This window comes from Pleurodeles waltl, chromosome 9 (genome assembly GCF_031143425.1).
Source record: "Pleurodeles waltl isolate 20211129_DDA chromosome 9, aPleWal1.hap1.20221129, whole genome shotgun sequence".
NCBI classification, from domain to species: Eukaryota; Metazoa; Chordata; class Amphibia; order Caudata; family Salamandridae; genus Pleurodeles; species Pleurodeles waltl.
Window position 1 is genome coordinate 1,121,186,547 of NC_090448.1, and position 72,089 is coordinate 1,121,258,635.

Consider the following 72,089-nt stretch of genomic DNA (forward strand, 5'->3'; position numbering starts at 1 on the left):
TCCCTTCAGAGCGCCAAAGGCACCGCCGCCACACCCCTTGGCACCACCGCCACACCCCTTGCCCCCCCTAAAGCTTGGTGAAGTGGCACCATTGAGGCCCCAAAGCCTGCACTAAAAAAAAAATCTTAGCGCTTTAAAAATGCTTAGTCATGTCATGTTTTTAGGAGCATCAATGTACATTCAGAATATGGATTTGCAGAGCACTGGCACTGTTAAGTGGTATATTCAAAGGCAACTTAACTTATGTATTTCAACACCTTTGAAATTATTTGAGCTAGGCATAGGATCAAAAAAATCCGAGACTACCCAGGCAAATACAAACTCCACACGAATTTAGACGCTGACTCCAACACAGCCCACTACAGAGCTTATCTAAAGGGGAAACTCTTCACTCACCTGACACTACACACAACCAAGGTGGCCAACAGTGCTCTTCGTACTTTCCCCAAAGGATCACCCCCGGCTCTCTAAATTTGGGCAAACCAACTATAGCAGACTGTGCACCAAAGTTCCTAAAGGCAAGTAATTGACAAACGTGCTATATAATAACAAATAGCATAACACATATGTTCAAGAAGCCTGTATGCTCAGAAGGTGAGGCAAGACAACCGTGGGGTCACCAGCAGTGGGCGAGAATGAGCACCATATTGCTGCTGAGAGCTCCCCTTCTTTTGGGGAGGTGGTATAGAGAGCAGGGCACAAGTGCACATGCCTGTGGCATCAATAATGTGCACACTGTTCCTCTCTGCACCAACCGCACCCTTGCGTTTCATTGGAAATGCTTTATTACGTGAATACAAATGACTAAGTAAGGTAACTTAGTGCACATTTTCCATTGACAACTTGTGATCATCTGATAAACAATGACGGTGTAGGGATATGTAGTGCACAGTATGGAGTCGTGTACTCTGAATAGGGTTACTTAACTTTTCATACCAGATTAACAGAAGGAATGTACTTGAAGTACTGTGTTTTTTTCCCAGAATGAATATAGCTCTTTTAAGGTATTTTCACTTCTTACATATTTAATCAACTCCTATGCATGTGGGATGTTTGGTAGATAGGGTACACATGTATATCTGAGGCTGTAAATGCACGCTCCCTGCTCTAACTGTACATGCTGAGATGCTGCTTGCATTCTAGGTTCAAATGTACTTCGCTGGTTCAATAGTACAGAGGTAGAATTAATCAATGTTTGTTTGTCTGAATGTACAGTTGGGATCAAATGTCCACTCTTTTAGATTCAGTTCAATGTGTTCTTGATAGTTATGCAATGTCTGCTCCATATTAACGAGACACTAACAGAACTTAAGTAACTGTTATCGATAATGGTTTGGAATAGTGCAGCAGTTATTTGGGGGCACAGGATAAGGCTCTGAAAATCCTGGAAAATGGTAGAGATTGGAAGAAAGTTGATGGAGAGACATGGACATGCAATTAGGTCTTCTATGTGTACGTCTTTGTAAATTACATTATTCTGGCCTCCAGCAGAAGCCAGTGGAGAAGGCATACGATTGTTGTAATGTGCTCGAGTTTCTTTGTTTCTGTGATTAATCTTGCATTAGGGTGGAGTGCAGCTTTGATGGCAGCACAATGGCTTGTCGGTGGTCCTATCAAGATATCCCAGTCACAATCCATCTGTGAAATTATCCATTGTGGCTCTCATTCATCCATTCTAATGAACTGTTAAGGCTTCCCCTCATCTTATATCAGAAAGCCACTGAGAGCTACTGATTTCCTTGCACAGACCTTATACGTTCAATTACAGATTGCGTCACACCAAAGCATGTAGATTCCACTGACTTCATCCCACAGATCATTCTGCATTAATTACATTCACCAAGTGAATTTATTTGTCACTAGCTCTATGCCAGCAATTCATTATTAGTTGATCCAGACCCACTACTCCATTGTAGTTTTGACTGTTTCCATAACACTCAGTTTTTGTAGATTTTATTGACCGGATCTGGCCTCTGTCGTTATAGTTTGAGCTCAATGACTGTGATGTTCCCCGAGTCAATTTGAAGTGTATTGATCTCATCTGATCAGGTCATTATCGGTTCATCCCAGAACACCGTAGCACTGAGATCAAATGTGTTAATCAGCGGTTCCCTCCATGCAACACACATCTACAACATGTTGTGATATGAATCCATCCTGTTAAAGCACATCATTTTTACACCCATTGAGCACCTTTTTCACAAATTCACTATTGCATTGGTTCCCAACCTGTGGTCCGGGACCCCTTGGGTTCCGCAAAGCCTCCTCAGGGAGTCGGCGACTCCTTAGAAAATTCAATATTAACAGATTAATCAAGTGTATTTAAATAGAGTGGCTGAATGTAAAAATTAACATTCTTAAACATACTCTAAATGTCAAAGTACTTGAAATGGGAGGCTAAACATTAAGTTAGTATCCTCTAGTTGATTCTTGGGAGCATTGAAGGTGCATCAAACAGAATATAGTATGGATGAAGTGTAGCTTCTGTAGAATTTAGAAACGCTCCAACCTTCCTATTACAATTATATGTTTAATTTTGATTTATATTTGTTTGCAAATTAAGTAAAATGAGTTATCATTTGTACATTTATTTAATGGATGCTTGTTTCTTGATTTTTGTGTCTATTGTTTTGCAGTTCAAATCTTTGACAACGTTTAAACCGGGGTCCCTGTCTTCAAGTAATGACTCAGTGGGAGTCCCGCAGAAAACAAAAATGATTCTTTGGGGGTCCCTCGGTTCTAGTAATGATAAAGTGGGGGTCTACAGAACTCAAAAAGTTGGGAACCACTGCACTAGTGGATCCAGTGATTCATTCTCTCTCAGACAGCATTCCTTCTTAGGATCTATCCAGTTTATTGAGAACCACATAACCTACTGCAAAGTGACTGTGATGCTCCAGCCTCTATGACATGTTTTATTGCTCCAGAGAGGTGTCTTGCCAGGATAAAAATCAGTCACTGGCTGCTTTATTAAAGATAATTCATGTTTTCGCTTTTCAAAAGATGCTGTATTTAAAAAACTAGAGGCCTCATTTTATAAAGGTCTTCTCTGGCATAAGACAGCACTAAAACTGTTTTAGGTCAGGAAAGATTATTGTTCCTAACAAAGAGTTCTCTCTTGACTTACGACAGTCTTATCGCTGTTCTTGCAGGTTTATATCAGTTTTAGAACATTCTGGTTTATGACTGTCAAAAGACTGTTATACATCAGGTAAAAATGTAGTAAACAAGCACAGCTTTCCATAAAGAAGTGACTGAATATCTGTAGCAACTAAGTGAATAAGAACATTAGAATTCTCCCACCCAAGAAACCTTTGCCAGATCATGAAACAATAAATTGAAATAGATACACTCTCTCATTATGGCTTTTTTTAGATTTTAATATTTGTAAGAAATAATCATATACATCTTTAAACGTTTATAGTAAGAACTTAGGTTAAAAAATGAACAGTTACTTCGTAGCTTCAATGTGTGGTTTAATCATAGAAAGTTGTAATGTACTGTCCATAAATTTTATCCAAATTTGTTAACCATTCTGCCTCTAATAATAAAAAAAAAGAAAACAGTTCCGACTGTGGGAAAACCCCAAAATCGTCGTTCAGTTACCACTAACAAAGATGTAAACTGGTTAAAAACTTTGAACAGTTTAAAGAACAGGATGCATTTAACTGAAACACCTCATCTTTCTCAGAAGGTTAAGACAATGTGTTTTTTCTTTCTTGTTTCTCAAGTGCTTTCAATTGATTCTTCACTCCGGGATCTAAGGAAGACAAACCAAAATAAGTACACAAATATTCAAAAAGCAAAAATATCAAGGAGTATTTATTACTAATGTCACTGTTCTGGATGCTTTAAAGGGAACGTTTTTAAAAGTCATCAAAGTGAATAAAAGAAACAAAAAGCCTTTCTGCTTAAATTTCTTTGCAGTGTTAATAACATGCTCACAAACAGAAAACAGTTTTTACGGTCTGGATTGACAGTGCAGCCGTCACCAGAAAATTATGTGAGAATCACCAGAAAAGGTGCTTTGGCTCCACCCACATGTTAAGAGTCAGGAGTACATGTTTTGATTGGACAAAGGTGCGTATTGCCACAAAAATGTGCTTGTTCTACAAACATTGTGACCAATTTGCTTATTTATCCAGCTGTCTGAGCTTGAACTTTCCGGGACACACACTTGACATTATAATGCTATTAGTCTCCTTAAAATACTAGATAATGAATGGTGTTTTTATCTGGCAGCAGCACAGATGGAAGAAGAGCAGTCATTTACTTACGTGAATTTCTTGATCTGGCTTGACTGTGCAACTGTCACCTGGCCTTTTAACCTATACCCATATTATTCTTTGGTTCCTCGCTTCTGCACATATACATTCTCATGCTATCTACTTGCAGTGCTTCACATTACCAAACAACAGCCCTTTAAATCCAGACCAAATGGAATTGCCAATGCTTGTTCTGAAAGTGCACCAGGAATCTAGGGCATGTAATTCTAGCATTCATCTGCAAGCATGGAAGAGTTTTTTTTGTTTCTAATAGACAGAAAATGGGCTTCCTCAGTAGCTTGCTCCGGCTTATTTTTTAACTAGAAAGTGGGGTTGGTTCAAAATGGTGTTGAGTGTTTTGTTCATTTTGTGTTGAGATCTCTAGGTTCCAAGGTACCTCTCAGTTTAAAAGGATAAAAAGCCCTAAAAAAAAAGATTTACTTGCAATTACCTTGCTAATAAATGAGCTTAGTGAATTTTGCACCCTGTTGTGGCTAATCACGTCCCTTATAAAATAGTTTGCAAGGCCAGGTGTAAGGATGCCCTTTCCAAGTCTCCTGTAAAGGCAGGAGACCTGTTGCTGTGCACACAAAGTATCCAGTGGTTGTGTTTTAGGGCCCATTATAAAGTTTGGCACAAGAATGTAATTCCAGTTATATTCAACCCCCTGACTGAATGAGCAGAAGCATGCAATGGTACTGGCACCCAGTGAAGAGCTGTTCTAGACTGAGTTACATGAGCCTTCATTCCAGTAGCTCCGGTATAACCCACTCAAGGCCAAATCAGCCACGTGCTGCACAAGTACCACAATGATCCAGAGAGTGTTCAGTGCAGAAACCCTTCTAGATACAATCTTGCAAAATGTACGAGGGGACAAAATGTTAGCTTTCTGATCTCTGAGCTCTGAAAGTTGTGCAGTTCTAATTCCATTCCCAGCCACACGCTTGGAGTTGGAAGGTGATATGCAATGGATAATAACCAAACTATGCTGTATAAGTACTTCCCCACAAAGAATAACCTTCCAAAATTACAGTTCCATATACTGCGCATTGGCATAATCCACCGGGGAGTTACCTCCCCCAGCAAGGGTGACGCTCATATCATTTAACCCCTCCCCAAATAAATGACATTTTCTGACTTGTTAAAGACAAATAGTTATATTTTTAATAACCAAGTCGACCTGGCTGCAATAAAGGCTATCATCAAAACAGTTCTTTACCTTGTTATATCACTAAATTTGGCATCAAGATATGCATGTGCTGCGCTTTAATTCATATCAAAGTTTACGTTTGCACTATAAAGATGTATAACCAGACCAAGGGGTGCATAAATATCATCTGAACTGTCCACGGAGCAAAACCTTTTAAGTCTGTCAGTGCTTACCTCTGCATTATTTGAAGGAATGGCTCTCTGCCCCACCACGACCAAAACCTGGAGGTAAAAAGAACCACTGTTACTGGAGGTAAGAAAAGTAACACTCTCACTCCAAGAGCTCATTGCAAACAAATGGGGCGAGAAGCTTGACTGTATGTCAACAGACACCTCACTGTCGAATTTCAACATTAAACTTGGCAAACATTTATGTTCTGAAGATCAAGGAATGCACATGGTTTACTAACTAGAGAAAAGTTATGCCCTGTATTTGAACCCTTGTTTTCCCCATGCTGAGGCATTGCTTAAGGAATGCACACATTGCGTATGGCCTTCAAGCACAGGTTTTGGCCCAAACATCTTTCGGCTGACGTTAGCGGAGTCCATACATAGACCAGGGACTCCATGATGCTTCCCGAATGGTTACAAATGAGGCGTTGGGGCGAGGTGCAGAAAGTACGCTGGCTCGCTTGCTTAGAATCGTGCATTATTGAGTAGACCTTGTGCCAAAAGGTCTACAGATGTTTGTCAATGTGGCACATTCATGTGAAGTTCAAAAACCCCAGACTACAAGACAACAAAGTACATATATCTTGCCACAACATTACGTATGGCCCTTCATTAGCTGTGTCTTGACCCAACAGTTTAGTTAGTTATTATAACTTAAGATCTCACAAGACTAACTCTACATTTAAACCTTGCTGTTGGTGAATGTCTGACTACTTCAAGTAGATTTCAAAGGCCAGGCTGGGAACTAAAATCTAAAAATGATTCAATACACTCCACATCACGCTAAGAGACATTTGTAGTAAAGTAAACCTACCTGCCGGATATTTGGAACCCCCTCCCAAAAGAAACATATATTTCAGGACTTGGCACAGTATTTGTCATACCAGCAAAGCAAAAAGACCCAATAGAAAATAGAACATTGCATTCACAGGAGACAAATACTTGTGAGACGCAGTACTTATCAGATGCATTATGCCACATTAGAAAAAAATCAGTCATTCTAAAATTTCGAGTTGTCATTAGCCCATCAACAAACACACACAGACGTGTGCGCACACACACACATTGCACAAGTTACAGTAAGGTGATGGTGATGCATTGTGCATAAGATACTTTTCTGGTATAACTATAACTTTAGAATTTGTACTATTGGTGTAGTTTAAGTTGTATCGAAAGAATAAAACAAGTTTTTCCTAAATATAACTAAGCTGCAACCTGTTTTTTTTCATTGTGTGTATATATATATATATATACACACACACATTTATAGATGTGTGTGTATAAATATATATATATATATATATACATTTCAATTTATTTCCACAGTAGACAGAACTTGACATGAGAAATATATTGTTTATTGTCTCACTGACTGCAAGTTAGAATTACTTTACCTACAGAAACAACTCTCTTAATCAGTGACGTAACATTAGCCCCCAGGATGCAGGAGGCCCCAAGCTCAGCTCCACAGGACCACCTCTGCATGGGCGGCAGGCCTCTGGCTTGAGAGCTCCTGACTGGCTCTGGGCGAGGGGGGGGAGGCTCCATGTACTTTGCAAGGATGCCTCCTCAAGTTTGTTACGTCACTGCTCCTAATAGTCACAGTGCCAATTAAATAGATTTCATCTTGCTGCATAAATGTAACCACTTGCAGCCTGATTTTGGTTAGATACCTTTTTTTTTTTTTTAAACCTATATAAAGATATTCAATGCATAAATCATTTACGCAGATACACAGAGTGTACTATGCTACTTATTACCATTGATGAGGGTGCGCAGGGAATTTTATCCCACTTAAGGCCTAGCCTCTCATAAGTGATGCTAATATATATATATATGCATAGTTGAATCCACATGTACATAGTAAAATATTTGATTTGATTTATCTGATTCGTAACACAAATTTAAAAAGATAATGAAGAAACCCTTACCTTTGGGTCCAAACAATGCAGCATAGCAGGGCTGGTTGCAGTAGGGTTTGCCTTCATGCTGGGAAATGAAGAGAGACAACACTTACAGATGGGAAAACTAGAGCAACAACCATTACTGATGGAAGGTGCTGTCCTGTACCCCAAGTTTCATTATGGCCTTGTGCGAATGGAAATATGGCAGAGTCGCCAAAGAGCCAATGTCCACCTCGACCAGCGTTAGAGGACGACCCACATTCATCTTCCGCTCACAAATATAAGGTGTAGAACAAGGTCACATGGAAATGGCACAATCTTTACATTTAAGAAGGTTGTCCCTGTCAATGTAGAGATACTCAGACGTTTTAAGGGATGCCCAGCTCCCTCTCCTAAGGCCCCCTTGGGACAGTAAATTGAACAGTAAGAAGACTTGCTTTACCTCTGCTCTTTCTCCATCTCCATCTCAGCTTTTCTCCCTCTCTCTACTCCTGCCTCTGACCCTGTCTCTACCTATCCCTACTTCACCATTCTACTTATTACCTACTCCTTCTCTAGGCTACCTATCTGATGTATTTACATCCCTCTCTCACCTAGCTTACCTCTCTTTACCTCCCTCTACTTCTACCTACCTCTAATATACTCCTTCCTCCCTCTTTCTGTCTTGATTCTCTTTTAATCTATATTGGCTCTACCCATAGACTAATCCAACCCTTGCATTGTGTGACTTCAAGGAGATCATGGTGCCCTTTGGTTCAATGTGCTTGGATTAGGTGATACAGAAAGGGAATCGAATGGCACAGTAAGTAACATACAATGTAGTAAAGGGTGTTGTATAATATAGCTCTTAGGGAAAAGTGTTCTTTCGGAAAAATATATAACACATATCAGATTTAGCACTTTTAGCTACTTTTTCTGAGAGGTTATCGCATAAATCACTATTTCATAACTCGTGAGGGCTTCAATTAGCTGGAAGTGGGCGATAAATGTAAAGTTGGTCCGTAGAGGGGGCCCAAAGAAGGCTTAAGATATTCCTGGCAGCAATACATTTTTTCATTACATTTGTCATTTAAGCAAAGCAAAAAATCTGCTTGATTTGAAATAGTTAAATAGGCAATAGACCACTTTCCTTGTGAGTACCATACAGTTCCAACAGTATGTTGAGCACACACACTTGATTTACAGAGGAAACTATATGTGACTAGGCAAAAAGTTGTAACTTACAAGTGTAAGGGCGACTTGCATATGCCGTTTTTCAAATCGATAAATCCTAAGTGCCTTATTTGGAGTTTGGCAAATGGGGTACTCCGTCGGTACGAGTTGGCCATGTCACAAATGCCATAGTCTACACAAACCATACAGCCCATGAGACACTCGCCATCCCTGAGACAGAGTGTTCCATCCACCAAACTCTAAATAAGGCACTTAGCGAAACTGCCCCTTCGTGCGCAGTGTAGTAGATAACTCAGAGGAGAGTATCTCAAATTCTTCACCTCTCCTGCCCCCATCCTGTCCTACTTCTCAGGGAACACGATGGAGGGCATGGAGCACAAACTCAACATGTTTCCGAAATCATACCTCCGCATGGCTGCCAGGGGACAAGGTCTTCTTGCACTTCTCGCATTTCAAGCAGGGTCTGTGCCAGTCTTTCCCCAGGGAGGTGACCTTCTCGGCTGCAAAGACAAAAGACAGGAGGACATTCAGACAGGAGAGCAATGAGGAGGAACAATGGGAACAGTGAGAGGGGATCAGAGAGTAATAGGAACGGCAGAACGATAGAGCTGTCCTCTGTTTCTGTAGGCGCTGTGCATTCCCTAGGCCCAGATGCTACAGTATATGATGACTCGACATTGCTGATATGGGTAACCAACTGACCTTGAGCACATGCGCCCATCAGTAGCGGCTCACAGGAGGGAGAAGTGGCGGGGCAGCCTGAGGGGGGCGGGGGGAGCGCAACCAAAAACAATAAAAACATTTTTTTTAAACTTACCTGTTTTTCTGAACGGCACCACGCCACCTCTGAACTGGTCCTCATCTGCAGGGACAGGCTCGGGCCCTGTGTCCAATCCTACCACTGCTTTTATGCTGCCAGCAGCATGGAAGCAGCGGCAGGATTGGACGAGCGCCCTGGCTGGGCCCTCTCAGGCAGACTGGGAGCCTATGCCTGCTCTCTCCAATCCGGCACTACGTTGCTGGTTTGGATAAGCCCACTACGCAAGTATGTTTGGCCGGACCGATATAGCTGGCCAAACATACATGCGCTCAGTCCGTCATGCTGGTGGCCCCGCCTCTTTTGCAGTAAAAACATAACAAACATAGTTTATTATTTTTTTACTGTAGAAGTGTTGCAGCTGCTGCTGCAACCGGATGGGGGGGGTGACACTTCGCCACAGCAGAGGAGCTGCCCCTCGCGCCCAGCCCCTTTAATTAGCAGGGTAGGTTGTGTGTATGCACAGCCTCGAGGGACGGGCTGCTCCATGACGTGTCCAGCAAGACACTACGGGGCCCAAAGTCCCCCCTGTACCACAAGCACGCACAGCGCGTATGCATGTGCCTTATTTCACTGAGGTACATTGCGTAGTCAGGTAAAGGCATTTCACAAAATGGCGGTGAGTCCTCAGGAAATGAATGGCACAGAACAGCCATTTTCTGCAGACATTAGGAGTCGGTGGATCTGCGTAATTGATGGCCCAAAGATGTATTAGCAAAGTAAATCTGAGAGCTCGTTCGGTTTGCTTTTACAACGGCAATGAAACAACGGCGCATGAAAGGTTTTTTTTTTTTTTTAACATTTTTATGATATAGCCTCCAATTTACTGTTCGAGGGCGAATGTATCAGTGTATTGGGAACGACTGTCGAGCTGGTGAATAGGTTCTAGGTGCTGCAATGTAGTGCTAGTTTTTGGCCTTTAAACTGATTTCCATTGTGCCTTTGAAAGGCAAATGGGGTTGGAGCACAGTCAGTTACACGTTAGAATCAGTCACATGCCAGGCTGACCCTGAAACTTGGCTGACTGTTGACACTTCTCCGCCCACTACAATGTGTCAGATCTCTCCCAGTTTCCTTACAGGCCTCAACCATCCTCCTTGTTGTAAGGGCACCAGTTTACGCTAATGACGCGTTGTCAAAAATCTGAAAAACTTAATTTTAGCCCAGCTCTTTAAATTATTTCCTGCATTCTGCTTCAGTAACGTCCCATAAAGATAAAATATGGTTAAACACTTACAAAAAAAGCTTTCCCCTGTCGGAGGAGCTGTGCAGATGTTCAAAGAATGCGACCTCAGTTGCGGTGAGGAAATGCAAATGTCGCTTCGAATACTATGCACATCCGCAATTCCTTTGCAAAATGATAATTTAAGATGGTCAAGCTTTTCACTTTAATCACTCCTACATCACAAACTTTACCTTTTAACTCTTCCATTTTCCATTTCCGTACGCTCACTTTAAAGTCTTTCGAAGTTTTGGAAAGCTCTTTCAAAACTCTTTGGTGGCCCAAAAAAATCCTTGTTCTCCATTTAATCTAGCCCAGAACATCACGCTTTTTTTAGCATCACAGGGTCAGCAATTATGTTTTGGTCCCCTTCATCGTGAGGAGTTGTCCCTTGTCTATGTTCCTGAGGGAACACACCAGATTGGGTCACGGGCAGATAGAAACCACAATAATCCCTGCAAAAAAACACAATAATCCCTGGCAAAAATGTTCAAACCTGCCCCACGCTGCATAAGGCCTAGACTAGAACGGGCCCATGGAGGTAATCATGGTTGGGCCGTGGCAGTCCATCTTGCACTGAAAGCAGCCTCCAGATTAGCAGAGTGAAAGGGAAGGGGGGACTTAATAGAGAACAGTATTAAATGGGTACAATCTATTATTCTGTGAAATAATAGCAGTCAGAAAAGCAAAGTACTCCAAAAGAATTTTACAACATCATTGACAGGAGAATCTTATAATGATGGAATGTGCCCAGTGTTTTTGTCACAAGGGCCCTGCTATCCCATTAGGCTCTAATGATAAAGGAAAGACTGAAGCAGTGCCTAATTTGTGCTTGTTGTTTCCGGTACGGAGCACCGGCACTTATATTTGAGGGCTGGCACTTATTTTTCTGCCTCAAGCCTTTACTGTGAGCAAAAGACATATATAGGAAAGACGGAGGAAGAGAAAAACAAAAGAACGTCACAAAAGGTAGAAAGCAGAAAGCTGCAAGAGTGAGCTGAAGGGGCGGGAGTGGCTGTAAATGGATTAAAGAGGCCCGAGATGGCTTCAGGATTACGCTGCCTCAGTATTCTGTAGTCGCACATTTATTAGCAGCAGCCACATGATTAAGAAGAGGGGTTTGGGCAGCGGCACATTTTTGTTTACAAATTAAGCACTGCACTGAGGTAATTATTAAGTAGAAACAAAAACACTACCACTGATGGGAACTAGACAGTGTGAGGATGTGCTCCTTGTCAGAGAGAAAAACCCAGTCAGTTAAGTTAATTAACAGCTTAATTAGGTTTACACACTCCCCATGCTACATGCTGGAATGGGCTGGAGCAACTGATAGGATGCAGAGAGGTGGCTGAAAGCCCTATATGTAAATATATTAAACATATTTTAGTAAAATCAAAAGGTCTTGGCTAACCCCAGACCTAAAATGTTAACAGCTATAAAAGCCCAGTTAACTTCCTGTTATATTAGCTCTCTGACCTTCCGTTACTCATCAGAAGCAGCTAGGATGCTGTTGAGAGGTGAAGGGAGCGACAAGAGATCCACCCTGTGATCTAATGGGGGTGGTGTTAAAGGGTACGAGAAATCACTTTTGCTACAAATTATATTTTGAGGAATCGACATTCATGTCAGAGTCTTACAACTCTGCAACTGAATGAATGATGTCACTGCATCATTGGCATCAGCTTATGTGCTCCACAGTATCCTTCTCCAGTGGTCCAGTGAATTCCTTTCCGGTGGTCAGTATCCGTGCGGGACTGAAGTCCCACTGCCTAATCTAGGCAATACACCCTTTTGTGTACCTGCTCTACCGTTCTCTGCAAAGTGTTGGATGCACAATAGGTACCTTTTGTATGAAGATATTCTTCAATGTAGAAAGAGAAGCCACCTTTTGCTCAGGTGGATGGGTTCATACAAATTAAACTAGAAATGGGGAAAATGGTTGACATTTATCTATCTATCTATCTATCTATCTATCTATCTATCTATCTATCTATCTATCTATCTATCTATCAAGTGGTAGCCTCTTCCTCTTGTACAATAAGTATTTAGGTAGTGTATACAGTTGAATTGGGTTATGCCTGGCTATACGTTCCATATAGTACATGTTTACTAATTACGTGGCCAGATAGTGCTTCCTGGAGCAGTGTATGGGTCTACTATATATGATCTCCATGACGGTGGAGGATTCAACTAACCAGTCATGGCCCAATGGGTGTTTGCAGTGTAGTTTACTGGATGCTCTGAACAGTATGCTAACATGCACTCAGGAGCCATGGGAGGAGGGCAATGAGATGGAAAAGGGTACTGGACAAGCACAGGTAGAAGAAAGCTCCAGGTCCTGATCAGTCTCATGAAAGAAGCCCTGGCCAGCCTTCAGAGCATCTGTGATCTGAAAGCAAAAGGTTTGTGGATGCTAGTGGTTAGAATGATGTTCCAAGATTCGAGGGCCCAAAATATCTGCCACTGCCCAGTGGAACCCTTATTAAGAGATGTAACAGGTGTACTGGGAGCTGAGCAGGATGGGAGGTGGCGATTCACTGTGTCACAGATATACCCGTGCGTGCAAAAAAATACCTGTTGATTGATTTCCGCTTAAAATATTTAAGAGTGTGAACATTCAGATTCTTCTAACAAAGCCACATTGGGATCCTACCTATGTGGGTTACAAAAAGCACTATTCAGTGTGGGAATTCATAACTGTAATGTGCAGTAATTGGACAGGGTGATGTAACCGTAGACCTTTGTAATGCCACGAGACAGCCACATTAAAAACAATGAGGGCAGCCATGCAGTCAAGATTCCTGTGCTAGGGATCATATTCTGAACACTCTGCTCTAATGAAGTTCACTGAAGATGTATTATATTCCACAAACCCTGCTTTTCAAACGAGGCCAAATTGAAAGGCTACTCAGCTATACAAAATGGAGTCTGCTCTGCCATTTTGTGCAAGGCACTTAGGTCACGCCTGAAACCGGGGGCAAGTGGTGATCAGATATTATGGTGAAGAAAATGGAAGTAGGGGTAATGGAAGATACGTAGCAGTGGAGACATTAATCTATATGACCGGAGAAGGTAGACAATGTGCAGTAAAGGAGGGTAATGTAAACAGAAATCAAAAGATGCCATGGGCTCATCCAGAAGTGGTAGAGTAATGTAGAATATATGGTTTGTCGCACTCTTGGGTTATGTTACCCTGGGACAGACTGTGGTGAGAGCAGGATGGTGATGATAGTGACGATAACTCAAGGACTTAAAGGACTTTGAATCTTTCCAGATACACCCCTGAAGAGGTGTAACCAGGGCTTCAGGATGGTGACTGTAAGGAAATGCCTCCTTGGCATGGTTGCCCCCTGACTTTTTGCCTTTGCTGATGCTATGTTTACAATTGAAAGTGTGCTGAGGCCTGCTAACCAGGCCCCAGCACCAGTGTTCTTTCCCTAACCTGTACTTTTGTATCCACAATTGGCAGACCCTGGCATCCAGATAAGTCCCTTGTAACTGGTACTTCTAGTACCAAGGGCCCTGATGTCAAGGAAGGTCTCTAAGGGCTGCAGCATGTCTTATGCCACCCTGGAGACCTCTCACTCAGCACAGACACACTGCTTGCCAGCTTGTGTGTGCTAGTGAGGACAAAACGAGTAAGTCGACATGGCACTCCCCTCAGGGTGCCATGCCAGCCTCTCACTGCCTATGCAGTATAGGTAAGACACCCCTCTAGCAGGCCTTACAGCCCTAAGGCAGGGTGCACTATACCATAGGTGAGGGTACCAGTGCATGAGCATGGTACCCCTACAGTGTCTAAACAAAACCTTAGACATTGTAAGTGCAGGGTAGCCATAAGAGTATATGGTCTGGGAGTCTGTCAAACACAAACTCCACAGCACCATAATGGCTACACTGAAAACTGGGAAGTTTGGTATCAAACTTCTCAGCACAATAAATGCACACTGATGCCAGTGTACATTTTATTGTAAAATACACCACAGAGGGCACCTTAGAGGTGCCCCCTGAAACTTAACCGACTATCTGTGTAGGCTGACTAGTTTTAGCAGCCTGCCACAAACCGAGACATGTTGCTGGCCCCATGGGGAGAGTGCCTTTGTCACTCTGAGGCCAGTAACAAAGCCTGCACTGGGTGGAGATGCTAACACCTCCCCCAGGCAGGAATTGTCACACCTGGCGGTGAGCCTCAAAGGCTCACCTCCTTTGTGCCAACCCAGCAGGACACTCCAGCTAGTGGAGTTGCCCGCCCCCTCCGGCCAGGCCCCACTTTTGGCGGCAAGGCCGGAGAAAATAATGAGAAAAACAAGGAGGAGTCACTGGCCAGTCAGGACAGCCCCTAAGGTGTCCTGAGCTGAAGTGACTCTAACTTTTAGAAATCCTCCATCTTGCAGATGGAGGATTCCCCCAATAGGGTTAGGATTGTGACCCCCTCCCCTTGGGAGGAGGCACAAAGAGGGTGTACCCACCCTCAGGGCTAGTAGCCATTGGCTACTAACCCCCCAGACCTAAACACGCCCTTAAATTTAGTATTTAAGGGCTACCCTGAACCCTAGAAAATTAGATTCCTGCAACTACAAGAAGAAGGACTGCCTAGCTGAAAAACCCCTGCAGAGGAAGACCAGAAGACGACAACTGCCTTGGCTCCAGAAACTCACCGGCCTGTCTCCTGCCTTCCAAAGACCCTGCTCCAGCGACGCCTTCCAAAGGGACCAGCGACCTCGACATCCTCTGAGGACTGCTCCTGCTTCGAAAAGACAAGAAACTCCCGAGGACAGCGGACCTGCTCCAAGGAAAGCTGCAACTTTGTTTCCAGCAGCTTTAAAGAACCCTGCAAGCTCCCCGCAAGAAGCGTGAGACTTGCAACACTGCACCCGGCGACCCCGACTCGGCTGGTGGCGATCCAACACCTCAGGAGGGACCCCAGGACTACTCTAAGACTGTGAGTACAAAAACCTGTCCCCCCTGAGCCCCCACAGCGCCGCCTGCAGAGGGAATCCCGAGGCTTCCCCTGACCGCGACTCTTTGAACCTAAAGTCCCGACGCCTGGGAGAGACCCGCAGCCCCCAGGACCTGAAGGACCGGACTTTCACTGGAGAAGTGACCCCCAGGAGTCCCTCTCCCTTGCCCAAGTGGAGGTTTCCCCGAGGAACCCCCCCCTTGCCTGCCTGCAGCGCTGAAGAGATCCCGAGATCTCTCATAGACTAACATTGCGAACCCGACGCTTGTTCCTACACTGCACCCGGCCGCCCCCGCGCCGCTGAGGGTGAAATTTCTGTGTGGGCTTGTGTCCCCCCCGGTGCCCTACAAAACCCCCCTGGTCTGCCCTCCGAAGACGCGGGTACTTACCTGCAAGCAGACCGGAACCGGGGCACCCCCTTCTCTCCATTCTAGCCTATGTGTTTTGGGCACCACTTTGAACTCTGCACCTGACCGGCCCTGAGCTGCTGGTGTGGTGACTTTGGGGTTGCTCTGAACCCCCAACGGTGGGCTACCTTGGACCAAGAACTAAGCCCTGTAAGTGTCTTACTTACCTGGTTAACCTAACAAAAACTTACCTCCCCCAGGAACTGTGAAAATTGCACTGTGTCCACTTTTGAAATAGCTATTTGTCAATAACTTGAAAAGTATACATGCAATTTTGATGATTTGAAGTTCCTAAAGTACTTACCTGCAATACCTTTCGAATGAGATATTACATGTAGAATTTGAACCTGTGGTTCTTAAAATAAACTAAGAAAATATATTTTTCTATACAAAAACCTATTGGCTGGATTTGTCTCTGAGTGTGTGTACCTCATTTATTGTCTATGTGTATGTACAACAAATGCTTAACACTACTCCTTGGATAAGCCTACTGCTCGACCACACTACCACAAAATAGAGCATTAGTATTATCTATTTTTACCACTATTTTACCTCTAAGGGGAACCCTTGGACTCTGTGCATGCTATTCCTTACTTTGAAATAGCACATACAGAGCCAACTTCCTACATTGGTGGATCAGCGGTGGGGTACAAGACTTTGCATTTGCTGGACTACTCAGCCAATACCTGATCACACGACAAATTCCAAAATTGTCATTAGAAATTCATTTTTGCAATTTGAAAAGTTTTCTAAATTCTTAAAAGACCTGCTAGGGCCTTGTGTTAGATCCTGTTTAGCATTTCTTTTAGAGTTTAAAAGTTTGTAAAAGTTTGAATTAGATTCTAGAACCAGTTGTAGATTCTTAAAAAGTATTCCAACTTTTAGAAGCAAAATGTCTAGCACAGATGTGACTGTGGTGGAACTCGACACCACACCTTACCTCCATCTTAAGATGAGGGAGCTAAGGTCACTCTGTAAAATAAAGAAAATAACAATGGGCCCCAAACCTACCAAAATACAGCTCCAGGAGCTTTTGGCAGAGTTTGAAAAGGCCAACCCCTCTGAGGGTGGCAACTCAGAGGAAGAGGATAGTGACTTGGAGGAAAATTCCCCCCTACCAGTCCTATCTAGGGAGGACAGGGTCCCTCAAACCCTGACTCCTAAAATAATAGTCAGAGATGCTGGTTCCCTCACAGGAGAGACCAACACCTCTGAAATCACTGAGGATAGCCCCAGTGAAGAGGACATCCAGTTAGCCAGGATGGCCAAAAGATTGGCTTTGGAAAGACAGATCCTAGCCATAGAGAGGGAAAGACAAGAGATGGGCCTAGGACCCATCAATGGTGGCAGCAACATAAATAGGGTCAGAGATTCTCCTGACATGTTGAAAATCCCTAAAGGGATTGTAACTAAATATGAAGATGGTGATGACATCACCAAATGGTTCACAGCTTTTGAGAGGGCTTGTGTAACCAGAAAAGTGAACAGATCTCACTGGGGTGCTCTCCTTTGGGAAATGTTCACAGGAAAGTGTAGGGATAGACTCCTCACACTCTCTGGACAAGATGCAGAATCTTATGACCTCATGAAGGGTACCCTGATTGAGGGCTTTGGATTCTCCACTGAGGAGTATAGGATTAGATTCAGGGGGGCTCAAAAATCCTCGAGCCAGACCTGGGTTGACTTTGTAGACTACTCAGTGAAAACACTAGATGGTTGGATTCAAGGCAGTGGTGTAAGTAATTATGATGGGCTGTACAATTTATTTGTGAAAGAACACCTGTTAAGTAATTGTTTCAATGATAAACTGCATCAGCATCTGGTAGACCTAGGACCAATTTCTCCCCAAGAATTGGGAAAGAAGGCGGACCATTGGGTCAAGACAAGGGTGTCCAAGACTTCAACAGGGGGTGACCAAAAGAAAGGGGTCACAAAGACTCCCCAGGGGAAGGGTGATGAGACAACCAAAACTAAAAATAGTAAAGAGTCTTCTACAGGCCCCCAAAAACCTGCACAGGAGGGTGGGCCCAGAGCCTCTTCACAAAACAATGGGTACAAGGGTAAAAACTTTGATCCCAAAAAGGCCTGGTGTCATAGCTGTAAACAGCATGGACACCAAACTGGAGACAAGGCCTGTCCCAAGAAAGGTTCCACTCCAAACTCCCATCCAGGTAACACTGGTATGGCTAGTCTCCAAGTGGGATCAACAGTGTGCCCAGAGCAAATCAGGGTCCACACTGAAGCTACTCTAGTTTCTGAGGGTGGGGTGGATTTAGCCACACTAGCTGTCTGGCCGCCTAACATGCAAAAATACAGACAGCAACTCTTAATTAATGGGACTAGAATAGAGGGCCTGAGGGATACAGGTGCCAGTGTCACCATGGTGACAGAGAAACTGGTTTCCCCTGGCCAATACCTGACTGGAAAAACTTACACAGTCACCAACGCTGACAATCAGAGAAAAGTACATCCCATGGCAATGGTTACTTTAGAATGGGGAGGGGTCAATGGCCTAAAACAGGTGGTGGTCTCCTCAAATATCCCAGTGGACTGTCTGCTTGGAAATTACCTGGAGTCCTCAGCATGGGCTGAGGTAGAACTAAAAACCCATGCAGCAATGCTGGGTATCCCTGAACTGGTGTGTGTGAAAACAAGAGCACAGTGCAAGGCACAGGGTGAACAAGTAGAGCTGGAGTCTGGAAGAATGGCCCAGCCTACCAAGAGAACAGGAAAGTCAGTTGGGAAACCAACTGCAACACAGCAAAAGAAAGGGAACCTCTCTTCTCAGGAAGAAGTTCTGCCCTCTGAGGGAACTGAGCCTTTGGAGCTTGAACCTTATCAGGTTGAGCTCTTAGGCCCAGGGGGACCCTCAAGGGAGGAGCTGTGTAAGGGACAAGAAACCTGTCCCTCTCTTGAAGGCCTTAGGCAGCAAGCTGCTGAAGAGTCCAAAGGCAAGAAAAATGGAACACATAGGGTCTATTGGGAAGATGGACTCCTGTACACTGAGGCCAGAGACCCCAAACCTGGTGCCACTAGGAGAGTGGTAGTGCCTCAGCTGTTCAGGAAGTTCATCCTAACATTGGCCCATGACATTCCCCTTGCTGGACATTTGGGACAAACCAAGACGTGGGAGAGGTTAGTCAACCACTTCTACTGGCCCAATATGTCCAACATGGTTAAGGAGTTTTGCCTCTCCTGCCCCACCTGTCAAGCCAGTGGTAAGACAGGTGGGCACCCAAAGGCCCCCCTCATTCCACTTCCAGTGGTGGGGGTTCCCTTTGAAAGAGTGGGTGTGGACATAGTTGGTCCACTGGAACCTCCCACAGCCTCAGGAAATATGTATATCCTGGTAGTAGTGGATCATGCTACCAGGTATCCTGAAGCTATTCCCCTTAGGTCGACTACTGCCCCTGCAGTAGCCAAGGCCCTCATTGGTATCTTTACCAGAGTGGGTTTCCCTAAGGAGGTGGTGTCTGACAGAGGTACCAACTTCATGTCAGCATACCTAAAGCACATGTGGAATGAGTGTGGAGTGACTTATAAATTCACTACACCATACCATCCACAAACTAATGGCTTGGTTGAGAGATTCAACAAGACATTAAAAGGCATGATCATGGGGCTCCCAGAAAAGCTCAAAAGGAGATGGGATGTCCTCTTGCCATGTCTGCTTTTCGCTTACAGAGAGGTGCCACAGAAGGGAGTAGGATTCTCACCCTTTGAACTTCTGTTTGGTCATCCTGTAAGGGGACCACTTGCCCTTGTTAAAGAAGGCTGGGAGAGACCTCTCCAAGAGCCTAAACAGGACATAGTGGACTATGTACTTGGCCTTCGCTCTAGAATGGCAGAGTACATGGAAAAGGCAACCAAAAACCTTGAGGCCAGCCAACAGCTCCAGAAGTTTTGGTATGACCAAAAGGCTGCACTGGTTGAGTTCCAACCAGGGCAGAAAGTCTGGGTTCTGGAGCCTGTGGCTCCCAGGGCACTCCAGGACAAATGGAGTGGCCCTTACCCGGTACTAGAAAGGAAGAGTCAGGTCACCTACCTGGTGGACCTGGGCACAAGCAGGAGCCCCAAGAGGGTGATCCATGTGAACCGCCTTAAGCTCTTCCATGACAGGGCTGATGTCAATCTGTTGATGGTAACAGATGAGGATCAGGAGGCAGAGAGTGAACCTCTCCCTGATCTTCTGTCATCAGACCCAAAAGATGGCACAGTAGATGGAGTGATCTACTCAGACACCCTCTCTGGCCAACAGCAAGCTGATTGTAGGAGAGTCCTACAACAGTTTCCTGAACTCTTCTCCTTAACCCCTGGTCAGACACACCTGTGTACCCATGATGTGGACACAGGAGACAGCATGCCTGTCAAAAACAAAATCTTTAGACAGTCTGACCATGTTAAGGAAAGCATCAAGGTGGAAGTCCACAAGATGCTGGAATTGGGAGTAATTGAGCGCTCTGACAGCCCCTGGGCTAGCCCAGTGGTCTTAGTCCCCAAACCTCACACCAAAGATGGAAAGAAAGAGATGAGGTTTTGTGTGGACTACAGAGGGCTCAATTCTGTCACCAAGACAGATGCCCATCCAATTCCAAGAGCTGATGAGCTCATTGATAAATTAGGTGCTGCCAAATTTCTAAGTACCTTTGACTTGACAGCAGGGTACTGGCAAATAAAAATGGCACCTGGAGCAAAAGAAAAGACAGCATTCTCCACACCTGATGGGCATTATCAGTTTACTGTTATGCCCTTTGGTTTAAAGAATGCCCCTGCCACCTTCCAAAGGTTGGTGAATCAAGTCCTTGCTGGCTTGGAGTCCTTTAGCACAGCTTATCTTGATGATATTGCTGTCTTTAGCTCCACCTGGCAGGATCACCTGGTCCACCTGAGGAAGGTTTTGAAGGCTCTGCAATCTGCAGGCCTCTCTATCAAGGCATCCAAATGCCAGATAGGGCAGGGAACTGTGGTTTACTTGGGCCACCTTGTAGGTGGAGGCCAAGTTCAGCCACTCCAACCCAAGATCCAGACTATTCTGGACTGGGTAGCTCCAAAAACCCAGACTCAAGTCAGGGCATTCCTTGGCTTGACTAGGTATTACAGGAGGTTTGTGAAGGGATATGGATCCATTGTGACAGCCCTCACTGAACTCACCTCCAAGAAAATGCCCAAGAAAGTGAACTGGACTGTGGAATGCCAACAGGCCTTTGACACCCTGAAACAAGCAATGTGCTCAGCACCAGTTCTAAAAGCTCCAGATTATTCTAAGCAGTTCATTGTGCAGACTGATGCCTCTGAACATGGGATAGGGGCAGTTTTGTCCCAAACAAATGATGATGGCCTTGACCAGCCTGTTGCTTTCATTAGCAGGAGGTTACTCCCCAGGGAGCAGCGTTGGAGTGCCATTGAGAGGGAGGCTTTTGCTGTGGTTTGGTCCCTGAAGAAGCTGAGACCATACCTCTTTGGGACTCACTTCCTAGTTCAAACTGACCACAGACCTCTCAAATGGCTGATGCAAATGAAAGGTGAAAATCCTAAACTGTTGAGGTGGTCCATCTCCCTACAGGGAATGGACTTTATAGTGGAACACAGACCTGGGACTGCCCATGCCAATGCAGATGGCCTTTCCAGGTTCTTCCACTTAGAAAATGAAGACTCTCTTGGGAAAGGTTAGTCTCATCCTCTTTCGTTTGGGGGGGGGGTTGTGTAAGGAAATGCCTCCTTGGCATGGTTGCCCCCTGACTTTTTGCCTTTGCTGATGCTATGTTTACAATTGAAAGTGTGCTGAGGCCTGCTAACCAGGCCCCAGCACCAGTGTTCTTTCCCTAACCTGTACTTTTGTATCCACAATTGGCAGACCCTGGCATCCAGATAAGTCCCTTGTAACTGGTACTTCTAGTACCAAGGGCCCTGATGCCAAGGAAGGTCTCTAAGGGCTGCAGCATGTCTTATGCCACCCTGGAGACCTCTCACTCAGCACAGACACACTGCTTGCCAGCTTGTGTGTGCTAGTGAGGACAAAACGAGTAAGTCGACATGGCACTCCCCTCAGGGTGCCATGCCAGCCTCTCACTGCCTATGCAGTATAGGTAAGACACCCCTCTAGCAGGCCTTACAGCCCTAAGGCAGGGTGCACTATACCATAGGTGAGGGTACCAGTGCATGAGCATGGTACCCCTACAGTGTCTAAACAAAACCTTAGACATTGTAAGTGCAGGGTAGCCATAAGAGTATATGGTCTGGGAGTCTGTCAAACACGAACTCCACAGCACCATAATGGCTACACTGAAAACTGGGAAGTTTGGTATCAAACTTCTCAGCACAATAAATGCACACTGATGCCAGTTTACATTTTATTGTAAAATACACCACAGAGGGCACCTTAGAGGTGCCCCCTGAAACTTAACCGACTATCTGTGTAGGCTGACTAGTTTTAGCAGCCTGCCACAAACCGAGACATGTTGCTGGCCCCATGGGGAGAGTGCCTTTGTCACTCTGAGGCCAGTAACAAAGCCTGCACTGGGTGGAGATGCTAACACCTCCCCCAGGCAGGAATTGTCACACCTGGCGGTGAGCCTCAAAGGCTCACCGCCTTTGTGCCAACCCAGCAGGACACTCCAGCTAGTGGAGTTGCCCGCCCCCTCCGGCCAGGCCCCACTTTTGGCGGCAAGGCCGGAGAAAATAATGAGAAAAACAAGGAGGAGTCACTGGCCAGTCAGGACAGCCCCTAAGGTGTCCTGAGCTGAAGTGACTCTAACTTTTAGAAATCCTCCATCTTGCAGATGGAGGATTCCCCCAATAGGGTTAGGATTGTGACCCCCTCCCCTTGGGAGGAGGCACAAAGAGGGTGTACCCACCCTCAGGGCTAGTAGCCATTGGCTACTAACCCCCCAGACCTAAACACGCCCTTAAATTTAGTATTTAAGGGCTACCCTGAACCCTAGAAAATTAGATTCCTGCAACTACAAGAAGAAGGACTGCCTAGCTGAAAAACCCCTGCAGAGGAAGACCAGAAGACGACAACTGCCTTGGCTCCAGAAACTCACCGGCCTGTCTCCTGCCTTCCAAAGACCCTGCTCCAGCGACGCCTTCCAAAGGGACCAGCGACCTCGACATCCTCTGAGGACTGCTCCTGCTTCGAAAAGACAAGAAACTCCCGAGGACAGCGGACCTGCTCCAAGGAAAGCTGCAACTTTGTTTCCAGCAGCTTTAAAGAACCCTGCAAGCTCCCCGCAAGAAGCGTGAGACTTGCAACACTGCACCCGGCGACCCCGACTCGGCTGGTGGCGATCCAACACCTCAGGAGGGACCCCAGGACTACTCTAAGACTGTGAGTACAAAAACCTGTCCCCCCTGAGCCCCCACAGCGCCGCCTGCAGAGGGAATCCCGAGGCTTCCCCTGACCGCGACTCTTTGAACCTAAAGTCCCGACGCCTGGGAGAGACCCGCAGCCCCCAGGACCTGAAGGACCGGACTTTCACTGGAGAAGTGACCCCCAGGAGTCCCTCTCCCTTGCCCAAGTGGAGGTTTCCCCGAGGAACCCCCCCCTTGCCTGCCTGCAGCGCTGAAGAGATCCCGAGATCTCTCATAGACTAACATTGCGAACCCGACGCTTGTTCCTACACTGCACCCGGCCGCCCCCGCGCCGCTGAGGGTGAAATTTCTGTGTGGGCTTGTGTCCCCCCCGGTGCCCTACAAAACCCCCCTGGTCTGCCCTCCGAAGACGCGGGTACTTACCTGCAAGCAGACCGGAACCGGGGCACCCCCTTCTCTCCATTCTAGCCTATGTGTTTTGGGCACCACTTTGAACTCTGCACCTGACCGGCCCTGAGCTGCTGGTGTGGTGACTTTGGGGTTGCTCTGAACCCCCAACGGTGGGCTACCTTGGACCAAGAACTAAGCCCTGTAAGTGTCTTACTTACCTGGTTAACCTAACAAAAACTTACCTCCCCCAGGAACTGTGAAAATTGCACTGTGTCCACTTTTGAAATAGCTATTTGTCAATAACTTGAAAAGTATACATGCAATTTTGATGATTTGAAGTTCCTAAAGTACTTACCTGCAATACCTTTCGAATGAGATATTACATGTAGAATTTGAACCTGTGGTTCTTAAAATAAACTAAGAAAATATATTTTTCTATACAAAAACCTATTGGCTGGATTTGTCTCTGAGTGTGTGTACCTCATTTATTGTCTATGTGTATGTACAACAAATGCTTAACACTACTCCTTGGATAAGCCTACTGCTCGACCACACTACCACAAAATAGAGCATTAGTATTATCTATTTTTACCACTATTTTACCTCTAAGGGGAACCCTTGGACTCTGTGCATGCTATTCCTTACTTTGAAATAGCACATACAGAGCCAACTTCCTACATTGGTGGATCAGCGGTGGGGTACAAGACTTTGCATTTGCTGGACTACTCAGCCAATACCTGATCACACGACAAATTCCAAAATTGTCATTAGAAATTCATTTTTGCAATTTGAAAAGTTTTCTAAATTCTTAAAAGACCTGCTAGGGCCTTGTGTTAGATCCTGTTTAGCATTTCTTTTAGAGTTTAAAAGTTTGTAAAAGTTTGAATTAGATTCTAGAACCAGTTGTAGATTCTTAAAAAGTATTCCAACTTTTAGAAGCAAAATGTCTAGCACAGATGTGACTGTGGTGGAACTCGACACCACACCTTACCTCCATCTTAAGATGAGGGAGCTAAGGTCACTCTGTAAAATAAAGAAAATAACAATGGGCCCCAAACCTACCAAAATACAGCTCCAGGAGCTTTTGGCAGAGTTTGAAAAGGCCAACCCCTCTGAGGGTGGCAACTCAGAGGAAGAGGATAGTGACTTGGAGGAAAATTCCCCCCTACCAGTCCTATCTAGGGAGGACAGGGTCCCTCAAACCCTGACTCCTAAAATAATAGTCAGAGATGCTGGTTCCCTCACAGGAGAGACCAACACCTCTGAAATCACTGAGGATAGCCCCAGTGAAGAGGACATCCAGTTAGCCAGGATGGCCAAAAGATTGGCTTTGGAAAGACAGATCCTAGCCATAGAGAGGGAAAGACAAGAGATGGGCCTAGGACCCATCAATGGTGGCAGCAACATAAATAGGGTCAGAGATTCTCCTGACATGTTGAAAATCCCTAAAGGGATTGTAACTAAATATGAAGATGGTGATGACATCACCAAATGGTTCACAGCTTTTGAGAGGGCTTGTGTAACCAGAAAAGTGAACAGATCTCACTGGGGTGCTCTCCTTTGGGAAATGTTCACAGGAAAGTGTAGGGATAGACTCCTCACACTCTCTGGACAAGATGCAGAATCTTATGACCTCATGAAGGGTACCCTGATTGAGGGCTTTGGATTCTCCACTGAGGAGTATAGGATTAGATTCAGGGGGGCTCAAAAATCCTCGAGCCAGACCTGGGTTGACTTTGTAGACTACTCAGTGAAAACACTAGATGGTTGGATTCAAGGCAGTGGTGTAAGTAATTATGATGGGCTGTACAATTTATTTGTGAAAGAACACCTGTTAAGTAATTGTTTCAATGATAAACTGCATCAGCATCTGGTAGACCTAGGACCAATTTCTCCCCAAGAATTGGGAAAGAAGGCGGACCATTGGGTCAAGACAAGGGTGTCCAAGACTTCAACAGGGGGTGACCAAAAGAAAGGGGTCACAAAGACTCCCCAGGGGAAGGGTGATGAGACAACCAAAACTAAAAATAGTAAAGAGTCTTCTACAGGCCCCCAAAAACCTGCACAGGAGGGTGGGCCCAGAGCCTCTTCACAAAACAATGGGTACAAGGGTAAAAACTTTGATCCCAAAAAGGCCTGGTGTCATAGCTGTAAACAGCATGGACACCAAACTGGAGACAAGGCCTGTCCCAAGAAAGGTTCCACTCCAAACTCCCATCCAGGTAACACTGGTATGGCTAGTCTCCAAGTGGGATCAACAGTGTGCCCAGAGCAAATCAGGGTCCACACTGAAGCTACTCTAGTTTCTGAGGGTGGGGTGGATTTAGCCACACTAGCTGTCTGGCCGCCTAACATGCAAAAATACAGACAGCAACTCTTAATTAATGGGACTAGAATAGAGGGCCTGAGGGATACAGGTGCCAGTGTCACCATGGTGACAGAGAAACTGGTTTCCCCTGGCCAATACCTGACTGGAAAAACTTACACAGTCACCAACGCTGACAATCAGAGAAAAGTACATCCCATGGCAATGGTTACTTTAGAATGGGGAGGGGTCAATGGCCTAAAACAGGTGGTGGTCTCCTCAAATATCCCAGTGGACTGTCTGCTTGGAAATGACCTGGAGTCCTCAGCATGGGCTGAGGTAGAACTAAAAACCCATGCAGCAATGCTGGGTATCCCTGAACTGGTGTGTGTGAAAACAAGAGCACAGTGCAAGGCACAGGGTGAACAAGTAGAGCTGGAGTCTGGAAGAATGGCCCAGCCTACCAAGAGAACAGGAAAGTCAGTTGGGAAACCAACTGCAACACAGCAAAAGAAAGGGAACCTCTCTTCTCAGGAAGAAGTTCTGCCCTCTGAGGGAACTGAGCCTTTGGAGCTTGAACCTTATCAGGTTGAGCTCTTAGGCCCAGGGGGACCCTCAAGGGAGGAGCTGTGTAAGGGACAAGAAACCTGTCCCTCTCTTGAAGGCCTTAGGCAGCAAGCTGCTGAAGAGTCCAAAGGCAAGAAAAATGGAACACATAGGGTCTATTGGGAAGATGGACTCCTGTACACTGAGGCCAGAGACCCCAAACCTGGTGCCACTAGGAGAGTGGTAGTGCCTCAGCTGTTCAGGAAGTTCATCCTAACATTGGCCCATGACATTCCCCTTGCTGGACATTTGGGACAAACCAAGACGTGGGAGAGGTTAGTCAACCACTTCTACTGGCCCAATATGTCCAACATGGTTAAGGAGTTTTGCCTCTCCTGCCCCACCTGTCAAGCCAGTGGTAAGACAGGTGGGCACCCAAAGGCCCCCCTCATTCCACTTCCAGTGGTGGGGGTTCCCTTTGAAAGAGTGGGTGTGGACATAGTTGGTCCACTGGAACCTCCCACAGCCTCAGGAAATATGTATATCCTGGTAGTAGTGGATCATGCTACCAGGTATCCTGAAGCTATTCCCCTTAGGTCGACTACTGCCCCTGCAGTAGCCAAGGCCCTCATTGGTATCTTTACCAGAGTGGGTTTCCCTAAGGAGGTGGTGTCTGACAGAGGTACCAACTTCATGTCAGCATACCTAAAGCACATGTGGAATGAGTGTGGAGTGACTTATAAATTCACTACACCATACCATCCACAAACTAATGGCTTGGTTGAGAGATTCAACAAGACATTAAAAGGCATGATCATGGGGCTCCCAGAAAAGCTCAAAAGGAGATGGGATGTCCTCTTGCCATGTCTGCTTTTCGCTTACAGAGAGGTGCCACAGAAGGGAGTAGGATTCTCACCCTTTGAACTTCTGTTTGGTCATCCTGTAAGGGGACCACTTGCCCTTGTTAAAGAAGGCTGGGAGAGACCTCTCCAAGAGCCTAAACAGGACATAGTGGACTATGTACTTGGCCTTCGCTCTAGAATGGCAGAGTACATGGAAAAGGCAACCAAAAACCTTGAGGCCAGCCAACAGCTCCAGAAGTTTTGGTATGACCAAAAGGCTGCACTGGTTGAGTTCCAACCAGGGCAGAAAGTCTGGGTTCTGGAGCCTGTGGCTCCCAGGGCACTCCAGGACAAATGGAGTGGCCCTTACCCGGTACTAGAAAGGAAGAGTCAGGTCACCTACCTGGTGGACCTGGGCACAAGCAGGAGCCCCAAGAGGGTGATCCATGTGAACCGCCTTAAGCTCTTCCATGACAGGGCTGATGTCAATCTGTTGATGGTAACAGATGAGGATCAGGAGGCAGAGAGCGAACCTCTCCCTGATCTTCTGTCATCAGACCCAAAAGATGGCACAGTAGATGGAGTGATCTACTCAGACACCCTCTCTGGCCAACAGCAAGCTGATTGTAGGAGAGTCCTACAACAGTTTCCTGAACTCTTCTCCTTAACCCCTGGTCAGACACACCTGTGTACCCATGATGTGGACACAGGAGACAGCATGCCTGTCAAAAACAAAATCTTTAGACAGTCTGACCATGTTAAGGAAAGCATCAAGGTGGAAGTCCACAAGATGCTGGAATTGGGAGTAATTGAGCGCTCTGACAGCCCCTGGGCTAGCCCAGTGGTCTTAGTCCCCAAACCTCACACCAAAGATGGAAAGAAAGAGATGAGGTTTTGTGTGGACTACAGAGGGCTCAATTCTGTCACCAAGACAGATGCCCATCCAATTCCAAGAGCTGATGAGCTCATTGATAAATTAGGTGCTGCCAAATTTCTAAGTACCTTTGACTTGACAGCAGGGTACTGGCAAATAAAAATGGCACCTGGAGCAAAAGAAAAGACAGCATTCTCCACACCTGATGGGCATTATCAGTTTACTGTTATGCCCTTTGGTTTAAAGAATGCCCCTGCCACCTTCCAAAGGTTGGTGAATCAAGTCCTTGCTGGCTTGGAGTCCTTTAGCACAGCTTATCTTGATGATATTGCTGTCTTTAGCTCCACCTGGCAGGATCACCTGGTCCACCTGAGGAAGGTTTTGAAGGCTCTGCAATCTGCAGGCCTCTCTATCAAGGCATCCAAATGCCAGATAGGGCAGGGAACTGTGGTTTACTTGGGCCACCTTGTAGGTGGAGGCCAAGTTCAGCCACTCCAACCCAAGATCCAGACTATTCTGGACTGGGTAGCTCCAAAAACCCAGACTCAAGTCAGGGCATTCCTTGGCTTGACTAGGTATTACAGGAGGTTTGTGAAGGGATATGGATCCATTGTGACAGCCCTCACTGAACTCACCTCCAAGAAAATGCCCAAGAAAGTGAACTGGACTGTGGAATGCCAACAGGCCTTTGACACCCTGAAACAAGCAATGTGCTCAGCACCAGTTCTAAAAGCTCCAGATTATTCTAAGCAGTTCATTGTGCAGACTGATGCCTCTGAACATGGGATAGGGGCAGTTTTGTCCCAAACAAATGATGATGGCCTTGACCAGCCTGTTGCTTTCATTAGCAGGAGGTTACTCCCCAGGGAGCAGCGTTGGAGTGCCATTGAGAGGGAGGCTTTTGCTGTGGTTTGGTCCCTGAAGAAGCTGAGACCATACCTCTTTGGGACTCACTTCCTAGTTCAAACTGACCACAGACCTCTCAAATGGCTGATGCAAATGAAAGGTGAAAATCCTAAACTGTTGAGGTGGTCCATCTCCCTACAGGGAATGGACTTTATAGTGGAACACAGACCTGGGACTGCCCATGCCAATGCAGATGGCCTTTCCAGGTTCTTCCACTTAGAAAATGAAGACTCTCTTGGGAAAGGTTAGTCTCATCCTCTTTCGTTTGGGGGGGGGGTTGTGTAAGGAAATGCCTCCTTGGCATGGTTGCCCCCTGACTTTTTGCCTTTGCTGATGCTATGTTTACAATTGAAAGTGTGCTGAGGCCTGCTAACCAGGCCCCAGCACCAGTGTTCTTTCCCTAACCTGTACTTTTGTATCCACAATTGGCAGACCCTGGCATCCAGATAAGTCCCTTGTAACTGGTACTTCTAGTACCAAGGGCCCTGATGCCAAGGAAGGTCTCTAAGGGCTGCAGCATGTCTTATGCCACCCTGGAGACCTCTCACTCAGCACAGACACACTGCTTGCCAGCTTGTGTGTGCTAGTGAGGACAAAACGAGTAAGTCGACATGGCACTCCCCTCAGGGTGCCATGCCAGCCTCTCACTGCCTATGCAGTATAGGTAAGACACCCCTCTAGCAGGCCTTACAGCCCTAAGGCAGGGTGCACTATACCATAGGTGAGGGTACCAGTGCATGAGCATGGTACCCCTACAGTGTCTAAACAAAACCTTAGACATTGTAAGTGCAGGGTAGCCATAAGAGTATATGGTCTGGGAGTCTGTCAAACACGAACTCCACAGCACCATAATGGCTACACTGAAAACTGGGAAGTTTGGTATCAAACTTCTCAGCACAATAAATGCACACTGATGCCAGTTTACATTTTATTGTAAAATACACCACAGAGGGCACCTTAGAGGTGCCCCCTGAAACTTAACCGACTATCTGTGTAGGCTGACTAGTTTTAGCAGCCTGCCACAAACCGAGACATGTTGCTGGCCCCATGGGGAGAGTGCCTTTGTCACTCTGAGGCCAGTAACAAAGCCTGCACTGGGTGGAGATGCTAACACCTCCCCCAGGCAGGAATTGTCACACCTGGCGGTGAGCCTCAAAGGCTCACCGCCTTTGTGCCAACCCAGCAGGACACTCCAGCTAGTGGAGTTGCCCGCCCCCTCCGGCCAGGCCCCACTTTTGGCGGCAAGGCCGGAGAAAATAATGAGAAAAACAAGGAGGAGTCACTGGCCAGTCAGGACAGCCCCTAAGGTGTCCTGAGCTGAAGTGACTCTAACTTTTAGAAATCCTCCATCTTGCAGATGGAGGATTCCCCCAATAGGGTTAGGATTGTGACCCCCTCCCCTTGGGAGGAGGCACAAAGAGGGTGTACCCACCCTCAGGGCTAGTAGCCATTGGCTACTAACCCCCCAGACCTAAACACGCCCTTAAATTTAGTATTTAAGGGCTACCCTGAACCCTAGAAAATTAGATTCCTGCAACTACAAGAAGAAGGACTGCCTAGCTGAAAAACCCCTGCAGAGGAAGACCAGAAGACGACAACTGCCTTGGCTCCAGAAACTCACCTGCCTGTCTCCTGCCTTCCAAAGACCCTGCTCCAGCGACGCCTTCCAAAGGGAACAGCGACCTCGACATCCTCTGAGGACTGCTCCTGCTTCGAAAAGACAAGAAACTCCCGAGGACAGCGGACCTGCTCCAAGGAAAGCTGCAACTTTGTTTCCAGCAGCTTTAAAGAACCCTGCAAGCTCCCCGCAAGAAGCGTGAGACTTGCAACACTGCACCCGGCGACCCCGACTCGGCTGGTGGCGATCCAACACCTCAGGAGGGACCCCAGGACTACTCTAAGACTGTGAGTACAAAAACCTGTCCCCCCTGAGCCCCCACAGCGCCGCCTGCAGAGGGAATCCCGAGGCTTCCCCTGACCGCGACTCTTTGAACCTAAAGTCCCGACGCCTGGGAGAGACCCTGCACCCGCAGCCCCCAGGACCTGAAGGACCGGACTTTCACTGGAGAAGTGACCCCCAGGAGTCCCTCTCCCTTGCCCAAGTGGAGGTTTCCCCGAGGAACCCCCCCCTTGCCTGCCTGCAGCGCTGAAGAGATCCCGAGATCTCTCATAGACTAACATTGCGAACCCGACGCTTGTTCCTACACTGCACCCGGCCGCCCCCGCGCCGCTGAGGGTGAAATTTCTGTGTGGGCTTGTGTCCCCCCCGGTGCCCTACAAAACCCCCCTGGTCTGCCCTCCGAAGACGCGGGTACTTACCTGCAAGCAGACCGGAACCGGGGCACCCCCTTCTCTCCATTCTAGCCTATGTGTTTTGGGCACCACTTTGAACTCTGCACCTGACCGGCCCTGAGCTGCTGGTGTGGTGACTTTGGGGTTGCTCTGAACCCCCAACGGTGGGCTACCTTGGACCAAGAACTAAGCCCTGTAAGTGTCTTACTTACCTGGTTAACCTAACAAAAACTTACCTCCCCCAGGAACTGTGAAAATTGCACTAAGTGTCCACTTTTGAAATAGCTATTTGTCAATAACTTGAAAAGTATACATGCAATTTTGATGATTTGAAGTTCCTAAAGTACTTACCTGCAATACCTTTCGAATGAGATATTACATGTAGAATTTGAACCTGTGGTTCTTAAAATAAACTAAGAAAAGATATTTTTCTATACAAAAACCTATTGGCTGGATTTGTCTCTGAGTGTGTGTACCTCATTTATTGTCTATGTGTATGTACAACAAATGCTTAACACTACTCCTTGGATAAGCCTACTGCTCGACCACACTACCACAAAATAGAGCATTAGTATTATCTATTTTTACCACTATTTTACCTCTAAGGGGAACCCTTGGACTCTGTGCATGCTATTCCTTACTTTGAAATAGCACATACAGAGCCAACTTCCTACAGTGACGATAACTCAAGGACTTAAAGGACTTTGAATCTCTCCAGATACACCTCAGGAGTGGTGCATCCAGGGCTGCAGGATGGTGACGATAACTCAAGGACTTAGAGAACTTTGAATCTTTCCAGATATACCTCAGAAGAGGTGTATCCACAGCGGTTTGCTGCACTTCACTAAGGCTTATCCGGTCCACGGTCTCTCCATAATGTATTGAATCTGGTGACTGTAACCTATTAAAAGGGTGTACATGCTATAATTTACATGCATTTTGATCTTTCTTCTATCGATTATGATGCTACATTTTGTTTTGACACGCAATGGTCATTTTTATCATTGCTTTCTCTTTATTTGTTTGTTTTTTCCTTTTTTCAGTTCTTGGTTTCTTTGTTGGGTCTGGCCTACAGCCAGCTTTGACTGGCCGGAGTAGCCTCATGTTCTTCTCAAAATGTATAATAAACATACATACAGGGGCCAGATCATGAGTCTAGCAGTCTCAAGACCACCAGCCTGGGGGTGGCGGTCACACCGCCATGGCTGTGGTGGTCCGAAGACCACATTACAACCCTGGCAGAAGGCCCACTGTCTTCGCCAGGATCTCTGATCTCGACGGGCTGACGACGGTCTTAGTTGTGATCAGCCAGGGCGGCCCGGAAGTCAGCACCACCCTGCGGATTACAACCATATTCTTCGCCAGCCTTTTCATGGTGGTTCAAGCATGTGGAGCCAAGTCTAATGCTGCTGCACGTTTGCCACTGGTCTTACCAATGGAAACTTTGGTTTCTGCCAGTCAGCCCAGTGGAGAACTACTAATAGGGCAGGTGGGGAGAATGCCAGCTCTGCGGTGGTCTCGTCACCACGGGTCTGGCAGTCGGGTTTTCCGACCGCCAAACTCCTAATAAATTCCGTGAGCACCTGGAACAGTACTGATTTTATCTGAATGACCCTATTGATGATCATGCATCAGATTATCTTGAAGAGGACGCGGGTAGGGCATGTTGTATGCCAGCACACCGTTTACACTGCCAATATGCAGATTACTTACCAAGAAAGAGGGACTGCCTGGTACAATGCTGTATTACTGTGGAAGATAAGAGAAGGTCAAAGGCTGCCTGGGAGCTCAACCAGTGGGGTATCCAGCCGCCTAGATTAATCATCACTGCTGTGGTTCCTGGAGCCCCCGCACTCCCAAAGGCGGCCATGACTTACTGCAGGTACCGGAAGCCAAGTAATGGAACCAAGAAGCCAAGAAAACCACTACCGAAGTACCTCATGGGAATATAAATCCCTGAAAAAGCGCTTCACTGAAATACCACGACCCCTTCTGTTCAAATCTCATGCCTACACCTTGAAATGTTCACAAACTCTGAACTTACAACCACAGCTCTTAGGCTGAAGACTATACATGGCTTTGTTGTTTATTTACTACCTACACTTGTAGTAAATGTGTCTTTTCTTTGTAGTGACAGGAGCTTTATTATGGCTGTAGGTTCGCTGTATTTCAGCTACCCAAACATTCTCCGCTGCCATGTCCTGATTAAATAAGAAAAGTCTGCCCTCTTTGCATGTTATATCTTAACTACAGCTCAAGAATTTGGTGTTAATTCTTCCTGGTTATATGTCCTCCCAAATTGGTCAACCTCTAACCCAGAACGTAGGCATATACATATTACTGACCCTGGAAACACTTAGTAGAACTAGTTTGTGCCCCTTACCAGCACATACTACGGAATGGTAAGCTTGGCTCAGATTGCGAGCTTTAACTACCCTGCATAGCCTGCAGTCTGTCTCTGTGCTCAGTTAGAGCTCGAATTGTGGGCATTAACTACCCTGCATGGCCAGCAGTCTGTCACTGTGCTCAGTTAGAGCTCGAATTGTGGGCAATTGCCTATCCTGCAAGGCCTGCAGTCTGTCACTGTGCTCAGTTAGAACTCAGATTGTGAGCATCAGCTATTTTATGTGACCTGCCGTCTGTCACTGTGCTCAGTCAGAGTTCAGAGTGTGGCCATTAACTACCCTGCATGCCCTGCAGTCCCTCAGTGTATTCAGTTAGAACTCAGATTGTGGGCATTAACTCATGGCCTGCAGTCCATCACTGTGCTCAGTTAGAACTCAGATTGTGGGCCTTGCCTACCCTGCAAGGACAGCATTCTGTTATTGTCCTCAGGGAGAGCTCAGCTTGTGGGCAATAACTACCATGCATGGCCTGCAGTCTGTCAGTCTGTCTACCTGTCTTCAGTTAGAGCTCAGCTTGTGGGCATTAACTACTCTGTGCGGCCTGCAGTCTGTCACTGTGCTCAGTTAGAACTCAAGATTGTGGGCATTGACTACCCTTCCTGGCCTCAGTTACTGTAAAGCAGAGGACCTGAACTGAGTGAGGACCACCTGGCCCCTTACCACCCACGACTGACCGGGATAACTGAGCGAGCCACAACAGAGTTGAATATCTATCTCAAACCAGATGACCAGAAAGCATGAGACAGACAAAGAGAAGTGCTGCTGGGGAAGCAAAGTTACCTATCAATCAATACAAGGAAAGTTAAACACTCAGATGGGATTCTTTCAAAACAGAAGGGGTTGATGATCCTTAATGAACCCACAAATTCCATATTACTATTCTTTTTTGAAAGTTACATTTAGAAGAAATCTATTGCTGTCTACTCAACACATTTGTTAAGATTTTATTAATAATAGGAAGAACGAAAAGAAGAAGGAGGAGGAAAAGGGGGAGGATGACAAGGAGAAAAATAGCAATACATGTATAGCTCTTGGAAGCAGCAGCTTCTGAAGCACCAGTGGGCTGTGTCCAGGGTGAACAACTCTACCTGGCTTCTTTAAACGAGTCACACCTTAAGGAACAAACATATCCGCCTGAACTCAAAGGTGTGAAAGAAGGCAAACATATCCATTGTTTAGAGAGAGGCCAAACATTAGCCTAAGGAGGGAAGGGCATGTAGGACTACAGATTTGCAAACCACTGTTTGAATGGGCGCTGGTGCTCTACTGAAAAGATCTCACTCAAATATTGATGCAAAGCAGGGGTTTGTCCATAGCCGTCCTTCTATGCATGACCAACAATTAGCATGTGCAAGCTGGACCCAAGCCCAGGGCGCAGACCTCCAGAGAGGCTCTGGAGCTCTCTGCAGCAAAAAAACGATTAGGAGGGGGCTGCCGAATATGGTTTCACCGAGGGCACTCTCTGAGCAAAGGCCACAACTGTTAAACTTTGAACTAATTTGCAACCTAAAGTCACAACTGAAAGTGCTTTCTGCGCCATGTTGCACACTGTTGCCAGCCCTATCTTGCTTCTACCTGGTGGTTGTTTATACTAGTATTTGTCTCTATTTGTTAAACACTCCTCCACTGACCTATGTGACGCCGGTGGACAATGGCATAGATTAACTGCTGGTGGGTTGCCACTGCGGCCACGCCACAACAATAGTATCCATTAGACACCACCCCTAGCTTAAAGCCACACAGTTGGCCAAGCGTCTGCCACCTGAACTGCGCACCCATATAAAGGTATAATCATACTAAGCAGTACATTGTCAATACATGTTAGACACAACTCCTGGCACCAACATCCAGATAAAAATGACCCAAGCAGAAGACGAAGCATTTGCTGCTTCAAGAACACATCTAGATCAAGCGATACCTACACATCACCCTGCAGCTAAATTACACATAAGTCACAATTCTTGCCTCTTTTGTGCACTTAATATAGCTTCAAGTTATATACCTGACTAAATATTCACCAACATACATATCAACTTAGTGTCACATCTCCCCCTAAACGAATAAGACTCACTAGAAGCATCATGAAGAAGTTAACTTAAACCTACTACACCCACATACATACTGCATTCCGCTAAAGCCTCAGAATGGGCAAAGATGCCTTGAAACATAGCAGCCACATGACACTGAGGAAGGGACAGCTATACATCCTACAAGAATGAAGCAAACAGCAATATCCTTCAGCACAAGTATCTACACACAGAATGCTCCACACAACTCCATACCAGGATCCAGCCTACTAATGTCCAAGACAGTTCATTACTGACCGATACGTAGACTACCCCAGCCTTTCCGGCCAATATCTAGTATGACTCACTTCTAAACAATATGAAACACAACCAAATACAGTAGCAACAGCCACGCTGCCTCCAGCCACCGAGTATTCCCAGAGGTTTAAAGGGCGCCCAGATTCCAAAACTAAATTTGCTACAACCAGAACACACTTCCTTATATGCATGTTCTACAAATAGTAGAAGTGAGTACATGCCATCTAGTTCGGTTGGCATTGATCACGGGCACCCATAGAGTTCCACTACACCAATGATTGCACACTACACTTGATCTCCAAAAATGGATTTTGTCTCATGTTACTTCAGCATAATTGCAGAGTTCACCTCAGTAACAACGTTTTTCACCCTCATGGGCTTTCTCAAGGCTACTCAAATACACAGAATGCATTAGGTTGTCAAGTGAAAGTGAAGGACAGATTGAGGTGGCAACTGTGCATACCAGTCTCACCTGCTTACTTAATGGGCCACCATCCTTCTGAAATAGTCAGTGACTGCCAGGTCTCTTACTCTTGCACCTTGATGCCACAACTGTAAATTCATGTCTTCGACAAAGCCATCAAAAAGCGTGTTTCCTTTTTGTCTGCTTAGTAGCCCAATAACTATAGGGCCACTTTCCACAAATGTTCTACAAGAACAGAAAAGCCCTTTCTCTTCCTTCTTAACTAGGGGATCATAGACTTTGAACTCGACTAAACGCAGAGCTCTGAAGTATCCTAGGTCCATGGGTGAGTAGCTCATTCAGCCCAGGATTTTGATGTGGATTCTGGGACTTGTAGTTTTGCTCCTCTTATTATAAATCTGGACTACAAGTTCCAGTTTGCAAAGTAAAAATCTGAACTAGATGAGCTACTCACAGATGGTCCTGGGAAGCTTAGTAGGTGTGTAATTGTTTAATATAAAACGTTGTATTTCTTCATTGGAAAAAGAGTAAAGCCCTGTTGAGAAAACCTAAAAATGTAATCCAATGACTGAAATTGTCAAAAATGGTTCTCTGTACAATAGAAAAAAAACAACCAAAGAAACAGCATCAAATGGCGCTAGCTGTGTTGATTGTCAATCTTTCTGAATGTTAAAAATAAACTAATGTTAAGGCCTCCGCCTCTCGTACACATCTCTCTCCCTAGCCCCCCCCCCTTTGGTTTCGATATGAATGACTCTTTCACTCACACACATCTCTCATCACCCTCCCTCCCGGTGTCATGATACCAGGGCCTCTCCTCTCTCGGGCTGATGCTAAAACAAGGATATTTTCAGCAGCTGCCTTACAGCACCACCACGAAGGGGGCGCCAGTTTAGTACAAATGGCCTAAAATGACCGTAGCCAAGTGAAATGGAACATTCATCCAGCAAACATAATTTTGCCTGGGGCCTTGTCAGCAGAAGAGAACTTCCACATGTGACTGCATGACTCAGACTGGGCCAGTGCAGTCAGAGACTTTGGAGGGGCTCCTGGGAAACCATTTTGATGGGAAACCTTAATTTAGATTAAAGTTGCCTTCTGAGTCCCAACCAAAGCATAAAAAAATCCCTACTGCAGTAAAAAACAGGATTACTTTCAATTCACCTAGGCATGTATGAGATAAATAATTTAGTGTCTGACGAATCACTGATGAGCCAGTAACTTTTCAGGTGCAAAACAGTCCCTCGTGCATTACAATACAAGCCGTCCACTGGAGTTGGAATGATACACAAAACAGCCAAACAGCATGAGCTTTCTTTTGTGGGTGGCGCCAACATTGACTCTATCTGTGCTTTAAAGTAACGACAAGCCGTCCAGCTCCTTTCAACCCAGACGTACAAGGTGCTGAAAAACAATCTGTTTAGAGACCCTCGACTCATTAGCAGGTGTTGATGGGACCAGCAACAAAAAAGGATGATGGACGAGTGCTGAAACTGTTCAAACACTCACTCCCAGTCACAGACCTGGATTTAATCCATCGTTCTTCTGCTCACCATGACAGCCCAGTTTGGACCCAGTCATACGCAAACCAGTCTTGACCCTGTTCCCCATGGGAACAGTCCAGCCCGCACTGCCAGGCCAGGTCCTCCCTGGACCGGAAACAATCATCCTGGGACCGGGCCAGGCTAGCTTGAATCCAGTGGCACAGTGAGCAAGGGACCCACGTCTGGGCATACCCTTCCCACTTAGGGCAACTTTAACAACACTTAAGGCCACCTGTTCTAATTGTGCCATAGGTGCAGTCATGCCCTGGTGATGTGATGTAGGATGACTTCTATGCGCGTAGTACGGTTCCATAGCAATGTATTTCCAACTACTTTTGAGGTGGCTCTTTTGAGAGTCCAAGCTGCTTCCTTTCACCACATTCGTTCAGACTAGAGCGCAGTTCATATCAGCAAATGCACAGACAAGACAGGGAATCGCAAGTGGTTGAACACACTTCACAGAAGGACATTTTGTGGTCAGCCACTTCGCTGCCCGGAAATCCCACATCTGCAAGTTATTATATGTGGTAAGAAAGTTGCAGCAAAGTTCAATAGGTCTTTGAAAGCAAGGACATTTCTCTAGAGGCGTGGTTGAAAAAAGAATTCATGAAATCGCAAAATTTACACCAGGAGGATACTAATTTCATACACTTTGCAAAATGTTAAGATTGTGCTTAATTTATACTTCAGATCCCAGTAACTGCGAGAAAACCTTAGAGCACTCAAGTTTCCTGAGTCCATGCCTAACCCAGTTAGTCCACCTAACCTGGATTTTTTAATGAGATGTGGGAGCTCTGCCGACGTCCCTTAGCGCTGCTTTTCAGGCAAGAAGGAATCTCAGGTTCTTTCAGGTCATGTATGAGTAGCTCATGCTGTCTAATTTATTTCCCATTGCATTCTGGTACATGCAGTTTTCTTTCACTGTTCAGATCACCGGATCAGTCCCTGACAATGGGGCAAAACTTCCACAGTGCTGCACTTTTTACAAATCAGTACATTCTCGGAGGGGTAATCTTGGATTGCTTTAATATAGCCTAATTGAACTAGCACGCCTGAAAACAATGATTTGTAAGAGGACAGGGATCTGGAGCAAAGGAAGGCCGAGAACAGCGAGCTGTCTGGTACTTATTTCAGTGCGTTCCTACTCAAATAGAAGGCCTTCGTTTTATGGGCTCTGAAGGATGAAACAGGAAGAGGCCCCAGCTTTGGATCGGAGGGGTTTCCGCATGCTGCACGCATGTCAACATTAGGTGCATTAACCCGCAGAGCTATCATTCACGCTCATCTTTTAAACTGTCACCTATTTCTGAGGGAGGTGACCACCGTCCAAAATAAACTCATGCTTATACCCAACAGGAGAAGACGCGAGAGGAGGCGGGAACAGCTCACTTGGTCATTACTAAAGCGCCTCGAGGCAACAGACGGGGCGCGGTCCGCTGACTTCCTGACCTTTTGGACGTGCCTCTGCTGTGGGCTCGGCATGGACTGACGCAATGCCAGTGACGCAATCGGCACAGAAGAGCTCTCCGGGCCATGCCAGGCAAGGACACCGAGGCAGTTACAACTTATCACAAAGTGGTGTAACCCTCCAGTGCCCGAGAGATGTAGTGACGCAAGCTTTTGTTACACAACTTAGTGCAGAGATCTCAAGATGCATCACTGGCACAGCTGCCAGGTAGCCCCATGTCACGCGTGTCTGCTCTACCCAGCTCTTTATCAGCCAACAGCATGATGCATTATGGGGCCGGTAGTTTCACTTTTAACATTGAGTGAATGGGTCTACCATACCAACATGCAAAGGGCTGCCTAAAGAACCAAGTCTGATCCGAGGTACCAACACGTCATGCGGCTGCTTGGGATTATGTACCGGGCCTGGTGGGGCTACCTCGTCCAGTCCGACCTTTCCATTCTGTCTCATATAGTAACAGCAAAAACTACAAGTACCAGAATGCAAAGAAAATAGCCACTTGCTGTACTAGATGGGGATTGGGGCAACGAGACATCTCTGCTCATCAGCACTGACTAAACCGACCCTTGCGGTTCTACAATAGGTGCACTAGCCACCCTTTAGATGAGCACAAGACAGTTAGTTACTCAGTCCCTGTTAAGTAAATTTAGTACGGTTTTTAAACCTAATCTGTGTCCCATTTTGTATATATATATATATATAGAGAGAGAGAGAGAGAGAGAGATACATACACACACATTTATTCAGAAAAAAAAACAAAGGTTATGGTGATGTTATAGTTGGATATTAAAATAACACAAAAACTAACATTTAAAAACAAAAAACACTGGAATTCACCAGTTATAGTTTATTGAGCTAACTATAACTTGCAACCCTGCCAGCACTTCTTATCACTTCAGATGTTACAATAATCATGACATGTTCAATTGCATCACTGATGACATCCTCAAATTACATCGTCAATGGCATCACCAATGACATCATTGATAACACCATAGTCATATGCGGCATGGAGTTACTGTGTGAACATGTGTGGGTTCATAGCATGGAAATGTCCAAACTTGAAGGTAAGTGTGGTTGTGCATGGTGAAAGTTATATGTTACGTCTTTACAAATCACTAAAGTTTGTGATGCAAGCATCACTCCATGTTCAACAAGGTAACGGCTGAGCGCGCCTAATGGGGGTTGCACTTATATGTTTGAAAGTAGGTTGTGGCTTAATGGCAAAGCATGTTCCAAAACGTGTGAGAAAAGCCAAAGTGTATATTGACAATAGATTATCGACCATATATGGAAATGGGCTGTGTTAAATAGTTGCAATGTACCGCTACAGACAAATTATGTAGCAAGGAGCTGATAAGGTGTGGATGTTCAATTTCAGAACTTTACTAAAGATCTTGACACATTGAAGATCCTTGAATAAAGTCGAATGTAGCGGTGCCCCACTTAGAGGTGGTGTATCTCACAGCGCTGTACGCATGGCATGGAGGCCAGGACTTGTAGTAAACTGCCTGCACTGCCAAGCTGAAGGCTGTGCACAGAGGGGGTCATCGTCCCTCATCTGGGTTGGACTTTGGGCCTAGCCAGAGGCCAGAGCCTGCAGCCAACCTCCACCGCGCACGGCCCCACAGTACTGAAATAGCAAATGGGAGAAAAAGGTCCCTAGCCCAATCACAGTGCCTTATTTTTTTAATTTACAGTAAAGAGAGACTTCCACGGAACCAACCTTCCTGATATACCTAACTTTTACCCCTTCATGACCAGCCGAGTACCGCTTTAAATGCTAATTTCTCGAAAACGGCTAAACAAAAGTACACCAAATAAGGAAAAGCACACTTTCTGAGTAAAGTTCTCATTTTCTGTCAAATTTAGTGTAATTCCTTTCAGCCATTTGTTTTTTTTTTGTATGGAAGAGCAAATTTTCCTATGGGAATTACTATTGGAAATCAACATTTTGGGACCGCTCACCTGTTTCTTAGCACCACCCCATCCCACTCCCCACCCCCCTCCCCCACACAGATCATCAAACATTACAGGAAAGAGCTGAGGTGGATTAACTTTTAATTTTGGGAAAGTTTCATGCAGATTCTTGAAACTGCAACAGATTATTAACAAAAAAAACACTCTTCCTATCGAAACACTAACTGAACTATAGCAATACCTCGACTGTGCAACGAACATGCTATAGCTTTGGTTAATCAAACACAGAGCAAGGAATTCCCTGGGAGGCCTAGAATGGTAAAGGTTGAAGTGGCGTCTGATCTCTATACACCCTGAGTAAATTTGTCAAGAAAGGGGTGCAGTCTCTCCACAAACATAAAAAAGACAACTATAGCTTTATTAAAGCTTCTAGTGAAACAAGTTCAACAGAGAAACAACATTGTACTCGACTGGAAATTCACGAGGGCGGGGGTGGCCATTTTACAACGAGGTGGGGGCAGTTCTGTGCATCATGGTACAATGACCAGTGCGTCGGGTAACAGAATAACACGCGGTGCCCAGGGCACAACTTTCCGGTTCCAGGAGAACATACAATGCCCAAGAGCGATGGCAGGTAGTTGACAGATGAACATGCAATGCCCAGGGGCAGTGCCCGTCAGGGAATGGAAGAACAAGCCAGGAGACAAGGGCAGTGTAGGTACGAGAATATAGAATTGTGTGCCAAGGGACACTGCCAGTTAGTGTCTAAAAAATATGACTCCCCATAGACAATGCCAGGCAGTTCTAAATGAACATGCAATACCAAAGGCAGTGCCAGGCAAGTAACAAAATATTTCTGCCGGGGACAGGGCCATGCGCGTATCAAAAGAACACCTTCGGGAGCAGTGCCAGGATGCAATAGAGAATCACCCCAGGGGGGCAAGGGAGGTAACAGGACCCCTGGACAGCGCGTGCTCTTTCTCCTCCCAGGCACTGCTCCAATGTGTAAGTTACACTTTATTCAGCGCCAGCAAAGTAGCTGAAAGGCATGGAGTGCTCAAGAGAAGAGACACTTAGATAACAAAAGCAGAACACAGTGAAGCTCCATGTGGCACCTGGTGCCATACACGAATGCAATCAATGTCCAGGGGCAGTGCCCGATAGGTACCAGAAATACATTCAGAGTTCAAGTTCGGCGCACGCAGAATCTGCAAATCGCAAGAACAGTGCCCGATTGGTAGCAAAGAAATAAAACACAAGCAGGCCCAGGCGGTGCATGGCGGGTACCAAAACTGGGAGCACATGTAGCGCTTTGGGGCAGTGCCACGCGAGTAACAGTGGCAGAACACGAAAGACGGCGGTAGGCAGGTAGCAGAGGCGCTCGCAGCGTCCAAAGGCAGTGCCAGATAGATGACACAAGCACAGTATGTGCCCAGGGCAGAGACAGATAATAGCAAATGCAGAAAAACTTGTACGGGCCAGCGACAGTGCCGACCAGGATCACAGGGAGGGCCCCGAGAGTTGTCTTGGTGTTAACACAATACAACTGCACGTGCAGTGCCAGGGCACCTGCATTAAACGGTAGTGCCAGACATTTAAAATAAACATGCAGTGCCGTGGGGCTGCACCAGCCAGGAAAATAGAAACACATACAATGCCCAGGGACAGTGCCAGATATTCCGCAGAAACTTGCGCAGTACCAGACAGGAAGCAGGAACACATGCAGTGGCCATGGGCGGTACCCACTCTTTCCCAGAAACACATGCAGTGCTCAGAGGCAGTGCCAGCAAGGAAACTAAAACACATGCAGTGCCCAAAGCAGTGTCCAGAGGCAGGCCCGCGCAGGAAACAGAAACATTTGCAGTGCCATCCAGGACAGAAAAACACAAGCAGTGCCGAGGGACAGTGTCAGCGATGAAACAGAAACATGTGACATGCCCAGGGGCAGTGCCAGCGAGGAAAAGGCTACACATGCAGTAACAATGGGAAACGCCAACAAGGAAACAGAAACTGCAGTGCCTAGTGGCATTGACAGATAGGTGGCCCAGAATATGCACAATATAGGGACCGTAAAACCACGCAGTGCCAGTGGAACGCAGCTGGCAGCGGTACTCCGGCCGCAGTGCCAGCCAATAAACGGAAACAGGTGCATTAGCAGTATCCAGGGCCAGATGTTTAACAGAAACACACGCAGTGGCCAAACTGCAGTGCAACTCAGGGAACAGAAACACAAGCAGTGGCCAGAAGGGCAGTGCCACCCACAAAACAGAAACATAAGCAGCGCCCAGCGAGAGGCACATGAAGTGCCTAGCTGCAGTGCTAGATGAGTGACACTGGAACAGACACAATCCAGAGACCGTAAAGCCACGCAGTGCCGGTGGAACGGCAGCAGATATTAGTAGCTTGGGGCCCAGTGCCAGCCCGGCACGCGCTCCTCTCATCACCCCCTGCTACCTGTGCGCGAGGAGGCTGCCTGTCTGCGCGAGATTCAACCAGAGCTCTCAGGTGGGAGCTGAGAAGACCCCTTATCGAAGTACACCTCCTTGCACGCGCTCCTCCCATCACTCCCTGCTACCTGTGCGCGAGGAGGCGGCCTGCCTGCGCGAGATTCAGCCAGAGCTCTCAGGTGGGAGCTGAGAAGACCCCTTATCGAAGTACACCTCCTTGCACGCGCTCCTCCCATCACTCCCTGCTACCTGTGCGCGAAGAGGCGGCCTGCCTGCGCGAGATTCAGCCGGAGCTCTCAGGTGGGAGCTGAGAGAAGACCCCTTATCGAAGTACACCTCCTTGCACGCGCTCCTCCCATCACTCCCTGCTACCTTTCCGCGAGGAGGCGGCCTGCCTGCGCGAGGTTCAGCCAGAGCTCTCAGGTGGGAGCTGAGAGAAGACCCCCTTACCGAAGTACACCTCCTTGGTACAGTTCGGGCACTTGGGCATGCTGGCGCGCGGCGGGGTCTGGTGTCAGGCTGCGAGGACGGGCTCCGGCTCGGCACCTCCCTCTGTCTCTGAGACTGAGCCCTCGCAGAGCCCGCGCGTCCTCTTGTACACAGGGTGCGGCGGGGTGGGGCGGTGAGGCGGGACAGTACCCCCCGGGGACGAGGGGGAGGCGAAGCCTCTGGAACTGCATCTGTTAAGCACCAAAGCAAGAATGAAACGGTTAGTAAAAACCACAGCGGATGAAACAACACAATGCCAGAGCAATGGAAACATGCAAAAATTAAATAAATTCCGGAGTAAGTAGTTCAGCGAGATCAATCAATGTAATAAAATACAGAAATGGAAATGAAGCCAGGAGAAGCGAAGTAAAATCATTCCTAGAAATACCCCACATGAAGGGGTACACAGCCAAAATAAAGTGACTTAAATAATGAAATAAAGGAAAAGTATACCAAACAGCGGAAAATGGATACACGTTAAGATCAATAGAATAAAATGCAGAAAAAAAGAAAGAAAAAGTGGAAAGAAAGCCAAAGCAACAATTGAGCACTGAAATAAAACCCAGAAAAGAAAATGTAGCCACAAAAATGGAATAAAACCGGAGCGTGGTATTTTTTTACAACGTGCCAAACCCCTTTTGTAATTTGGAAAAGTATTTTGTTACTAATTCTAAATCATAAATAGGAGAGGAGTGAAAGAGGGCCACACCCTTTATGGCGAATTCGAAATGTTGTGTATCAATGACGTGTGGACACAAATCTGGTCACAAGCCATTGATCAGCTAATGTCATCCAAGTTGGGGTTTTAGCTTCTACACAAACAGGAAGTTGTCCCTTTAGAATCATTTTGGAAAGCCTTGTGGAGAGCAGCCAGCGGTCCATAGGGTACCACTGCACGATCTCCTGATCTCTTCCTCGGTGCCAACCTTTATTTTTAAAAGTAGCAGCTACCCCTTTAACCACTTCGCTGCCAGGCCTTTTCCCCCTCCTGTGCCAGGCCTTTTTTTGCCTATTTGGGGCAGTTCGCGCTTAGGCCCTCATAACTTTTTGTCCACATAAGCTAACCAAGCCAAATTTGCGTCCTTTTTTTCCAACATCCTAGGGATTCTAAAGGTACCCAGACTTTGTGGGTTCCCCTGAAGGAGGCCAAGAAATTGGCCAAAATACAGTGAAAATTTCGTTTTTTTCAAAAAAATTGGAAAAAGGGGCTGGAGAAGAAGGCTTGTGGTTTTTCCCCTGAAAATGGCATCAACAAAGGGTTTGCGGTGCTAAACTCAGCAGCTTCCCAGCTTTCAGGAACAGGCAGACTTGAATCCGAAAACCCAATTTTCCAACACAATTTTGGCATTTTACTGGGACATACCCCATTTGTACAATTTTTTGTGCTTTCAGCCTCCTTCCAGTCAGTGACCGGAATGGTCATGAAACCAATGCTGGATCCCAGAAACCTAAACATTTCTGAAAAGTAGACAAAATTCTGAATTCAGCAAGGGGTCATTTGTGTAGATCCTACAAGGGTTTCCTACAGAAAATAACAGCTGAAAAAGAAAAATATTGAAATTGAGGTGAAAAAAACATCAATTTTTCTCTACTTTTTACTCTGTAACTTTTCCCTGCAATGTCAGATTATCGAAAGCAATATACCGTTACGTCTGCTGGACTCCTCTGGTTGCGGGGATATATAGGGTTTGTAGGTTCATCAAGAACCCGAGGAACCCAGAGCCAATAAATGAGCTGCACCCTGCAGTGCGTTTTCATTCTATACCGGGTATACAGTAATTCATTTGCTGAAATATAAGGAGTAAAAAATAGCTATCAAGAAAACCTTTGCATTTCCAAAAAGGGCACAAGATAAGGTGTTGAGGAGCAGTGGTTATTTGCACATCTCTGAATTCCGGGGTGACCATAGTAGCACGTGAATTACATGGAATTTCTCAAATAGATGTCTTTTTTACACACACCCCTATATTTGGAAGGAATAAATGTAGAGAAAGACAAGGGGCAATAACACTTGTTTTGCTATTCTATGTTCCCCCAAGTCTCCCGATAAAAATGATACCTCACTTGTTTGGGTAGGCCTAGCGCCCGCGACAGGATATGCCCCAAAACACAACGTGGACACATCACAGAAAACATAGCTGTTTTTAGCAAAGTGACTACCTGTAGATTTTGGCCTCTAGCTCAGCCGCCACCTAGGGAAACCTACCAAACCTGTGCATTTCTGAAAACTAGAGACCTAGGGGAATCCAAGGAGGGGTGACTTGTGTGGCTCGGACCAGGTTCTGTTACCCAGAATCCTTTGCAAACCTCAAAATTTGGCTAAAAAAACACATGTTCCTCACATTTCTGTGGCAGAAAGTTCTGGAATCTGAGAGGAGCGACAAATTTCCTTCCACCCAGCATTCCCCCACGTCTCCCGATAAAAATGATACCTCACTTGTGTGGGTAGGCCTAGCGCCCGCGACAGGATATGCCCCAAAACACAACCTGGACACATCACAGAAAACAGAGCTGTTTTTAGCAAAGTGACTACCTGTAGATTTTGGCCTCTAGCTCAGCCGCCACCTAGGGAAACCTACCAAACCTGTGCATTTCTGAAAACTAGAGACCTAGGGGAATCCAAGGAGGGGTGACTTGTGTGGCTCGGACCAGGTTCGGTTACCCAGAATCCTTTGCAAACCTCAAAATTTGGCTAAAAAAACACATGTTCCTCACATTTCTGTGGCAGAAAGTTCTGGAATCTGAGAGGAGCCACAAATTTCCTTCCACCTAGCGTTCCCCCATGTCTCCCGATAAAAATGATACCTCACTTGTGTGGGTAGGCCTAGCGCCCGCGACAGGATATGCCCCAAAACACAACGTGGACATATCACAGAAAACAGAGCTGTTTTTAGCAAAGTGACTACCTGTAGATTTTGGCCTCTAGCTCAGCCGCCACCTAGGGAAACCTACCAAACCTGTGCATTTCTGAAAACTAGAGACCTAGGGGGATCCAAGGAGGGGTGACTTGCGGGGCTCGGACCAGGTTCTGTTACCCAGAATCCTTTGCAAACCTCAAAATTTGGCTAAAAAAACACATGTTCCTCACATTTCTGTGGCAGAAAGTTCTGGAATCTGAGAAGAGCCACAAATTTCCTTCCACCCAGCGTTTCCCCACATCTCCCGATAAAAATGATACCTCACTTGTGTGGGTAGGCCTAGCGCCCGCGACAGGATATGCCCCAAAACACAACGTGGACATATCACAGAAAACAGAGCTGTTTTTAGCAAAGTGACTACCTGTAGATTTTGGCCTCTAGCTCAGCCGCCACCTAGGGAAACCTACCAAACCTATGCATTTCTGAAAACTAGAGACCTAGGGGAATCCAAGGAGGGGTGACTTGTGTGGCTCGGACCAGGTTCTGTTACCCAGAATCCTTTGCAAACCTCAAAATTTGGCTAAAAAAACACATGTTCCTCACATTTCTGTGGCAGAAAGTTCTGGAATCTGAGAGGAGCCACAAATTTCCTTCCACCTAGCGTTCCCCCACGTCTCCCGATAAAAATGATACCTCACTTGTGTGGGTAGGCCTAGCGCCCGCGACAGGATATGCCCCAAAACACAACGTGGACATATCACAGAAAACAGAGCTGTTTTTAGCAAAGTGACTACCTGTAGATTTTGGCCTCTAGCTCAGCCGCCACCTAGGGAAACCTACCAAACCTACCAAACCTGTGCATTTCTGAAAACTAGAGACCTAGGGGGATCCAAGGAGGGGTGACTTGCGGGGCTCGGACCAGGTTCTGTTAACCAGAATCCTTTGCAAACCTCAAAATTTGGCTAAAAAAAACACATGTTCCTCACATTTCTGTGGCAGAAAGTTCTGGAATCTGAGAAGAGCCACAAATTTCCTTCCACCCAGCGTTCCCCCACGTCTCCCGATAAAAATGATACCTCACTTGTGTGGGTAGGCCTTGCGCCCGCGACAGGATATGCCCCAAAACACAACGTGGACATATCACAGAAAACAGAGCTGTTTTTAGCAAAGTGACTACCTGTAGATTTTGGCCTCTAGCTCAGCCGCCACCTAGGGAAACCTACCAAACCTATGCATTTCTGAAAACTAGAGACCTAGGGGAATCCAAGGAGGGGTGACTTGTGTGGCTCGGACCAGGTTCTGTTACCCAGAATCCTTTGCAAACCTCAAAATTTGGCTAAAAAAACACATGTTCCTCACATTTCTGTGGCAGAAAGTTCTGGAATCTGAGAGGAGCCACAAATTTCCTTCTACCTAGCGTTCCCCCACGTCTCCGATAAAAATGATACCTCACTTGTGTGGGTAGGCCTAGCGCCCGCGACAGGATATGCCCCAAAACACAACGTGGACATATCACAGAAAACAGAGCTGTTTTTAGCAAAGTGACTACCTGTAGATTTTGGCCTCTAGCTCAGCCGGCACCTAGGGAAACCTACCAAACCTGTGCATTTCTGAAAACTAGAGACCTAGGGGAATCCAAGGAGGGGTGACTTGCGGGGCTCGGACCAGGTTCTGTTACCCAGAATCCTTTGCAAACCTCAAAATTTGGCTAAAAAAACACATGTCCCTCACATTTCTGTGGCAGAAAGTTCTGGAATCTGAGAGGAGCTACAAATTTCCTTCCACCCAGCGTTCCCCCAAGTCTCCCGATAAAAATGATACCTCACTTGCGTGGGTAGGCCTAGCGCCGGCGACAGGAAACACCCCAAAGCGCAACGTGGACACATCCTAAATTTTGGAAAAAAACAGAGGTGTTTTTTGCGAAGTGCCTACCTGTAGATTTTGGCCTCTAGCTCAGCCGGCACCTAGGGAAACCTACCAAACCTGTGCATTTCTGAAAACTAGAGACCTAGGGGAATCCAAGGAGGGGTGACTTGCGGGGCTCGGACCAGGTTCTGTTACCCAGAATCCTTTGCAAACCTCAAAATTTGGCTAAAAATACACGTTACTCACATTTCTGTGGCAGAAAGTTCTGGAATCTGAGAGGAGCCACAAATTTCCTTCTACCCAGCGTTCCCCCAAGTCTCCCGATAAAAATGATACATCACTTGTGTGGGTATGACTAGCGCCCACGAAAGGAAAGGGCCCAAAACACAACGTGGACACATCACATTTTTTTATAAAAAGCATGCCTACCTGTGGATTTTGGCCTGTAGCTCAGCCGACACCTGAGGAAACCTAGCAAACCAGTGCATTTTTGAAAACTAGAAACCCAGGGGAATCCAAGATGGGGTGACTTGCGGGGCTCTGACCAGGTTATGTTACCCAGAATCCTTTGCAAACATCAAAATTTGGCCCAAAAAACACTTTTTCCTCTCATTTCGGTGACAGAAAGTTCTGGAATCTGAGAGGAGCCACAAATTTCCTTCCAACCAGCGTTCCCCTAAGTCTCTCGATAAAAATGGTACATCACTTCTGTGGGTAGGCCTAGCGCCCACAAAAGGAAATGGCCCAAAACACAACGTGGACACAACATATTTTTTCACAGAAAACAGAGGTGTTTTTTGCAAGGTGCCTACCTGTGGTGTTTGGCCTGTAGCTCAGCCGGCCCCAGGGGGGGGGGGCAGAAATGCCCTAAAATAAATTTGCCCCCCCAACCCCCACCCTCCCCCGCCGGGAGCGACCCTTGCCTACGGGGTCGCTCCCCCTGCGTGACATTGGCACCAAAAAACAAATCCCCGGTGCCTAGTGGTTTCTGCCCCCTTGGGGGCAGGTTGACCTAAACTCAGCCAATCTGCCCCCAAGGGGGGCAGAAATGGCCTAAATACAATTTGTCCCCCAGGGGAGCGACTTTTGCCTGATGGGTCGCTCCCCATCTCTAAAAAAAAAAAACCAAAAAAAAAAAACCACACAAAAAAAAAATTGCCCTGGTGCCTAGAGTGTTCTGCCCCCCCCCCCCCGGGGGCAGTTCGGCCTAATAATAGGCCGATCTGTCCCCCGGGGGGGCAGAAATGGCCTAAAATAAATTTGCCCCCCCAACCCCCCCCCCCCCCCCCGGGAGCGACCCTTGCCTACGGGGTCGCTCCCCCTGCGTGACATTGGCGCCAAAAAACAAATCCCCGGTGCCTAGTGGTTTCTGCCCCCTTGGGGGCAGATTGACCTAAAATTGGCCAATCTGCCCCCAGGGGGGCAGAAATGGTCTAAATACAATTTGCCCCCCCAGGGGAGCGACCCTTGCCTGATGGGTCGCTCCCCATCTCTAAAAAAAGAAACAACAAAAAAAAAAAACACAAAGAAAAATTGCCCTGGTGCCTAGAGTGTTCTGCCCCCCCACCCCCCGGGGGGCAGTTCGGCCTAATAATAGGCCGATCTGTCCCCCGGGGGGGCAGAAATGGCCTAAACTAAATTTGCCCCCCCCCCCCCCCCCCCCCCCCGGGAGCGACCCTTGCCTACGGGGTCGCTCCCCCTGCGTGACATTGGCGCCAAAAAACAAATCCCCGGTGCCTAGTGGTTTCTGCCCCCTTGGGGGGCAGATTGACCTAAAATTGGCCAATCTTCCCCCAGGGGGGCAGAAATGGTCTAAATACAATTTGCCCCCCCAGGGGAGCGACCCTTGCCTGATGGGTCGCTCCCCATCTCTAAAAAAAGAAACAACAAAAAAAAAAAACACAAAAAAAAAATTGCCCTGGCGCCTAGAGTGTTCTGCCCCCCCCCCCCCGGGGGCAGTTCGGCCTAATAATAGGCCGATCTGTCCCCCGGGGCGGCAGAAATGGCCTAAAATAAATTTGCCCCCCCAACCCCCACCCCCGCCCCCCGGGAGCGACCCTTGCCTACGGGGTCGCTCCCCCTGCGTGACATTGGCGCCAAAAAACAAATCCCCGGTGCCTAGTGGTTTCTGCCCCCTTGGGGGCAGATTGACCTAAAATCGGCCAATCTGCCCCCAGGGGGGCAGAAATGGTCTAAATACAATTTGCCCCCCAGGGGAGCGACCCTTGCCTGATGGGTCGCTCCCCATCTCTAAAAAAAAGAAAGAACAAAAAAAAAAAACACAAAAAAAAAATTTGCCCTGGCGCCTAGAGGTTTCTTCCCCCCCTGGGGGCAGATCGGCCTAATAATAGACCGATCTGCCCCCAGGGGGGGCAGAAATGGCCTAAAATAAATTGCCCTCCCCCCCAGGGAGCGACCCTTGCCTAAGGGGTCGCTCCCTTTGCGTGAAATTCACGCAAAGAAAAAACTCCCTGGTGTCTAATGGTTTCTACCCCCCTTGGGGGCAGATTGGCCTCATCAAAATAGGCCAATCTGCCCCCAAGGGAGGCAGAAATGGCCAAAATATAATTTTCCCCCAAGGGGAGCGACCCTTGCCTAAGGGGTCGCTCCCCACCAAAAAAAAAAAAAAAATGAAACCAAAAAAAAAAAATGGTCCCTTGTGCCTAGAGGTTTCTGCCCCCCCTGGGGGCAGATCGGCCTAATAGTAGGCCGATCTGCCCCCAGGGGGGGCAGAAAAGGCCTTCCCGAAAATATGCCCCCCCTGGGAGCGACCCTTGCCCAAGGGGTCGCTCCCTTTTGTCAATTGCAAAGAAAAAAAAAAAATCCCTGGTGTCTAGTGGGGTTTCAAAAGCCGGATTGCAAGCAATCCGGCTTTTGAAACCCTCGGAGGGACTTCAAAGGGAAGGAAATACTTTTCCTTCCCTTTGAAGCCCCTCCGGGCCTCCCAAGTGATTGAAAAAGAAATGCTTTTGCATTTCTTTTTCAATCGCGCTGGAAGCAGAGCTTCCAGCGCGACTAGGGAGGCCCCTGTGACAAATCAGCGCGCGCTCGCGTGCTGACGTCACAGGGGGGGGTGGGGGGGGTTGGGGGTGGAAGGGGAAGGGATTCCCCGGTCAGCCCTGACCTAGGGGGGTGGGGGGGCGTCCCTCGGGAGGAGCGCTAGCGCTTCTCCCGAGGGAAGCATTCAGGACGTAATGGTTACGTCCATGGCGCCACACGGGCGCTGCCATGGACGTAACCATTACGTCCGTGGCGGGGAAGGGGTTAAAGGGCAATGGTGCTTTTTAATAACACACAGGCTGACGTCCAGAGAATGAGAGAACAAGGACGGAAGTCTGCTGACCTCACAGGCCTCCAACAGTGCATTCGCACTGTAAGGTGTTGCAACTTGCATCCTGTATCATTCATTGTAATTGTATTTAAATAGCGCTTACTACTCCTGACAAGGCATCGAAGCGCTTTTCGGTGAGTAGCACACTACTCCGGAACGCAAGAGGAATTAGTGGTGGATTAGTACAGGGAAATATTAGTAAAGTATTAGTATTAGTCTGCGTTAATTTGAGCAGAGGCTATGTGAGTTTGTTAGATGGATTGACTAGAGTAATGGAGGGATAGAGGAGGAAAGAATCTAGAAGTGTTAATTGGGAGTTTATAGAAATAGGGTGAGGCTTATTAATAATAATGAGTTAGGGGGTTTTCCTTCCTTCTACGAGTGTCCATTTTGCTATACAAAGCAGAATGAAAGGCACTCACACACCAGGCGGTGTGCAATACGGACAAGCTGGTTTGCAAACTGCCTTTGTACTCCTGCAGATTTAGGCGCAAGTCAGGTAGATCAGTGGGCCCGAGTGTTATCTTCCAGGTGGCAACTGATGGTAAGAGATGGACAAGCACATGGTGCTCCGGCAAAAGAACCAAAGTTGTATTTATTTATTTGTAGTCTTTTGCCAAGCACTGTGTAGTCTCAGAGCGCTCACAGAGGGGATGCAAGGAAGGGAGAGTAGAGAGTAACTCAGCATGAAAGCATCCACTCAGTACTTTGGTTGAGGCTGCTGGTAGGAGCTGATCTTCCTGTAAGTAAAGGGGCTATGTCAAAGCCTTGGGATGAGCATACCATGAAGACATTACATTTCTCTTGGATGTTGAGGCACATTTCCAGTCGTAGGCATCTGATTAGCTACTCATGGGCAATACCTTATCGCGGTCACACTATTTTAGGAACACAGCCACACATGGGCCAAAGCATGGACCTTGATACTTTCAGAACTGTATATCATGATCAGGGTTGGAAAGTTTCCATAATTTACAGGGATGGCTATACATATTATGAACCTTTCTGAAGCATCAGTGGATTAGATTTGGATCAGCTCTGAGTTGCTGTTCGCAATAAATTTCCAGAGGGTGTTAGATCACGGTCATTTTCTCAGGTTAAGCCTAAAAAAGACCTTTGATTTGGCTAGAGCAACACATTTGGGGAAGATTAATGTGCATTCAGTTTTGAAAATGCAGTAGGGTTTCTTAAATCTACCCACATTCTTAAATCACTAGATTGATTATAAGTGGGAAATACAGGATGTCAAAAGACATTTGGGATGGCAACAAGGCAAGCAGGGAGTACTGGGCCTTAGCCACCGTGATTGTTCCATCCTACTATAGTGCTGCAAACTAGGCCGAGTACAATCACTACCACACCGGACGCTCAGGGTAAGGAGGTCGAGCAGTCTAAGGTGTCTCGGAGAGATAGCATGGGGCACAGAGACCGAGAACACAGCAGTCATACAAGAGGCACAATAAGTGAATGTCCAGCCCAGCGAAAGGAGCACCCTAGTCACACCAAAATGTAATGCGGTACATAAAGAAGTAACACTTCTAGGATGCACACTAGGGGGGCTACAGGGTTCCCTACACTGAGAAACAGAAAATCTTAGAATTAAGTGTAGGTGCAGGCTCACTACGGTAAATGCGGATCAGCTTTCCTCTAATCAGCGATCCATAGATCAATCTGAAAGATTTAGCTCGGAATTTCTTAAATGCAGTTTGCATTTGTTCCACAAAAAGATCTGTTTATCTGATTCACAGTCAGATTCTTTCAGGCATTGGTATTACCTGATCATGGCGCATATCTGGATCTTCCAAGCACAGGAATTGAGCTGTTATCTGCACAGGGCAAGCAGTCACACTTGTGGTTACCAGGGCTTATCTCAGCAGCCTGCTTCCTTCTCTTCATCCTGTGTTGATGACAGCAACTTGGTGAAGGTACTCTGGACACGACTCCAGCACACACAGTGGAGAATCCTTCCCTCTGTTTTGGTGCCAAGGTAAGGTCCTGAGGCATAGAGTAGGCAGAGTTCACACAGGACCTCTTCTTCCTCGGTGGCGCTCTCAGAAATGGGCACTTAGATAAACCATCATTGACTAACTTGTCCTGTAGTTGGGAAGGGAGGTCAAGATACCCTTGGGTTGATGCAAGTTGAACCCAGACACATTCCCTTGGCAAACTGCTTCTTCTGGGCCACTCTTCTCCCAAACATTGTGGCTGGGCTTCTCCTCCCTATGAGCAGTCAGCAACAGGAGAAAAATGTACTCCAGTTTCAGCAGGCAGGCAGCCTTCAGGCCTCAGACATTTTCTCCACCAAGACATGCAGCTTTCTGGTGGTGTGTCCTCATCTCTGGTAGATTGGTTATCAGTATCCATAATATAAGACCCAGCTGGAAGTTCTTTGAATACTCTGCAGAATACCCCTGTCATTTATCAGTGACGCTGCTTTGAACTGAAACCAGTTTGGGTGCATCTTTGATATAGTTTCTAGGTAAGGGATGTGGATCGATGGTCTATTATCATGCCTGGGTTTGGGCTGGTTGCTTTTCATAACTTCATCTTCTTTCTGCAGTGCTTACAATTCTTCGTGCAAACTGATGGCTGTCATAGAAGGTACTGGTTCCAAGCAGAAGTATCTGGGACACAAGCATAGACAGTATGAAGGTCTGCATCTGGCTGTCATTAGCCTTCCAGGATGGGCAGGTAGAGGAAGACAAATGGCCCAATCCTTGCCTAGAGGCTTCTCTCCCTCTCCCTCTAACAACTGACTCTGCTGACCCACCTTAATTTCCCTTCCATTACCCAAATGGTAATGCTCCAGACAGAATTATTAGCAATCGCTAGCTAAATAGGTCACATCAAATTTCTAATGGCAGCCATGTCTTCTTCCCACCAAAGTTCACTGTTTTAAGCTACAGCCTCCGTCTCAGGAATGTAGGCAGTACACTGCCACTGTCTGGGGAAGCTGTATCAACACCTCCACTTTGTGCCGTGATAAACCAATCAATCAATCAATCAGAGCATTTGTAAAGCGCACTACTCACCATGAGGGTCTCAAGGCGCTGCGGGGAGAGGGGGGCTGCTACTGCCCGAACAGCCATGTCTTGAGATGTCTCCTGAAGGTAAGTAGGTCCTGTGTCTGAAGCAGGTGGGTGGGAAGGGTGTTCCACAGCTGGGCGGTGAGGTGGGAGAACGATCTGCCACCGGCGGTCGTTCTGTGGATGCGTGGGACGGTGGTGAGGGAAAGGTCGGCGGAGTGAAGCTGTCGGGTCGGGGTGTAGAAGGAGAGCCGTCTGTTGAGGTATTCTGGTCCGGTTTTGTGCAGTGCCTTGTGAATGTGGGTGAGGAGCTTGAACGTGGTTCTCTTGTTGACAGGGAGCCAGTGTAGGTCTCTCAGGTGGGCTGTGATGTGGCAGTGGTGGGGGAATGTCCAGGATGAGGCATGCAGAGGTGTTCTGCAGCCTTTTCTGGAGCTTGGCCATGGTTCCCGTGTAGAGGGCATTGCCATAGTCCAATTTGATGCTTACAAGGGCTTGAGTGACTGTCCTTCTGGTCTCAGTGGGGATCCATTTGTAAATCTTCTGAAGCATGCAGAGGGTGTTGAAGCAGGAGGAGGAGATGGCGTTGACTTGCTGGGTCATTGATAGTGAAGAGTCAAGGATGAATCCCAGGTTGTGTGTGTGGTCGGTGGGTGCTGGTGCAGTTCCCAAAGTGGCAGGCCACCAGGAGTTGTCCCATGCGGAGGGGGTGGAGCCAAAGATGAGGACCTCGGTCTTTTCGGAATTCAGGTTCAGGCAGCTGTTCTTCATCCATTCGGCGATGACCTTCATTCCTTCGTTGAGGTTCAGCGACAATCCAAAGTGGATTCCACTGGCATTCACACACTATCAACTAGCATGAAGCCCTGCTAGCAGGCACCGTACACACGCCTACCATATACATGGGGATGTCAGCACAGGGCCTGGTCATGACACATGAGCAGAAATTACGCAAGCAGACTCTGTCTTGGAACAGGGAAGAAGGCCTTTACAAGTACTAAGGATTCAAAATTCATTGCACATTTCCCAGGGAGATGGTTAGTTAAGGTTTGCACTATTGGCACGCCCCACTAAACCTCAGAACCAGACTGTGGGCTTCAGGGCCAACATCAGAGCACACACAGGATTCCCTGTGTGCTGGCCCAAAAGTCAGATTAGCAGATTCACTTGCAGTTGACCAGCTCAGGGCAGAGGTGTCCATCCATTTACAATGCAGAAGACATTCCCATCCCAACAAAAGGGAAACCTATTCTAAGGGTTGCACATCCCAACTATACTATTTAGACACAACCCATCCAGTCAAACAACATACTCTTCAATTTGCCCCCTCAACAAGATGTGCACTTATCTGTCTCCATGCCTTATTGATTCCACGGCAATCTCTACCCGTATGAAATGTGTGGACCATTTTGACAACCAAAACCTGCACAAATCTCAAGTCTTTTCTCATTACTAAAAAGTACCATTTATCGTACCGGCCTATTCCAATACAATCCTATTATATAGCTTTAGGATTAAATTGGGTGTTTAGTTAATTCTGACTCAGAGGGCAGCAGGTGAGTGGCATGTGGTGTTGACAACACATTGCATTGTAAACTAGCTGTCTGTGGTGCGTGAGGGTGTGAAGTTGTTGATAAAGGTGTGTATTGTCTGTGTTTAACCAGAGAGCTGGAAAACATCAAGGTGATGTTTTAAATACAACATTGACCCATCATTTTACAAAAAACAAAGGTGCAGTAAACTGTAAGTAAAATATTTAGTTATACGTCATATCACATTATTATCTAATGTGATATATGGGATGAAGTATCCACAGCCATACAATATAATGATACTGCAAGTCACCAAGGAGTTCTGTGAACATAAAGATTAATGAGGCCAAAGGCTGGGTTTCTTTCTCAGGTCACAGATCTTCAAGTTGACTTGCAATATCCTTTTAATATACAGCAGAGGGTATTTTACTCCTCATAATACATGGTCACACCATCACCCTTCTCATAAATCACTAAGGGCCAGATGTAGCAAGCAGTTTTGCCCATTCTGTGTCTATGGGAAAATGTGTTTGTACATATGGCCCTAAATCCTTGGTGTCTTGTTCCTTCATACGAAGGAGATAATATGATTTTAAACATAAAGAATAAAAGTGGACTGTAATGTGAAATTAAAGACACCTAAAATCAGTTTGTAATTTGTTGCAAAAACGTATTAGAATCAATTTAATGTAAATGAGATTTTTAAAGGGTTATAGTTCACCATGGGAGATTCTACCCTGCAACAATGTTAAAAAAACGCACAACAAATTGCCATAAAACTCTCATTTCTGCTGATCGCAGTTCATTTAAAAAACAGAAAAACAGATGATATGAACAAAAAGCTAATTTTGTTTCCTTTGTTTAAGCGTCACCTGCCATAATGCTATGTGACCTGCCTTTCACACTGCCTGCTGGCAGCAGGCCTTATGAACTATAATAAGTTATAATAAGTTATTACAGTTGAGCATGTACATCCTTTTCTTAAGTCACAACTGAACTGTTAAATGAAATTGAAGGAACGGTTTTCATACGGGGATTGCAGGCCTACAAATACTATTTGAAAATATCTGTGTAAGAGGGTGTAGATGCATGAAGCTTTAAGCTACTCTTGACTTTATCAGTACAACCACATTTTACAAACCATACATCAACAGCCACATTCTAGATGTTTTCAGAATGCGGTTAATGGAAAACCCGCTGCAGTCTGAGGTCCAAATTATGAGTCTGGCAGAGTGGAATTACCATATGAATTGCACTCCACCCTATCATGGGTAGGCCGGTGTTCCTGCATCTTTTAATATGTCATAAAGCGAGACACCGGGCACTGTGTTTTATGTCGAGATGCTATGTTGTATCTTCTGTTACGGGCATTTGTAATGTTTGGTAATCCTACTGTGAAGTTGATTAAACTCAATTAAAAAATGCTGGGAATAACATTCATTTTGCATAGAGCTTCCCTACCCCACCAGTACTCTGCAACTTTTAAATGGGGCGTTAGAAAGGAAAGGTAATATAGCACATGTTGGTGGCAGCCACACAGGTCCTGTTCCACATTGAGCCAGCCGTCCTCACCCGTGATAGAAATGTGGCTTATCTGAATGTGATGGTGTTGGGGATTAATACAGTAGTCCATACAAACAGACACTCCTAAAAGACTTTGGCCCATATTTTTACTTTTTTAGCACCGCATTTGCACCGCTTTTTGACGCAAAAGCGGCACAAACTTATAAAATCCAATTGCATTTTGTAAGTTTGCGCCGCTTTTGCGTCAAAAAGAGGTGCAAATGCGGCACTAAAAAAAGTATAAATATGGGCCTTAGAAATCAGTATTGGTATTTGGACTTCCAAGAACGTACACGACTATGAGACTTCAGGGTACTCGATCTATTTGATGAGGAAGCGAAGGTGGGGCCCCGACGGTCGTTATATGGGGCAGCGCTACAGTTCTGATAGTGGGCTAACGTTTTGGGGTAGTGGTCAGTGAGAAGTTAAAGGGTCTTGATGGTACATGGAGGCAAGAGTTCTGGGACGTGGTAGAAGTGGGTGAGCCAACAAATGAATAGGGAGAGCCAAGCCACAGCAGAGCCAAGGGTCAGCTCTGACTGTAGGAGCCCCTGCACAAGCTGAGCCTTGAACATATTTGGCAATCAAGCAACAGTTTTACAAGGTGTCTTGAAATATATTTGGCATGTCAATCAAGCAACAGTTTTTCAAGGTGTCTTGAAATATATTTGGCATGTCAATCAAGCAACAGTTTTACTAAATGTCTTCAAATTTTAAAAACGTGCATTACTTTAACACACAAAATCGCTTTACCTTAGTACATCGGATTATTTGAGAAGTATTTATTAAAAGTGAGTTTTTAAATATAAACTGACAAACATTCCTGCCCCTCAACCCCTGCCCTGAAGACAATGGCACTAGCGAACTAAGAGGCAACTCAGTTATGCTGTGAACACTATACATATCTGAGGTTCTAATTATACTTGGAGCAACATTGTGGACTGTTAAATCAAACAGGGAGGTTTTTGTACAGCTCGCTACCTGAACTCGTCCATGTGAAGGTGGTCTTATATGTGACAATGAAGGTGGGTCGGTGAAAAAAATGTGTTTGCCTAGAATTAGACAATTTAGCCAATGAGGAAAGCTGGGATTGATCCTAGATTTTCCAGTTTCATACTGTGCAATTAATTCATTAGATGGGTTTCTCTTTCTGACATCAAAGGTTAATGCGTTTTCCTTACTTCTTGGAGCATGAGATTGGAATTTGTGTGAGAGGCATCGTTCACACTTATTTTTGCAATTTCTACGTTACAAGTCGAGCTAAACCAAAGCCAGGCATTTGGCTTAAGCTTTCAGGTGCTCGCCCACCTCTAGTTGTTGGCAGGAAAAGGTGAAAATGTATCAAAAGAGCCATAGGAAAATATATTACCCTCACATATTTGATCAAACAAGAAATAAAACTGGTCGCTATGAGATTAATGTGTGGCAGGGGTTCTCCCTCTTTCAGGGTTCAAATCAGATGAGATATAATTAGTAAATGGAGACTGGGGATAGTTTGGTCCTAGGTGATCCTTCAAAGAGTGTAGTTTACCCTGGGAGTTGTGCAAGATATGGAACTGAGTTTCAATTTTGGCGGTAAGATGATGAATTCTATGTTCGACATGATGTGAGCTGCAATAATTAGCAATAGTTACTCCAGTCCCAGGAAACCACGTTTGCAACATAATGAAATTAAATAAATGCTGAAACTTACGTTGCACAGCTGATGAGGAAGTGGAAAATACCTACTAACAGAGAGTTGGTGGAGATCCGCCGTTCTGCACCAGGTTTCAGTTACTTGCAGGAACATCCCTGCCTGTCTTTCTGTCTTAGCATTTTAAGTATTTTGCATTGTAATGTTATCTAGGGAAGCATGTAATGTAGAATGCAGGATGTTTAGATGTTTGACTTGGTAGAACTTTTAGGTGATAGTTGGAGATTGGCACTTGCCGGGCTTGGTAACCTGTAATAAACTGTTCTTTTTTAATGAATGTGAGGATGGGATGCTGCTGTCCTTAAGAGACCAATCCCACTTACATTTGTGTTCATGGGCAATTGTGTAGCTGGAGATGCGACAAGTTGGCAACCGGAGCATTGCCGACTTGTCGCATCTCAAGGTTGAGGTTTCATCTCACAACCGGTATGGAGTAAAGTGTGGCAGGCGATGAAACCTTGGGTGAGGATTCCTGCATTTTACTGACACATGGATTTAGGTATGGTAAATTGTACTACTTCAACAAATGAAGCCTGGCTTGTGCTCTAAGAGATTGTGCCTCATGGCCTGAGTAATATGGAGCTGGTTCTTTGGGCTCAGTGCAGCTTCTTCTGCATGTGGTAACGTTCAGAGTAGCCGCTCATTTCATGTATGGGCTGCTGGTGTGTCCATTCACAAGACTGGTTTATGCCTTCTTACCAGCCAGAAGTTGAAAGCTGAAGAGTGCCGATTGTTGCAAGAAAGAAGAGACACAGTGGGAAAGTGTTCCGTCATTTGTTAAAGTCTTATTATTGTGAGCTGAGCCAGGAATGGTTGGGGAAATGTAAGAACTATCTTACAGGGTTTCCCATTGATTGTTCTCTTGGTGACTTCTATTGGATGTTTTGATGTCCTGACCTGTGTGGAGGTGAACGGTGCAGAGGATTTACAAACACGGGCGAGAAGGGAACTCCTTGGTTACAAAAACCCTTTGAAGAGAAGGGTCCACTGATTGGCAGAAAAAGGAGTCAAAAGACAATGGTGGCTACTTTTGTTGTGTTAAACGTATTATTTTCTATGATGACAGTGGCTACTTTTGTTGGTTTAGTTAGTTGTTTGATATTTTTACAGAGATTTGTGGGGATTTGTGTGTTTGTTTTTGGGGTTGCGTGTTGTCTAGTACTAATATTTCAAGATGCATTCGGTTGTACCTCTACCCACATTTTTGGCTATTCCAGATGACTGGCGTGAAGCTTTTGAGACTTAATTGGAGTTGATGGAGCATTTACCTGTTATACCCAAAACAAGGTTGACAACCATGAGGTCCATGCAAAGGGGTTAACTAGAAATGGAGGAAAAACCATTCAGCATCAAAACTCAAACAATGTAACCAATTTGGCCACACATTGAAAACCCAAATCAGAAATCAAGTTAACTGGTTTTATTGTAAGTTAACACTCAGTCATAATCTTTATTCGGCTATACCAGCAATAAGCCATAAAAGCATATAAAACGGTAAAAGAGCGACGATAACCATAACAATAAATCAAAAACTCATAAAATGTATAAAAACACATACAAATATATGAATCATCATCTGCATTCTGGCACCGATTACAGTAATTGAATAGTTCTGTATAATCAGGTTTACTAGAATACAATAAGGCTTTTCCTAACTTGTATGGCTTTTAGAATATAGGCCCATATTTATACTTTTTTAGCGCCACATTTGCGCCGCTTTTTGACGCAAAAATGGCACAAACGTACAAAATACAATGGTATTTTGCAAGTTTGCGCCATTTTTGCGTAAAAAAAATGACGCAAATGCGGCGCTAAAAAAGTATAAATATGGGCCATAATGTGCCACCCTATCACACACGTTCGGGGAGTTTAAGGCTAGCAAGAATTCCATTGCATCCAGGTGTGTTCTTATATTGAGTTCATTAAAAAGTGGCTTGAGGTAGAAGGTTCTAAGATGTTCATAGAATTTGCAAAATAGAGCATAATGCAGAGTACTTTTTTTGCTAACTCCATTGCAGGGGCAATTAGCTGTCTCATGCGGACAGTGCCCGATTTGGTGAAATGCTACTAGGTGATGCGCAATACCCAATCTTAGTCTAGTTAGAACAAACCGATGCTGCATATTGGTGGCTATAGAAAGATAGCCATGCCTACTTGCATCCAGTGAGTAGGACATGTAAATGCCAACAGTGGTTTTAGTAGATTCAATTGACATTCTATCATCTGCTTTATATTGCATAAATGTGTCCTTGATACATTTTTTTGATAGTGACAATACATCCTCTGGATTAGGATTTATATATCTATTAAAAACAGATTTAAGAGAAGAGTCGATAAAGGCTAGCCATGGTATACCCATGGCTTTATCTAGTTTCATGCCGTATAAAATGAGTTCCTTTGTAAAAACAGTAGCTTCTTTAGAACATATGCTGTGCCACAAAACAAAGGTCTCAACTGTAGCACATCTTCCAAATATTGTATGCACATCTCTTGGTGTGTAATCCAGTTGGAGGCTGAGGTAGGTAAACATAACATACATTTAAGAAAACAGTTCTCCTCTAGTTGTAGGGGTGCGCTTTTTGTATATCTCCACACTCCTGCACCATACGCTACTGTGGAAACAACTCTGGCCCTATAGATGTTCGACATAGAACCTATGGGACGACTTCCCAGTTTACTGGAAAATCTAAATATAGCTCCTGAGTTTCTTCTTAGCTGTTTCCTACCTGAACCGACCTGCTGGTCCCACTGTCTAATTACTGGAGAACAGTATGCCCAGGTAATTAAAACAATTGACAGTACTAATTGCCATGTTCAGGATATAAAAACTCCTACATTTCTTTACTGTCTTACCACATGCCATGGTAAATGTTTTCGATTTGTTAATTATCATACCCCTTGATGACACAAATTTAATGCCTGGTATTTTTTACATAGAAGTACCAGAGACGAAAGTGTAAATAATCAATGCGTTCGAAGCCTGGATGTACCGAGGAAATCCATGGCTGCGCATAATGCAAGTGTCTAGAATCAGTCTACACTGATTGCAAGTGTCTGTAGAATACACCCAGCGAGAGCAATTCTGGGATGTTTCTATCTTGAGGGTGAAAAGAGGCCTTAGACAAGATGTCTCTCACCAGCCGAGGAGCTATAAAATGAAAAATTATACACTCACCCCGTGATCTTTTACTAGGGGGCCTACCCAACCTACTCTCAGAGTAAGGATTATCTGATGGGCATGATCCATTGTAAATAAATTGTTCTGTGACAGCCAATGCATAACCTTGTTCTTCAAGACCCCTGATGTTCACTCTGATCAGGCCATAGTGGAGGAACATTGGCCATAATAATAACATAAGGGCAGCACTCTGGTGGTAGGCTAACAGTAGGCAATTCTTCTTTTAAAGGTAGGTGGGCAGACCCTAGCTTCTGGGGGTTCAGGGTAGGCCTTTCAGATGCTTGAGAATTAAGTGTAGGTTGTGGGCACACTGTAGCAAGTCCCATGGGTCTCTTCTTAGTGAATGTATTCCCCCCATTAGGTTGGTCTATTTTTTAGGCCTCCCTTGCCCGGTAATATAATTGTAGGACCTAACTCTTTGTAGGTAGAATTCTGAGCCAGAGGTTTCAGGGGGTAGGATGACACCATTTGTAGGGGGAGCTTCTGACAAATTGCCAGTATTTTCCCCCCCTCCCCCTCCAATTTGTCCAATTTATCATTGATTGGCTTAAGGAGGTTATCAAGGAGGGATGTGAAATCCTTCCAATCAGTGGGTACCGTGCTTTCAGGCATGATAAGGCCCAGGTTACTATCAGCCCCCCTCTACACCGTTTTTTCCTTTTTACAATAGGTGTCTGGCTAACTGGTGTCAGGTTTATTCTGGATGGGGATCTATGCTCTATCTGGGCATCTCCATTCCTCCTGGCCATGGTATCATTGGTATGATGTATTTCGGGTACAAAATCTGGGGGTACAAAAGTACCCTCGAATTCCTCTCCCATGCCTGCTACCCCCAAGGATAAACGCCTTTCAGTGAGGTCAATTTCCTTTGAAATGACCCCTCCCCATCTAACTAGAAAATAATCAATCGTGGTATAGCAGGGATCCATAACTGCCTTCTGACCCCCCACCTTCCGCTTGCCCATAGATGAGAATTTAAATTACCACCTCCTTGGTTAAACAACTTCTATCTGGGGGGGTTTCCCAGGAACCTTGGTCAATGGGGCCAAAACACCCCAGGTTCCAAACCTATACGTGACAGAATTATCAGAACTTTCAGTTAGATAACTAAATATATCTCTAAAAGGACAATAAACATATGAGAGTGAAGTATAAAAGGAGGAAAAGTCGCAAAACCAAGAGAGCAAGCCCAGCCTCTGTCGGCCGCTGATGGGCACAGATGGGCCCGCTCTTGGCCGGGTCTTCGTCCGGGCACGTGCCCTGATACATCCCACGCATGTTCTGTGCAGCGGCAGCACGAGTCTCAATTGTAGCGCCTTGGGCATGTCAGAGCGTCGTGGGTGGTCCTCCTCCCTCCAGTCTCCTGGGAGGTGTGGTTCTGACCAGCCTCCCACCCCGTGTCAAGAGCAGAGTGATGCACGCAGCGGAAGCGCGAGTCTCAATTATAGCGCCTTGGGCATGTCAGAGCGTCGTGGGCAGCCCTCCTCCCTCCGGTCTCCAGGGAGATGTGGTTCTGACCAGCCTTCCGCCTCCATATCAAGAGCAGGTTAATGTAAACAAATCTCAAAAACATACTGTAAAGATGCAGATTAGCAATAAGGTAACCAAAGCCATGGAAAAAGTGTAGGCAAATTAACATAAGGCGTACAAGGAACTCAAAGACCACAATACAAAAGCATTATCAAAAGAATTTGGTGCTCTGAGAACATCGCTGGTGTAAACGATTATACATCAATATAAACCATTAAACATTAATGCAGTTCAATTTCGTCTAATTTAGCTATGGGTGATTAGAATTTTCTAGCAGAAGCTAATGAATGCATATGCTCTGAGCTACTGGACATGAGGGCAGAAGGTAAAGAGCATGTAGAGAACACAAACTATCTGGAAAAATGTCATTAGGGAAAAAAAGACAACTAATAAACGTAAAAAGCAGAAAAAAGTCAAGGTTGTCTGCATATCAGAAGCTCATTTGAGTCTTCTCAGAGAATCAAGTGTAAGCCAAAGCCACATTTCAGCAAGCATGGGGAAGGGAAAAAATGTGAGGTCTGAATCTCTTCAAGTCCAAGGGAAACTAGTCTACACTCAATTAGTGAAAATCCTAGTTAAAGTCATGTTTTCAATTAGGTGACGCCTCCTCTGATCGGACCATACTGGTGTCACCTACTATCGCCTCATGATGTTTCTTGCAACAGTTCTTTGCATTCCCAAGCCAGTCCTCGGGAGGTTGTCATCCTTGGTCTCCGGTGCACGGATTGCAACATGTATGAATAGGGGCAATCACTTCTTCTTTCGATCTCTCCATGTACCTTTCCAAAGTTGCTTTCTCAAACTCTCTATGAAGATAATAGCATTTCTATTTCCAAACTAACATTTCTCAGTGTAGCTACTGGCAATGAAATACCACTTTAGCAGAAAATGAAAAACAGTTTCTCATGTTTCAAGAAATATATGATTTAGGCCGAGTTCAGCTAAATACACATTTAATTCATATTAAACCTTACGGTGTATATTAATACTTTCATTAGCGGTGTCAATTATGCTTGGTCAGTTTAAACTTCATGTTACAGTTAAATGCAAAACAAAAAAAACGGTTAACACGTAATCAAATATGATGGGGAACTACATTTTCTTCAATGTTAAGCAACAATATTTGGTGTGCATGAAAAATAACTGTTATTGTTTTAATAGTTAACATTGACTAAGTACAGGTTTGAAAATGCAATAAATTATTACATTTGAATTAATAATGTTTTACCACGCAGGTTTCTCAGTCTAACCCTGCAGTGATTGCACTACATTATAGGATTCAAATGCACCACTTTACACACAGTTAGTTCAATAATATAGTCACATCTAGATGAACATTTTGGCATCAGAGATGATAGCAAACCTACGCTAGTCCATAGGCTCTGAGGAAAGTTGTGTTTGATGCTAAAAGTACGCGTTAAAGCACTGTTAAAGCACAGTTTTGGGGTGGAGGGTAGGATTATGCTCTCCTAAACAGAGAGGAATTATACATCTAGATTGCATACATCTAGCACGTATTGTTATTAGGAAAAATAATATTGAATAAAAGACTGTTCACGTTGACAACATAAACTTCAATCCAAACTATGGAAAGTTCAATGAAGAACTGTGAAAAATATGCCTCTGCAACAAATTTCTGAAGAACTTTGCTTCAAAGCCATACTCAAAACTACCTAACTCCAATGAAGATGTAACATACTGGTACACATTTATGCTAAAAATATTACTGTCAGCATATGGATTTAAATTTTGGCTTGCCGGAATATCATTGCCAAAGTATTGACTACCAGAATATATCAATGGCAATTATATATAGACAAGTAAAGGTGAACTGTACTAAACTGCACCTATATGTTCCTTCATGGGATATTTATGCTCATGAAACATGGATGTTGAGTTAAAAATAGTAATTCTATAGTGGAAAGAAACTCGGGAGAGACAGTTGCTTGTGACTATGCCTCTATTCCAGGCTTTTCGGATGAGGCACAGACAGGTCTCCCAGAACCCATTGGAGGCAAAGTGGATATTTACATAAGATTTGTTAGGGAGGGCAAGCAAATGCCCATCTCATTTGTGGCACCCTTTGTAGTTAGAGAAAAGTCTCATGCAGGTGTTTCACACGTGAGCAGATTTGTCTACAAGTCGTTTATTCAACTACTACTTGTCCCATGGAGAAGTAGCAACTTCACCTTCCTGATGACTGAAAGATTTGTACTATAGTCAGAGCCAGCAATAACTTTTCAGTGGGGCAGTAGCACTTTCCGTTGAGTCAATTCTTTCCTCTACTTGTTTTTAAAGCAAGGAATGGTATTCAGCAAGTCATTACTGATGTTAGACTCTGCATTTTGATATCTAATCTGAGGGTACCAGCTATTTCATAAGCCCAGACCTACTGCTGGTTATCCTTTCTCTCTATTGATGGAAAGGTTGCCGGGCAACTGCATGCCTTCTCTACAGCGAGAGATGATTTCTGTGTGGCATTTTGCCATTCTGTGGTCGGATAGTGTACACTGGAATGCCAGAAAAATCTCCACAATGTGTGGTTGTGATCTCGTCTGTTACCAGGTTTATTGTTTCCTTAATGATCCAGGCTTCAAATTAATCCTGCCTCTTCAGGCTACAAGGCATGAGCCTCAGCGCTCAGATCTCTTATGGCTTTGTTTCAGCTGGATATTTTAAACCGATGCAGCTGAGGTAAATTGATAGGCCTAATCTTGCCTTAACTGTTGTACATGTTTCACATAACTTTCAGGACCAAACCACCAGGAGCTACTTCAAAGCACAGATCATCTGAAAGCCTAGCAACCTGTTAAAAACATCCTGTATGGCGTGTCCTCCTCTGGATTAAATCTTTGCGCAGTTGTACGAATGTACCCAAATACCAGGGTTAGTACATGCTGGTTCCAGGGTCCATTCTGCTTAGGCTGGAAGTTACCAAATCTGTTGTGAATGTTTGATTAGGCCTATCCTGTACTCCTCCTTTGACAGAGTGTTTCTTCCAGCCGCGTAGACACAGAAGGGCATCAGAATACGCACAGTGGACGTCAATTCTAGACAGATCTTGCATTTTAGCATTCAGTGTAGCAATAATAGGGGACTGTTAAACTGGGCAGTCTTCACATTTTTCTTTGTCAGATCATGCAACCCCAATTTTTCAAGCTAGTAACTTTTAAATGACTACATTATCACTTACTGTTACAACGGCACATATAAACCCATACAGTCCGTGAACTCTAAATCTGGTGGGCGGAGTAAAGGCTGGGTGGCGGATTAAATTCCCCTGCCGCCCTGACTACCTTCACTCCAGCTACCAAATTCTAAATAGGATCGAAGAGAGAAGGGTAATTTAGGTCTTTTCAGAAGGAAAGTGGCAAGGAACTGATTCTTACGTTCTCTGGTAGACTATTTAGTGTTGGCGCCAGTCTGCAAAATACTTTTTTTTAAACTTTTGGGTGTCTGCTTTTAAATATTTTTCTGATGCGTTAGAATTTGCTTCTTAGATTTCTTATCCTGCAATAGTTAAACTATTCTCCTTTAGACAGGACAGTGAGCCGGCGAGCAGTGTCTTGTGCTGATGTGAGACATTTTAAAGGTGATTCTTGATTGAAAGCAAAGACAATGAGGTTCTAGGATGGGAGTGATTTGGTCCGATTTCTTTGCTCCTGCGACAGGATGAGCTTCTGCATGTAGAATGGCTTTGAGAGGATCTAATCTAGATTTGTGAGGCAGCTCTCATGGAATTTTCCACTGTCTAGCTGTGATAGTACTAAAGCTTGGGCTTCACTCCTGATGCAGTGAGGAGGAATGGATGGTTTGAGTTTTATATGAGGCTAGCAGTTGCAGTGGAGGTCGCCCAAATTCCCCCCCACCCCCCACCAAACACACACACACTGTGAGGTCTGCGGGGCTTGTGTTACGCCTCTAGGTATAGGTAACTAGTTACTTAGTTGAGTAAGTATTGTCAGCCTTTTTTGTAACAGAGCAGGATCATTTTAGTAAAAGATGAGTTACGAGAAGAATTAACTCATTCAATTATTAATTTCTTCAAGGAAGGTTTTGGGATTGAGAAGTTTGACAAGTTGAAGATGTTTTAGGTATAGTTGGATATCATTTGCATATCACTTTATATTGATGCCTTTTTTCAGCGTAGTCCCAAATGCCAAGTGTTTCCATGTGGAGGGTAAGTATGGGAAGAAGACTGATCTTTGTGGTTCCATGCAATGCACAGGTGGAGTTGTCTATTTCCATGACATGGGGCCTTGGAATAGGACTGATTGGAACCTGCTCTGTATTTTGTTTTAAATGCCCCTTCTGGATTAGAGGATGTCGTGGGCTAGTGTGCAGAATGCCATAAGCAGGCCGAGCACCTCTAAAAGACAAGCATCACCCCCTTCGAATGCACCAAGAATGCCATCAGTTATTTGGAGTGCTGCCGTTTCTATGCTGCAATTTGGTCTTTAATACTGATTGCAAGGTATTGAACAGACCACTGGTACATACATGGGGCAGAACATGTGCTTAATTGTGGCTAGGTAGGAACTTTTAGAGACTAGACTTAGATTTTAGAGATTGCCAGAGTAGATGTTTATTTGTTCGAGAAGTAGCATGATTAGGCCAGATTTTATTTCGAATGTGTGCTGAGGCATTCTAGCCTGTCCCCAGCATGCTTTGCGGGCATGGGATTCTGCCTTAGTTAACTTGCATGCAAGTTCCTGTTTAGGTTTAGCATTTTGTTTTGCAGTCAGCACACCTGACAATCGTATATGTGCACTGGAAGCAGATGTAACTATGTAATGTAAAGTGCTGTGACACAGAGTGGGGCTTCCCCAGAGAGAGGTACTTACGGGATTATGGAGTCTTCCACAGGCCTTTTTCCTGACATTTACCAAGGAGAGTTGCCTACCAGCCTCACAATGTAAATTATCTGTTCAGTTCAGTACAACCCGTTACTATACTACAACAAAGTAGGCGTGAGTGTAAGGTGTGTGTGTGTTTGCATGGATGCATACATACATTGTGTGGCAGAAATGTGCAAGAAGTAGTGTGCCACGTACCCACTGTGTGGGTAATGTATACAAAATGGAGGCCACCTTCAGGCATGCTATGTGAATTGCAGAATCCAAACTCAGAGCTAGCTTTTTGTTAGTTAATGAAATCACTGTGTGTGGGGGACAGGAGACAGCGGTGTCTTTGAAGTACAAGAGTGTTTGTGGGACATGACCTACCTTTTGTTCCCCTGGAGTCATTATCACAAGGGCTACCTGACTGCCACATCTGTAGGATGTGCCATCCTTTGTGCCAGTGTGTTGAGAGTTTCCCAGAGCACCCTCCATCATCTTCTATGTCTAGAACAAATGAGTCTGAATGCTGAGCCAGTTCATCAAATGGTGGAACTATCTAGAATCTTTGTAGGCAGAGGCACAGAAACACCAACAGTTACCTGAAAGGAGTTGGAGCTTCTACTCAGTGTTCCAGGATTACTCATGACCAGCAGATTGCACCCATCAGAGTGTAGGTGGAGTTCTATGATCCATGGCTGGAGTCTCTGCTAACTTTCCAGGGAGGTGAGGAGCCCCAGAAGAGCATAACCTACTGCTGAGTGTCTGTCTTGGAAAGGGACTGCTGACATAGAGAGGCACTAGAGTTGTGCCTCCAGAGTTTCTGCAAGAGGAGGAAACCATAGAGAGCTGCCTCTTGTGGGACTGCCTGTGAGCTAGAGGAGTGGAGGCACCAGCCTGAGAAAGGAGTGCCCAAAGGCGCTGAGGTGACCTATGGAGTAACTTACCAAATAAGAACAGAGGCCTAAGTACAGGGACTGCTCTCAGCATGCTATACTGTGCAACTTCACCATGTTAATGCCCATTGTGGGAGTCTGACCTCATAAAGTCCCAGTGCGGAGAGCTCACACTGAGCGGTACCTGTGGGTTAGTGTGCCTCCATTCTCAGAATGTTGTCAGTCCATGCCCGCAGGAGCACCATCATGACTATTGACTTCCACCGCTTGCCTGCACTGACCATATCACTATTGGCACTTGTGAAGACACCAGGGAGGAGGGGCAGGGCTGGACGTGGGGCCCACAAATACCACCAGAAATGCTGTGGAGATTGAACTACTACTAATGCCAAGGTAAAACTGTGACTGCTATAACAGTGGAGTAGGTTGAACAATGGACTGTGAAGGAAGAACTTGTTGAACATCAGTACCACAGCCTGACCCAATGGTCACCAGTTTGAGGGGAGATGTCCTAAGCCTTTGCCAACTTTGGGTCAAGCTTAAACCTGTTATTCCTCCTTCAAGCGCTATAGACTTTTGATGGAGTATTAGCTTGGTGCTGCTGCTGCAGAGTAGCCTTTTTTACTGTGTTGTGCTTGTAAACTGTTAAGATCCGGCATAGTGTTGAGTTATTGTAAGAATAAACATCTCACCTTTTATCAAAATCAAGTATTGCCTGGATATTGTAATTCATGGAGGGTTATTGTGCGAAATGGTGCACTCTGAGTCTCTAATCACACACTACCGCCATGAGTAACTCTTGAACTACTCACATACTTCTACCATTGAGAGTCAAGTAATGAAGGGGTGTACTTGGTGCTGGTTACAGAGCTATAGTGGGTAAATCCTTGGCATAGCAGTGATAAATGCCCATAACCTCCACAACTGTGTCCTTGCAACCTCTGTACATTAGGGACCTGTGGAACTGGGTCTGAGAAGGGAAATATGTCTTCTAGAAATTGACAAGTTGGTGACTGATTATTTGTCAACACAAAACTTTGACCAAGATCAGGCGAAAAAAAGGAAGACAATGAAGAAGGAAAGAAGAAGAGAAACTAGGGTAACAGTGGCAAAGGGAGAAAGGCAAGCATGAAAAGTGTTGAGTGGAGTTGGAATCAAAACTA

The 72,089-nt window shown here is 45.7% G+C and overlaps 1 protein-coding gene across 1 annotated transcript; it reads right to left on the minus strand.

The window, feature by feature from the left end:
- Positions 1–3,359: 3,359 nt before the first annotated feature.
- Positions 3,360–44,733, minus strand: CRIP1 (cysteine rich protein 1). The gene is made up of 5 exons (XM_069208849.1): positions 44,577–44,733; positions 9,128–9,222; positions 7,577–7,634; positions 5,649–5,696; positions 3,360–3,760 (listed from the first exon to the last, which is right to left on the minus strand). Exons 1-4 carry the CDS (start codon positions 44,614–44,616, stop codon positions 5,656–5,658), a joined length of 234 nt encoding a protein of 77 aa, XP_069064950.1. The 5' UTR covers positions 44,617–44,733; the 3' UTR covers positions 3,360–3,760; positions 5,649–5,655.
- Positions 44,734–72,089: the final 27,356 nt, after the last annotated feature.

Coding starts and splice junctions, on each gene's coding strand:
- CRIP1 (XM_069208849.1), bottom strand. CDS start 44,616: ATGCCCAAGTGCCCGAACTGTACCAAGGAGGTGTACTTCG. Junction 9,223..44,576: donor TACCAAGGAGGTGTACTTCG/GTAAGGGGGTCT, acceptor TTGTCTTTGCAG/CCGAGAAGGTCACCTCCCTG. Junction 7,635..9,127: donor CCCCTGGCAGCCATGCGGAG/GTATGATTTCGG, acceptor TTCATTTCCCAG/CATGAAGGCAAACCCTACTG.